The sequence below is a fragment of the Cervus canadensis genome, chromosome X, assembly GCF_019320065.1.
Source record: "Cervus canadensis isolate Bull #8, Minnesota chromosome X, ASM1932006v1, whole genome shotgun sequence".
NCBI classification, from domain to species: domain Eukaryota; kingdom Metazoa; phylum Chordata; class Mammalia; order Artiodactyla; family Cervidae; genus Cervus; species Cervus canadensis.
This window is the reverse complement of record NC_057419.1, coordinates 130,336,939-130,402,295: the sequence shown is the minus strand read 5'-3', so window position 1 is coordinate 130,402,295 and position 65,357 is coordinate 130,336,939. Positions and strand designations below refer to the sequence as shown.

General features: G+C 41.6%; 1 non-coding gene across 1 annotated transcript; it reads left to right on the top strand.

The window, feature by feature from the left end:
* The first annotated feature begins 23,514 nt into the window (after positions 1-23,514).
* Positions 23,515-23,586, top strand: TRNAC-ACA. The gene has a single exon. It is a non-coding gene; the product is annotated as a tRNA-Cys (tRNA).
* The last annotated feature ends 41,771 nt before the right edge of the window (positions 23,587-65,357 follow it).

The following is a 65,357-nucleotide window of genomic DNA, read 5'->3' as shown; positions in this document are numbered from 1 at the left end:
TATCCACCCACACAGGTCACACAGGCAAAGTGTGGAAGTGCAGCCTGAGTCTTGTCCGATGATTTGTGATCCTCCTAGTACATAAGACAATGGGAGGAGGCCGTGTAAGGAGTTGCTACGAGTCCATCTCTCAGTGATCTACCTTCCCCCTCACCCTCCACCCCCCAACCCCACCCCTCCTGCCCTGGAGGTTCTCATGAGACAGTTTCTCTTTGCTTCTTGAGTCCTAATGAAGTATGCAGCTTTCTGCCTTGTCTTCTCAGAATATCTAACTGCTTTAATATATAACATATAAACACAAATTTATAAAATATAAATGTTATAAAAATATAAAATATAATTTCTAATATAAATTTATATAAATATTTATTGTGCAGAATATAGAACTACTTTGTGGCGGCCTACATTGGGCTTCTCAGCAATGAAGTGCCCCACCACTCGTGTTGCAGTCATCTGGCCCATGTCATTCCTTTTAGTGTGGGGGACAACAACTACAAAAAGGTGGCTCTTTCAGCTCCTTCTTGTTTTTACTGTCTATGTAAGTACTCAACTTGCTAAATCTAGAAGTGCCTCACTGTATCCTTACCAGTCAAATCAGTCAGGCTGTGGCCTTGGCCTTTGCCTTGTATTGCATGTGTGAGATTGACAGACCTCAGACAGGAAAAAAAAGGCAAGCTTCTTATTTATACTATGATGTTTGTGGGGAAAGATTTCCCTGCTGGATAGTTTGAGTGAAAACATTCAAATACATGTCAACCCCCTCTGAAGAAACCCTGATATAGTCCAAACTCACTATTGAGACCTTACTCAGCCAGGTCCCTGTTGACATACATGTACTTTGAAGTTACTGGCCATTTGCTACAGGGGGACAGGGCATCCCTGCAATGCAGACTCACGGCATCCACAGCCACTAAGAGAATCACAACAGTTCATTTTGCAGCAATCCTCCACTCATCTCAGTCCAATGAGGACACAGCCATTTGTAAAGACTTCTAGGAAAGGTCTATTGCCTCCTCTATCAACCAGTGCAATTCTTAATCTACCAGGACACTCTTACTTAAGTCTTACATGATTCTCATCCTGCGGTGGTGACCTCTGTCCCCATAAAGGCAGAGAGGCTAGTGTGTATAGCACAGTCCCTGACCTCCAGGAACTTATACTCCAAGAAGAAAGTCAAATTGAGCCACAAAAATAAGCACTTGGGTATAATATACAGTGCTATATAATAAAAAGTTTCAAGCCAAGGGTTATAAAGGTGGAGGAGGGAAGGCAAACTCGCTTCAAATTTGGAGATTAAGTATGGCATTCTGGAGGATGTGGCATTTCAGTGGGGCCTAGGAAATAAAACAGATAAAATTTTAATAAGCACAGAAGGGATAATAATTGGGCAAATAGGAAAAACTAAAGACCCTAGAATATAGATAATTCTGGAAAGAAAAGAGAATTTTTTAATTTAATTCTTTTCTTTAGAGTGACTGGAGATAACCTTTGCATCTAGAAAAAATGAACAGGATACTACAAGCCAGAAACCAAGAACAAGGAAAAGCATAGGAATTTAAAATATAATTGCCAAAACAAGAAGCAATGGACAGTGAGTAGATGGAAAAGAGCAAAAGTAAGGATAACCCAGTCATTAGACATACTGGGCAGCTGAAGGGCGAAGAGAGAATGGAGAGCAGGCAGACAATTAGGAGAATAGTCAGAAACAACAAAATGAACAGCAGTAGCTATGGCTCCCCTAACTCCAACCAAGTGCTAGCTGCTTTCCTTACAGACTTTACCTCATTTAATCCTCACAAAACACAGTAAGGTAAGTTCTGTTATTAAGAAACCGAAGCTCAGAGAAATAAAGGAACTGCCCTCGTGTCAGACAAGTACCGAGTAGCTGAGCTATGTCTGACCCCAAAACTGTTGCTCTCAGCTCCCTCATTGGCAGGAAGGCACCAGGGAAGCAGCAGGGAGGGGACAAGGTTGAAGGTGCCAGACCGGAAGTGGAGGTGTTTGGGAAAAGATTCTTCAGAAGCTGGGGGGCGGGGGGGGGCAAGGTCTCAGGCATAAGTGGGGAAGTGGCAAAGTGATGGAATAGGGCAGAGGGTGAAGGGGCTTTTCTTCCTCCAAGATTCTGAACACCGCTGAGGAGACCCAGGGAGGCTGAGACGCAGTGAAGTGGAAGCTGAGAGGCAGCATCCAAGAGGACCTTGAAACCAACGCCGGGCCTGCCTCCAAGAACAAGCTGCTTGTGCCTGATGACTCATGCCCCAGGACACGGCCAGCTTCTGGCCAGCAGCCACGCAGGGTGCTGCAGCAGTGCACTGTTCCACACCATGAGGCGCTGTCACATCCAGCCCCCTCCACTGGTCTCCAGGAATTGTGGCCACACACGAAAGCCACGTTTGACTTTGTGTCACTAAACCATTTCTTCCTGTTGGCCAACTGGAGAGCAAAAGGGATCAAGGTAAACCAATGAAGGGATGTGGCAATTCCAAATTACTCCACAAAACGTTTTCTAAATGTGTCTGAGCTGGCCTTCTATAAAGGGCAAGAGTGGCACAAGAAACTGAAACTCTACCCTTGAAAATTGTTCAAGAGGGGTAGCCCTGAAAATCTGAATTCCAAAACCCCAGAGCAGGTGGCCTTTTCAAAGAGCTGAGTTGATTTTATCACTAGCTTTAGTCTGAATTCGCCACAGATTTCCTCCGTAATCCAGGATGTGATAAGAAACCAAACATAACAGGAATACATCTTCCCCCAAGGAAAGGTGAGCATCTCTGAGCTCAACAGAGACAACTGGAACCTAATTACATTGCCTCTTTTCAAGCCTTCCAGTAAAAGTGTAAAATGAAAGAGGACTGAAAGAGGCTGTTTAGTACAGCTATAACGTGACCACGTTTTCTTTTAAAAATGACACACCAAGTAGCTGCCATTTTTAGAAAATGATCTGAAATCAGAGCAAGTGTCACTGTAGCAAAAAATAAATAAAGACCCTCATTCAAGGGCTTTTGGAACCTGGGTCCCCAAGAGCAGTGTTTCCTTGTTAGATTTGATTAATTTTACACAAAGGTAGGCCAGGAAGGCTGATCTGGAAAAAGAAAAGCAAACCTTTGTGAAGAAAAACAAGTATGTGGCCTTCGGGGAGATAAGCACATGTTTAATTTTGTGTTTTAAACTTCTCAGCAGACTGCAGATCTATAAAGGGAATCACTGAAAGTGAAGATAACAGATAACGGGCGACTTACCCAGAGCATCAGGCTGTTTTCCGCAAGACGGGGCGAGAAGTGAGAAAGCAAAATCTTTGCTTCAGTTACACAAACTCCCTCTCCTTTGCAGAGAAACTTGATAGCTGAAATGGAGCCAGACGCTAATGCGGGAGGCGCTGCCAATATCTCTGTGCTTGTCCAACACTGACATCTAGTGGTCAATCTTGAATTTTTTTTTCCAGAAAATGATCTGTTGGAAGCACCAAGTAGGTAAATCTCCTTTATGCTTTTTATTGTGAAAGATGCTTCTTTTTCTTTTTGGAAAATATCAAATTATAATTTAATTATTCTTTTGTAAAAGATAGTTATTCAATTTATATTTTTAGTTTAAAAAAGTTATGAGTTGTTATTTTCATTAAATAAGACCTGGCAAGTATGTGAAAAAAGCACAGGATCTCTAATCTGAATTTGCTGGGTATCATAATTCTCTCTCACATCCATAAAGCACTAATCAGTTTCCAAGGCATTACCGGTTATATTATCTTGCTAGCTATTCAACAACTCTGAGACGAGTGAGTCAGGATCATCTGATTTTGCAGAAAAGGACACAAAGGCCCAGAAAATCTAATACATCCAAGGTAATAGAGCAAGTCAGAGGGGATTCTAGTTCTAGAATCAAAGTTTTCCAATTTCTAGGCCAGGACTCATCATTAAGGCATCGTTTCCTTTATAGAAAGAAAGAAATTACGCTCAGCTGATGAGCAAAAAGGCAAATGGGGACACACAAACATATACACCCTTCCTTTTGCTCTGCACCATTAAAGCCCTGACATTAACTAATGAGCAGAGAGGAAAGCCACTGTGGATGATAGCCGCACTGCATTTTAGTCCACCAAGAAAGACTTGGCTAAAGCTAATGGACCCACTGGGCATTATTAACCTTCCCCCCCAGCCTACCGGAATCAGCCACCACAATGAAGTGCAGGGGCTGGTGCTTACAAACACCCTGGACTGTCACCCAAAGAGCTTGAGAGTTGGTTACGTTATGGCCAGATTTAGGCACCTTCCCCCAAGCAGCTGCATTCTGATGATGCTAGCAAGCTTCCTAATTATCATCTGAACTAGAGGTATATAGGGAACCTCAGGACAAGCTAGGCACACTTGAGGGTAGGGTAAATGGATTAGAAATGTATACATTTCTTTCCTCTATAAGCAACTTACCAAAGGCTTCAGAATTTTAAACAGAAACTTCTGTTTTTAAACAGGATCGCCCGATTCATGTCAATGTATGGCAAAAACCACTACGATATTGTAAAGTAATTAGCCTCCAACTAATAAAAATAATTGGGAAAAAAATAAAAAATAAATAGGATCGTTAGCTGGAACTCTAAGAAAGAGAGATCAAACCATGAAGGTTTGAACACCAGTGAGCACTTCATAAATGTTGTCTGTAATAAAGATATTCCATGAGATTCCCAAAGAGGTATGGAGCATTTGCCTTTGAGGCCTGTGGCCAAACTCGCACTGTTACCGCTTTGCTAGGAAGTGAAGCCTGTGGTGGGGATGAGACCAGAAGTAAGAGAGACCAGTCAACCAGACAAAGGGGAAGAGATCAACCCTCAGGGTTCAGATCTCTCTGCCCCAAAGCAGCTCCATCTCTAGAAAACCAAGGTGTCAAATCCTACCATTAATATCCCTTTAAAATGGCAAATCAAAAGGCAGTGATACAGCTTGCTATATCAATGCTCCTTTTCCATTCTATGGATCCTGTCCCAGCTTGGTGGTCTAACCTCTTAATAACAATAGTAACAACTAACACTAATACAGTAAGCACTATTCTAAGGGTTTTTTGTATATTAACTCATTAATCCTCACAACAACCCCATGAGGTAGTTGCTATGATCCCCACTCTACAGAAGGGTAAGCTGAGGCACACAAGTAACTTAATTGAGATTCCATATCTTTTAAATGGTGGGACTAGAAATTAAACCTAGGCCTGTCCAACTGCAGTGTCCATTCCCTTAACCTCTTTATCAGTAGTTTTCAAAGTGTGGTCCTCAGCCTTGTCTCTCCACACCTGCCCCCAACCAGACCTAGTGAAACAAAACTGGGGTGGGGGACCCAGTCCCCTGGACTTTAACAAGCCACACAAGTGATTCTGATACACATGATAGCTTGAGAAATACTGCTCTATATGATACCACCTGTCGCTAAAAGTTGGTTGCAGGTGTAGATCATCAGCTCACAAAGAACACTCTGCCCAGTCAGGATGCAGCTTGATTTCCTGCCATTTGATGTTTTCTGATGAAACTGGAGTATGAGAACATGATTCAGTTTGATTGTGGGCTTGGATTAATCTTAAATGCTTTGGTATCACTCCTTACTCTAGCAAAATTCCGAGACACAATTCAGTAACAGTAGATCCATTTTTTAGATGCAGAAATCAAAGGCATTCAAGTCATTGGATAACTGACAAAACCACTCAATAAGTCCATCCTCCTTCCTCCAAAAATGTACACACAACCAACTTGAGGCCAGCAAGTGAGTATTTTTTTATTTTTAGAATTTTCAAAGGGTGAGTATCTCTTTAAAAGGAAAAAAGGGGCTTCCCTAGTGGTCCAGTGGTTAAGACTTTACCTTCCAATGCAGGGGTTGCAGGTTTGGTCCCTGGGTGGGGAGCTAAGATCCCACAGGTCTCGTGGCCAAAAAACAACAAAAAAAGGAACAGAAGCAATATTGCAACAAAATTCAATAAAGACTTTAAGAAAGAATTGTTGTTGTTGTTCAGTTACTAAGTTATGTCTGATTCTTTGTGACCCCATGGACTGCAGCACACCAGGCTTCCCTGTCCTTCACCATCTCCCAGAGTTTGCTCAAACTCATGTCCATTGAGTCGGTTATACCATGCAACCATCTCATTCTCTGTCACCCCCTTCTCCTCCTGCCCTCAGTATTTCTCAGCATCAGGGTGTTTTCCAGTGGGTCAACTCTTCACATCAGGTGACCAAAGTATTGGAGCTTCAGCTTCAGCATCAGTCCTTCTAATGAACATTCAGGATTGATTTCCTTTACGATTGACTGATTTGATCTCCTTGCAGTCTAAGGGACTCTCAAGAGACTTCTCCAGCACCACAGTTCAGAAGCATCAATTCTTCTGTGCTCAGCCTCCTTTATGGTCCAACTCTCACATCCATACATGACTACTGGAAAAACCATAGCTTTAACTATACGGACCTGTCAGCAAAGTGATGTCTCTACTTTTTAATATGCTATCAAGTTTGTCATAGCTTTAGTGAAATAAACTTTTCCAAGGTCTGCTAAGTAGAAAGTGACAGATACTAGCTGGGTTCTAAACCCAGAAAGTCTGCTGCCAGAGCCACCCATGCATAACACCATGCTTGCTGCCTCTCTTTGGGAAATTCCTCCTATTTCACTTTTATTTTCCCCTCCTCATCTTTACACACATTAGCCCCCCAGGAAGTCCTACATTAGAGTAATTGTATAACCCAACTGTATTGTCAATTCCATTGTATAATGCAATGTCTCCCAAACTTACTTGATCAGGGAACCCTTTTTTGTCTACCACCTACTAAATTTTCCTGGCACAACTAGTCTTAGAACTACATTTTGGGAAAACCTAGTTTGGTCAGGAAGATAACTCTCTAACTCAATCTTTAAGCCATTGTGAGAAAGTAGATGGACCAATGGGAGGAAAATGTGTGTGTGTGTCTGTGTGTGTACGTGTGTGCATGTGTACTGTAGAACATATATAAGCATTTACTCTTGTTGCTGGTGGTGGTGTCATTCTTGACACGTACCTAACGCCTTTACCACATCTTTGGTTAAGCTTGAAGGGCAAGACAGACAGATGATCTTGAGGGAAAGAAGCTTGTTTTACTTAGAGTACCAGATACAACTTGTATCACTGACAGCAAAAGCATGATGCCACCATCTCAGCCCTTTGCACAGCCAGCACTTTGTAAGAGGGAAGCAGAGCTAGGCCACCCACCCCAGGACACATGCTTTGCCATCTCCATGCGCACTGGTAATGTGAGGCTTCCCCCTCACTGCCCCTGCCTCCCCCAGCCCCTCACTTAGAAGCTCCAGAGTGCTTACCACCTTCATCCAAATAGCCAGATGGAGATGTAGAGTCACGTTCAGTAACCTCTCTTTCAAATGTCTGTGCTCCCAGGAATTCTGCTTGATGTCATGGAGTAATGAGTTTTTTGGGGCATGGGAGCAGGAGGAGGGAGGATTCTACCTTTGACAATTTGCACCTCACACAGGGGAACAGAAGTAGGAAGGGCTCCAGATTACAGGGTAAACTGTTATCAGATTTTTGGTGTCAGGTTGCTAATCTGAAATTCCCCAAATCATATCAAGCTACAGGTTAAAAAACACACAAACAATTGTCATAAACAGCATTTCTCTGATTTTCACACAAACCCATTGTTATGGTACCGCCACTATCTCTCAGCAGTTGTCTCAGGTCTATTCATAAAGAAGCCTTCTCAGCCTTATGGGCTTCTTAGACCTTCACCACCTACAGAAGCCATAGCCCAGGCACCTCATCACTGCTAGCAATGCTCACCATGAATGATAAGGGCATTAATGCTTGTACCAAGGATACCACTTACCCCTGTTCCCAAACCCTCCAGAGCTACATTAAGCCACTGATGCTGCCTTGCACTACTTTTTTTTTTTGCTGCACTACATCACATGTGGAATCTTATTAATAGTTCCCTGACCAGGTATTGAACCCAGGACCCCTGTATTGGAAGCACAGAGTCTTAACCACTGGACCACCAGGGAAGTCCCTACCCTGCACTACTCTTAAAACAAAATGGCCCTCTGTGCTGCCCTTGGTATCACTGATGTACCACAACCCTCTACATGCCAAAGCTGAGTTCTGTTCCCTGGAAACCCCATGTGCCAGAGCTAGCTATGTTCTGAGCCAATGCTCAATTAGGTCACCATAAAAGCTGTGCTGCCTTAGCTCCCTTCCAATGTCTCACAGAGTTCTTTAGAGAAACTGCTCTATTTTTTCCTGATTTTATCTTCTTTGGGGACTTCCCAGATGGCTCAGTGGTAAAGAATGCACCTGCAATGCAGGAGACAGAGGTTTGATCCTTGGATTGGGAAGACTCCCCTGGAGAAGGAAATGGCAACCCATTCCAGTATTCTTTCCTGGGAAATTCCATGTACAGAAGAATCTGGCAAGCTACAGTCCATGGGGTCACAAAAGAGCTGGACACCACTTAGCAACTAAACAACAATCTTGTTTTTATTTTCACAATCCCTTAACCCTCTGTGTCTATTTAGATATAAATCCTTAGGGAACTAGAGCAATGGGTAAATCTGAGTGGCAGGCAATAGATTATACTCAGATTTTCCCAAACCCTCTAACAACTAAGGCACTATTATTGTACCTAGCTTGTGAACATGACTCTCAGAAGTCTCCTTGGTAACCCATGGAGGCATGGGTTGGAGGCTCTTTTACAGCATGTCCAAAGAGACCTGAATCCTGGTGGAGAAATCCAGCCTAGGCTCTCTGTAGTTTTGCTTCTACAAGAGATTTTATTCCCAGTACATCTTTCTTTCAAACCAACCCAAAAGACCACAGGATTGGACTAGACAGAAGATGACCAGAATTCAAATTCCAGTTCTATCAGTTATCAGTCATGTGAGTCCTGGGCAGGCCACTTAACCTCCACCTGCTAGGATAATAGTAACTTTCCTGACTATCCCCAGGCTTGCCCATTCAAGAAATACATATTGAGCTTCTTTCTAAAAGATAGAAGACACAGTACAGTGCCAGGCCTGTTGCAGGTGTAAAGAACAGTCACAGATTTTGCTAGGTATCAGCATGCAAACTAACAATATTTTTGAGAAAATATTAGTTGGGCTCTTATTATTTGTCCTGCACTTTACATGTGATCTCATTCCCCACAATAGCCCTATAAGATGAGTATGATTAAGCCCATTTTATAAATGAGTATAACAGAAGCTCAGGGAAGATCATAAATTTATTCAAGCCGCACACATCTAGTACATGGTGGAACTGGGATTCTTCCACCAGACCATCCTGCCTCATGTATATAGGCAGCTATAATACAAGGTAGAAAGCGATTCATCTCATAAGGCATAGATGAAGTGCCACAGAATCAAATGAGATGCATATGAAAGTGTTTTATAAACAGTCAAGCTGACACAATTGTAAGGTGTTTCTGTTATTATCAATAGGGTAAGTGCTCTATAAAATATGCTAGCTGTAAAGTTCCATCTGTAAATAGGAGTTAACCAAGCCTTACAGAGGTGTAAAAGAAAGGAGTATTTAATTTCAGCTGCAACAGATCATTGGAAGGCAACTGGTGCCTCAAATTCAATCACTATTCTAAATAACCTCGCATCTGTATATGGCCATGGGTAATCCGTGTGAACAGATCAAGAGCCTCCAGAGCTCAATGGTAGCACCCAAGCAGAATGAAAATGAGTCCAGCACCTTGCCACATGCTGGATGGAACTCTCAAGAGGACATATTGGGATGGGTTATTAAGATCACTTGGTGAAGCGGGACCTTGTTCAGGATATGCAGACCACTGTGGCCACTATGGGCAAGACCGTGTACCCCAGCAGGATGTAAGGAGCTTGTTTTTGAATGGGGACTGACGCAGAGGCTCTTTGGTGTGAGTTCAAGGTGTAATAATCATAGCTCATATATATTGAGCACATCCTATGTGCCAAGAATTGAGCTAAGGACAGAGTACATCTTGAGTTATCATATTGTGATGAAGCCAACTCTATTTTGCCTCTTTCCACTGTTCATGGGGTTCTCAAAGCAAGAATACTGAAGTGGTTTGCCATTCCCCCCTCCAGGAGGAGAGGGGAAGAGAAGAAGGGGACAACAGAGGATGTGATGGTTGGATGGCATCACTGACTCAATGGACATGAGTTTGAGCAGACTCCGGGAGATAGTGAAGGACAGGGAAGCTTGGTGTGCTGCAGTGCATGGGGTCACAAAGAGTTGGACACAACTTAGCAACTGAACAACAACCACCCTATTTATCTGATTAAGAACACGTGTTTTGAAGTTATACAAGCCACTGTTTATTTTACATTGGATAAGTTATTCAGCTCTCTGAGACCCAGTTTCCTAATCTGTAAAATAGAGATCATAATGCCTACCTCAGAGAGTTGTCATGAGAATTAAGTCAATGAATTTAGTAATAAAGCAGTTAATACTATACCCATAGCTTCACTGGTGGTCCAGTGGTTGAAAATCCACCTTGCAATGCAGGGGACACTGGTTCGATCCCTGGACAGGGAGGATCCAACATGCCACGGAGCAACTAAGCCCATGGGGACAACTACTGAGCCTGCGAGTACCTAGAGCCCATGCTCTGCAACAAGAAAAGCCACTGCAATGAGAAGCCCACACATCACAACTAGAGAGTAGCCCCCGGACTACGGCCATACCACCCTGAATGCACCCGATCTCGTCTGATCACGGAAGCTAAGCAGGGTCGGTCCTGGTTAGTACTTGGATGGGAGAGTAGCCCCTACTCACCACAAATAGAGAAAGTCTGCACACAGCAATAAAGACCCAGTACAGCCAAAACTCATTTAAAATAAATAGAATTTTTAAAGTAAACAAAAAATACTATACCCAGCACATGGGAAATGTTCAATAACTGATAATATTGTTGTCATATTTTTCTACTGAAAGTTCAGCATGGATCATTCTTTTGATTTCTAGGAAATAGTACTAGAAAGTTCATTCTAGGCATAATAAGTTACCCTAAAATTTAGCAGCTTAGAACAACACATTTATTAAAGAAGTGAAGCGAAGTGAAGTCGCTCAGTCGTGTCCGACTCTTTGTGACCCCATGGACTGTAGCCTACCACGCTCCTCCATCCATAGGATTTTCCAGCCAAGAGTATTAGAGTGGGTTGCCATTTCCTTCTCCAGAGGATCCTCCCGACCCAGGGATCAAACCTGGGTCTCCCGCACTGTAAGCAGAAGCTTTACTGTCTGAGCTACCAGGGAAGTCCAATACATTTATTATCTCACTGTTTTTGTGGCTCAAGAATCCAAGCATGGCTAAACAGGGTCTTCTGCTCTAGTGTTTCTCACAGGCTATAATCAAGATATCAGCCGGGGCTGGGGTAGCATCTCAAGGCTTGACTGAGGGAGGATCCACTTCCAAGCTCATTCATGTGCTTGTTGGCAGGACTCAGGTCTTCACAGGCTGTCAGCAGGAGTTTCCTCACTTGCTATTGGCTGGAAGCCATGCTTGGTTCCTTGCCAAACAGACCTCTCCAACATGGCATCTTGTTTTGGCAAAGCCAGCAAGAGAGAGACAGCTAGCAAGATGGAAGTCACAGTCTTCTAACCTAGTCACAGAAGTGATACCCCACCATTTTGGCTGTATTCTATTCCTTAGAAGTCAGTCACTGGATCCAGCTCAAAGAGGATTACACAAGGGTGTGAACACCAGGAGCTGGGGGTCACTGAGAGCCACCTTAGATGTTGCCTTCCTCACTGAGAAGGTAATAAACACAAGAGTCAAAGAGAAACTCTTAAAATGCTTTGGTATATAAAATTAAGATTCAGAGTGAACTGTGAAAATAACTATAGGCTATTAAGGGAACAATTAATAAGGAAAGATATTACTAGGTTCTTGGGAGGTTTTGTTTCCCTCAATGATAATAAAAGGATTGGGGGGGGGGAGTTGTTTGTTTTTTGATGAATGTGTAGCTTGCTTGAGTTCATTTTGTAACAAGATTTTCACAGGGAACTGTATACAAAACCCTGTAATAACCTATAATGGAAAAGAATCTGAAAACAAGTATGTGTGTGTGTGTGTGTGTGTGTGTGGAGAGAGAGAGAGCTTCCCTGGTGGCTCAGATGGTAAAGAATCTGCCTGCAATGCAGGAGACCAAGTTTGATTCCTGGGTCAGGAAGATCCCCTGGAGAAGGAAATGGCAACCCACTCCAGTATTCTTGTTTGAAGAATTCCATGAACAGAGGAGCGTGGCGGGCTACAAAACATTAGGTTGCAAAGAGTCAGACACGACTGAGTAACTAACACACACACACACACACACATATGCATAACTGAATCACTTTGCTGTATACCTGAAACTAACACAACATTGTAAATCAACTATACTTCAATTTTTAAATATATTAAAAAATAAAGAAAGAAGATTCTAATCATGATCATACCCATTTTACAGATGAGGAAACTGTGGCTCAGAGAGAGCTTACACTGGGTCCTTAAAGAGTAAAGCTGTATTGGAATCCAAGTCTGTTCAACTCCAAAATCTCTTTTTCTGCAGCAGCAGCAGCTATATCTAGTTGCCCCCCCATGTTTAGCAAATTAGTGTGATTTGTTCCAGTTTCATGTTCATGTTTTAGTTTTGTTCAACACCTTACTTTTGACTATATACTCTGGGCTTCCCTGGTGGCTCAGTTGGTAAAGAATCCGCCTGCAATGCAGGAGACCCAGGTTCAATCCCTGGATAGGGAAGATCCCTTAGACAGGGAAATGGCAACTCACTCCAGAATTCTTGCCTGGAAAATCCCATGGACAGAGGAGCCTGGAGGGCTATAATCCATGAGGTCGCAAAGAGTCAGACGCAAATTAGCAACTAAATCACTACCACCATATATATATATATATACCCTACCTTTACCTCCCACACCCATAATCCTTGTCATAAACTTTTCCCCCTCCCAAACTGATAGTTTTTGTTTAAAAATTTAACACCAATTCTTTATAGGTTAGAGCAAAACATATTTTTTAAATAAATAGATGATATTTTGTTTGTGTTCCTGTGGTCCTCAGGTGTTAGGTGATATTTTGTTAGTTCTTTTCTGAAAGTAAAAATACTAGTCAGGTTTTCTATTTTGTACCATTCTGGACCATACCAGCAATCTTTGCCAGTTTGTAGGAAACTAGATTTTCAGCATAATTCAAAAATCTATAGTGAAACAGATCACCAGCCCAGGTTGGAAGCATGAGACAAGTGCTCAGGCCTGGTGCATTGGGAAGACCCAGAGGGATTGGGTAGAGAGGGAGGTGGGAGGGGGGATCAGGATGGGGAATACATGTAAATCCATGGCTGATACATGTCAATGTATGACAAAACCCACTACAATACTCTAAAGTAATTAGCCTCCAACTAATAAAAATAAATGAAAAAAATAAAAAATAAAAAAAATAAAAATAAAAATTTGTACACACTAAGAGTACAGAGCACCTTGGTACTGAAAAGCAAAGATGGAGAACAAAGGGATTTATCATGGGAGTAACCCACACTCCATTACAAGGATTTTTTTTAAGCAAACAAAGCAAATTTTGCAAGCATACCTACAGCCATCATTGACTGAAAAGCCAGTGTATATACACAAAGGAACGAAGCTCATTAGACACCGAGCAGGATACAACCCTCTATAAGATATAGGAGATTCCTATGTCTCAGACAGCAGAGCCGTTCAGCCTGTACCCAAGTGAGCATTAGTTCCTCCAAGAAGACATTTCCAGATGGAGTCACTTCCTATCCAGATTAACTGCTTGAAACTACAGGATGAATTCTTTACATCACCAGGTTTTTCATGGGTATATAAAACATCATATCCATCCCGTCCTCACCTGTGTTTGGATCTTGGCGATGGTGTTATTTGCCAAGGCAGGATTTCTCAGTTAGACTGGAGGCATCAGTATGTATCACATGCTTCCACTTATCTTTGAAGGGTATATAGAGCATTATAGCTCAGATTATTTCTGGAAGGGAATGCAAAAAAATAACATTTGCCTCTAGACAGGGGAGGATTGAGAACTGTGGAATTAGGGTAGGTAGGAGAGGAAGATTCACTTTTCACTGTATGATCTTTTGTATAATTTGAACTTGTTACTATATTTATGTATTACTTTTTTGCCTAAAATACTTCAAATAATTTTTAAAGATTCAAGAAACAAATCAGGAGTTCTTAACTAGGCATGAAATCAGAAGTTCTTGTAGAGCTTTTGGCAAAAAAAAAAAAATGTACACGCAGTTTAACCTTAATAGTTGGGACTGGGACTCTGGAGTCAGATTACATGGGTTTGAATATCTCCACCACTGGGCAAAACATGGGGAAAATAATTTGACCTCTCTAAGCCTCAGTTTCCTCCTCTGTAATGGTGACTCTGTGGTAAAACCTGCTTTTCTGAGAACTAGGATGAAAGGAGGAGACTTTGGCAAGAGGTGGTCCTTCCTGGGACATGACTCAATGGGTAAAGCAAGGGAAAAGGTGGTTCTGATCCATCATCCCACATGTCCATGTTGGGTCTATGGATCTGAAATTATCAAATGATAATAACGAGACCTGTTTCACTGAAACCTCACTTTGCTTTCTACAGTAGTCTCTATTGCCTTTACTTTGCTTCAAATTGGACCACTGTCTTTCTAGTCTTACAAGCACATTGGTAGTGATGAAAAATTGTAGAACACTATTTGCCATTAATTCCTTGAGTATTAGAAGGCATGCTTGGTCATCTGGTGTTACAGCAGAAGAAAGGAGTGGAATGAACTGAGAATTGGGCAAACCTCCACACAGCTGGCCAGAGAAGTCCTAAGTACCAGGCTGCTCCTCCTACCCTTCTCCTGCATCCATGCTCCAAATCCAGGATGCCAAAGCTAATCCATCTGCATTGGATTCTCAATGAGCTTCCACTCCCTGCAGCAATTTCACAGCATCATCTTTTTTTTTTTCTTGAATCCAGATCTGCATTGCAGGTGGATTCTTTTTTTTTTTTTTTTTTCATTTATATTTATTAGTTGGAGGCTAATCACTTTACAATACCGCAGTGGGTCTTGTCATACATTGACATGAATCAGCCATGGATTTACATGTATTCCCCATCCCGATCCCCCCTCCCACCTCCCTCTCCACCCAATCCCTCTGGGTCTTCCCAGTGCACCAGGCCCGAGCACTTGTCTCATGCATCCCACCTGGGCTGGTGATCTGTTTCACCATAGATAATATACATGCTGTTCTTTTGAAACATCCCACCCTCACCTTCTCCCACAGAGTTCAAAAGTCTGTTCTGTACTTCTGTGTCTTTTTTTCTGTTTTGCATATAGGGTTATCATTACCATCTTTCTAAATTCCATATATATGTGTTAGTATGCTGTAATGTTCTTTATCTTTCTGGCTTACTTCACTCTGTATAATGGGCTCCAGTTTCATCCATCTCATTAGAACTGATTCAAATGAATTCTTTTTAACAGCTGAGTAATATTCCATGGTGTATATGTACCACAGCTTCCTTATCCATTCGTCTGCTGATGGGCATCTAGGTTGCTTCCATGTCCTGGCTATTTTAAACAGTGCTGCGATGAACATTGGGGTGCACGTGTCTCTTTCAGATCTGGTTTCCTCAGTGTGTATGCCCAGAAGTGGGATTGCTGGGTCATATGGCAGTTCTATTTCCAGTTTTTTAAGAAATCTCCACACTGTTCTCCATAGTGGCTGTACTAGTTTGCATTCCCACCAACAGTGTAAGAGGGTTCCCTTTTCTCCACACCCTCTCCAGCATTTATTGCTTGTAGACTTTTGGATAGCAGCCATCCTGACTGGCGTGTAATGGTACCTCATTGTGGTTTTGATTTGCATTTCTCTGATAATGAGTGATGTTGAGCATCTTTTCATGTGTTTGTTAGCCATCTGTATGTCTTCTTTGGAGAAATGTCTGTTTAGTTCTTTGGCCCATTTTTTGATTGGGTCATTTATTTTTCTGGAATTGAGCTGCAGGAGTTGCTTGTATATTTTTGAGATTAGTCCTTTGTTGCTTCATTTGCTATTATTTTCTCCCAATCTGAGGGCTGTCTTTTCACCTTGCTTATAGTTTCCTTTGTTGTGCAAAAGCTTTTAAGTTTAATTAGGTCCCATTTGTTTATTTTTGCTTTTATTTCCAATATTCTGGGAGGTGGGTCATAGAGGATCCTGCTGTGATTTATGTCGGAGAGTGTTTTGCCTATGTTCTCCTCTAGGAGTTTTATAGTTTCTGGTCTTACATTTAGATCTATAATCCACAAGGATATACAATGGAAAAAAGACAACCTCTTTAACAAGTGGTGCTGGGAAAACTGGTCAACCACTTGTAAAAGAATGAAACTAGAACACTTTCTAACATCATACACAAAAATAAAGCATCATCTTTTAGAACTTAAAATAGCTCAGTTGCAATTCTATCAACTCCACTAGCTTTGTTCATAGTGATGCTTCCTAAGGCCCACTTGACTTCACATTCCAGGATGTCAGGTTCTAGGTGAGAGATCACACCATCGTGGTTACCTGGGTCATGATCTTTTTTGTATAGTACTTCTGTGTATTCTTACCACCTCTTCTTAATATCGTCTGCTTCTATTAGGTTCATACCATTTCTGTCCTTTAATTGTGTCCATCTTTGCTTATAATGTTCCCTTGTTATCTCTAATTTTTCTTGAAGAGATCTCTAGTCTTTCCCGTTCTACTGTTTTCCTCTATTTCTTTGCATTGATCACCAAGGAAGGCTTTCTTATCTCTCCTAGCTATTCTTTGGAACTCTGCATTCAGATGGGTATACCTTTCCTTTTCTCCTTTGCCTTTCATTTCTCTTCTTTTCTCAGCTGTTTGTAAGGCCTCCTCAGACAACCATTTTGCCTTTTTGCATTTCTTTTTCTTGGGAATGGTCTTGATCACCACATCCTGTACAATATCACAAACCTCCATCCATAGTTCTTCAGGCACTCTGTCTATCAAATCTAATCCCTTGAATCTATTTGTCATTTCCACTGTATAATCGTAAGAAATTTCATTTAGGTCATACCTGAATGGTCTAGTGGTTTTCCCTTTCTTCAATTTAAGTCTGAATTTGGCAATCAGAAGTTCATGATCTGAGCCACAGTCAGCTCCTAGTCTTGTTTTTGCTGACTGTATAGAGCTTCTCCATCTTTGGCTGCAAAGAATATAATCAATCTGGTTTCGGTATTGACCATTTGGTGATGTCCACATGTAGAGTCATCTCTTGTGCTGTTGGAAGAAGGTTTTTGCTATGACCAGTACATTCTCTTGGCAAAATTCTGTTAGCCTTTGCCCTGCTTCATTTCATATTCCAAGGCCAAACTTGCCTGTTACTCCAGGTATCTCTTGACTTCCTACTTTTGCATTCCAGTCCCCAATAATGAAAAGGACATCTTTTTTGGGTGTTAGTTCTAGAAAGTCTTGTAGGTCTTCATAGAACTGTTCAACTTCAGCTTCTTCAGAATTACTGGTGGGAGCATAGACTTGGATTGCTGTGATATTGAATAGTTTGCCTTGGAAACAGAGATCATTCTATCATTTTTTAAATTGTACCCAAGTACTGCATTTCAGACTCTTCTGTTGACTATAAGGGCTACTCCATTTATTCTAAGGGATTCTTCTCCACAGTAGCAGGTATAATGGTCATCTGAGTTAAATTCACCCATTTTAGTTGGCTGATTCCTAAAATATTGATATTCACTCTTGCCATCTCCTGTTTGACCACTTCCAATTGACCTTGATTCATGAACCTAACATTCCAGGTTCCTATGCAGTATCGTTCTTTACAGCAGCAGACTTCACTTCCATCACCAGTCACATCCACAACTGGGTGTTGTTTCCTCTTTGGCTCCATCTCTTCATTCTTTCTAGAGTTATTTCTCCATTCTTCTCCAGTAGCATATTAGGCACCTACAGACCTGGGGAGTTCATCTTTCAGTGTCATATCTTTTTGCCTTTTCATGCTGTTCATAGGGTTCTCATACCCCTAGATCCCTCCTTCAAATCCGGGTCAGAATCTCCAAGGAGTAGAAAGAGAGCTTGTAATTATTATAGCTAATAGCTATTGAGCATTTGCTTCTGTGCCAGACACTATACTAAGCATTTTACATGTATTATCTCATTTAATCCTCACAACAACTTTCATAAGAGTTCAATACTACTATTATAACCATTTACAAAGGTCCAGGACTACACCAGGGGCTTCCCAGGTGGTGCTAGTAGTAAAGAACCCACCTATCAGTGCAGGAGACATAAGAGATGCAGGTTCGATCCTTGGATCAAGAAGATCCCCTGGAGTAGGAAATGGCAACCCACTCCAGTATTCTTACCTGGAGAATCCCATGGAAAAAAGAGCCTGGTGGGCTACAATCCATAGCATCACAAAGAGTTGGACACAACTGAAGCAACTTAGTGCACACACACACACACAACAATTTTCACCATGTTCCTTGTTAAGCATCTATCTTCAATATCCTCCCTTAATCCAGTTGAAAACAAATGCTCTTTTGTATGGCCCAAACTGCTGGGATTTTTTTCCCCTAATCATATCCATTTTGTGATACTGCTTCCTTGGTGGAAATAACAGCCTTTTCTCAGTCCAAGATGCAAGATCCGAGCACACAGACCCGCGTACCCTACACTGTTTCCCTATCTTGCTCAATGTCCTGTAGAACTCACAGTGAGACTGCTTGGAACATTAGACCTGAAAAGAAATTCTCCCTTTTCACTGGCAAAGCATTTAATAAGGGAAAGGCAGAGGCTGTGAGACTCTTGAAGACAAAGGGGTCTTCTTGGTTTTACAGTAGCAATACACATCACATTCCTTAACTGGTTATTTATAATAATAAGAACAGGTAACATTTATTGAACACTTTATTATGTTCAGGGGGCTTCCCAGCTGGCTCAGTGATAAAGAATCTGCCTGCCAATGCAGGATATGCAGATTCAATCCCTGGGTTGGGAAGATCCCCTGGAGAAGGGAATGGCAACCCACTCCAGTATTCCTGCCTGGGAAATCACATGGACAGAGGAGCCTGGCAGGTTACAGTCCATGGGGGTCGCAAAGAGTTGGACACGACTGAGCATGAGGCTTCCCTTCCCTATAATCTTGTAAGACAAGTATTATTATTATCCCCCCATTTCATGGTTGAAAAGACTGAGGCCAGAAAGGCAAAATGATTTGCCAGTGATGACTTAGCTATTCGTTTACAGAAGAGGAATAAAATTCAGTTCTATCCAACTCCAAAATTGACATATTTAACCACTCAGTCTCTAATGCCAAGACCAAAAGAAGAGATATGATTGGACTTGTCTAAAACTGTGTTTGTGTATGTGAGGGTTTGGGGGATTTTCTGTGTATTTGTATATAAAAAGGAAGACGATTTTATTTTCCAGTCTATTTGGTCTCAGGAAGCAAATGCTGTGAATTAGTAGCATGGTGGATTTCTGGCCTGGCCAACTGGTATGTGTCAAAATAAAAAATCAGTGTGTTAGAACTGCTGTCTTTTTATCAAATAATATAAAGAAGTAATTTCTCCCTCTAAAGTTAACATCTGAAGAGATTACCCAGCACCCAATTCCTTCTCAGGGGTGGAACCCCACTCTTGGTATCATCTCCAAAGCCCATTTCTGCCTTGGTAGGGTAGATAATCAGATCTTTTAGCCCCGATAATGAAATAGACATCAGTAATTCTGACATTCTCTGCTCTGCTCAGAGATCCTTCAGTCCTTTCTCCTCCTTTTCACTAGATTCCTTGAAAATGTTCCCCCAAATACATTCCAGTTCCCCCAAACACAAAGCCTTCTTCCAAACCACCCATGATCAAATTGCTATTAGTGACCAAAAAAAAAAAAAAAAACCTCATAGATAGATGATTTTATTTGCAAAACAGAAATGCAGACACAGACATGGAGAAAAAATGTATGGACACCAAGGAGGAGAAGGAGAATGGGATGATCTGGGAGGTTGGGATTGACATGTATATACTATTATGTGTAAAATAGATAACTAATGAGAACCTCCTTATAGCTTAGGGAACTCTACTCAATACTCTGTGGTGACCTAAATGGGAAAGAAATCCAAAAAATGAGGGGATACACACACACACACACACACACACACAGCTGATTCACTTTGCTGTATAGTAGAAATGAGCACAACACTGTAAAGCAACTATACTCCAATAAAAATTAATTTAAAAAAAAAAACCTTGATCAGTACATGTTACTACTTTTTGAGGGAAATACAGGTAACTAAAATCTGTTCCCTTACAGCCAACAACTCTGTTCATAGTGGGGAACCAGATATGGCCTCTCTCAGAGAGAGGAAAGAGGTAAACAGAATTCTCAGCAGCATAGAAATACTTCCTTCTCAAGCTACTCTCCCTCACATAACTGAGCTGTCAGGCCTAGAAGCAGAGGTGGATGGTGGGCTAGGTATGAAAAAACCAGCTTTCCTATCAGAGTTAAGCAAAGGGGAATCCGTGCCCAGTGCAACCAGATACTCAAGTGCTATCTCTATTTTGCTCTCTCACTCTGCAATTTTTATTCTCACTATTTTTAGTCATTCTCTATGTGGCTTTAACACACACAAGCTCACACACACATCCTGCTCCATAGCTTCTCTGTCCCTGGTTCCACTCTATCAATATGACTTCCAGTTTGCCAGTGCAACTACAAAGAAATACCATAGATATGGCCTACATTTGCATAAAGATCAGAAACTGTTCCATTTTTTGTACATATAATCACAGACAGACACACACACACATACCCCAAAACCTACATCTCCTATAGGGACATCTCCCTTTTCACAAAAGGATGCTCCTGAAAATTCAGCAAATACGAAAATTTTTATAGGTGAAAGTCTATTTTAACTCTAATTTTAATGACTTTCTTAAATCATTTTCATGCTTACAAGCTTTTATTACAGTAAATAAAATTTTCATTGATAGTGGGCACAAAAAAAGCAAATAAAATATGGATGAAATACTTTGCAAACTGTAAAACATTACCAAATACTAGTTATCATCATTATTCACTAAGCAGGTAGGAGTGATAATGGGTACAATTTTAAGGGTTCTGCCATAAGCCAGTATTACAATATGATTAATCCTTCCTTAATGTAAACATTTATACAAATGGATTAGAATACATTGAATACAATGTAAGTCTCATTACATTGGAGCAAATCTACTTACATTAGACTGTGATTGCTCTTCATTTCTATTATATCCAAATTGGATTATAAATTTTTTAAAACAAAGATGGGTATGGCATTAAAAGACAAAGCATTGAATGAAAAGGGGTTTTAATTCCTTCTCTATTATCAACTGACTGTTTTCCATTGCTCCAAGTTCCTCATATGTATTTTTTAAGTGGTCATAATACCATCCTTTAATAATATATGTGAAGACAAGACTTCCCATATAAAGCATAAGGCAGTATACCAGGCAGAATTCTGAGATGACGCCCTGGTGTGCATATATCTTCTCTCAGTTACTCACACACAAACCTAGGTGCTGCTTAAAGATATTTTACAGATATAATTATAGTTCCAAATCAGTTGATCCTAAAATGGGGAGATTATCTGAGTGTACCTGACCTATGACATGAGCCTTTAAATCTGAGATTTGATTTCTTTCATCAGTGTCTTATAATTTTCTGTATATAGCCCCTTTGTCTCCTTAGATAGGTTTATTCCTAGATACTTTACTCTTTCTGTTGCAATGGTAAATGGGATTGATTCCTTAAATTCTCTTTCTGATTTTTCATTGTTAGTGCATAGGAATGCAAGTGATTTCTGTATATTGATTTTGTATCTTGTGGCTTTACTAAATTCACTGATTAGCTCTAGTAATTTTGTGATAGCATCTTTAGGGTTTTCTATGTATAGTAGCATGTCATCTACAAACAGAGTTTTACATCTTCTTTTCCAATCTGGATTCATTTTATTTCTTTTTCTTCTCTGATTGCTGTTGCTAGGACTTTCATAACTATGTTGAATAACAGCAGTAGGAGTGGGCACTCTTGTCTTGTTCCTGATCTTAGAGGGAAGCAATCAAAGATGACATAAACAGATGGAGATATATTACATGCTCCTGGGTTGAAAGAATCAATATTGTGAAAATGATTATCCTACCAAATGCAATCTACAGATTAAGTGCAATCCCTATCAAATTACCAATGGCCTTTTTCACAGATCTAGAACAAAAAATTTCACAGTTCGTATGGAAATGATACAAACAGCCAAAGCAATTTTGAGAAAGAAGAATGGAGCTGGAGGAATCAACCTTCCTGACTTCAGACTATACTACAAAGTTAAAGTCATCAAGACAGTATGGTACTGGCACAAAAACAGATATATAGACCAATGGAACAAGATAGAAAGCCCAGAGATAAACTCACGCACCTACGGGCACCTTATCTTTGACAAAGAAGGCAAGAATATACAATGGGGAAAAGACTGTCTCTTCAATAATTGGTGCTGGGAGAACTGGACAGCTACATGTAAAAGAATGAAATTAGAACACTTCATAACACCATACACAAAGATAAACTCAAAATTGATTAAAGACCTAAATATAAGACCAGAAACTATAAAACTCTTAGAGGGAAACAGAGGCAGAACACTATGACATAAATCACAGCAAGTTCCTCTATTATCCACCTCCAGAGGAATGAAAATAAAAATAAAAATAAACAAGTGGGACCTAATTAAACTTAAAAGCTTTTGCACAGCAAAGGAAAATATAAACAAGGAAACTATAAGCAAGACAACCCTCAGAATGGTAGATAATAATGGCAAATGAAACAACTGACAAAGGATTAATTTCCAAAATATACAAGCAGCTCATACAACTCGATACCAGAAAAACAAACAACCCAATCAAAAAGTGGGCAAAAGACCTAAGCAGACATTTCTCCAAAGAAGATTTACAAATGGCTAATAAACACATGAAAAGATGCTCAACATTGCTCATTATTAGAGAAATGCAAATCAAAGTTACAATGAGATATCACCTCACACTGATCAGAACGGCCATCATCAAAAAAAAATCCACAAACAATAAATGCTGGAGAAAGTGTAGAGAAAAGGAAACCTTCTTGTACTGTTGGTGAGAATGTAAACTGATACAGCCACTATGGAAGACAGTATGGAGATTCCTTTAAAAACTAGGAATAAAATTACCATATGACCCAGAAATCCCACTACTAAGGATATACCTTGAAGAAAGCAAAATCGAAAAAGATACATGTAACCCAATGTTCATCGCAGCACTATTTACAAAAGCTAGGACATGGAAGCAATCTAGATGTCCATCAACAGATGAATGGGTAAAGAAGCCGTGGTACATATATGCAATAAAATACTACTCAGCCATAAAAAGGAATGCATTTGGGTCAGTTCTAATGAGGTGGATCAACCTAGAGCCTATTATACAGAGTGAAGTAAGTCAGAAAGAAAAAAAACAAGTATCAGCTTCCCTGGTGGCTCAGACAGTAAAGCGTCTGCCTACAATGCAGGAGACCCAGGTTCGATCCCTGGGTAGGGAAGATCCTCTGGAGAAGGAAATGGGAACCCACTCCAGTACTCTTGCCTGGAAAATCCCATGGATGAAGGAGCATGGTAGTTTATGGTCCATGGGGGTCGCAAAGAGTCAGACACGACTGAGCGACTTCACTTCACTTCACTTCGTGGAATCTAGAAAGATGGTACTAACGAACCTGTTTGCAGAGCAATGGAGATGCAGACATAGAGAACAGACTTATGGACATGGGCTGGCGGGGGAGGAAGTAGAGGCTGGGATGAATGGATAAAGTAGAAGGGAAGCATATACACTACCATATGTAAAATAGATAGCCAATGGGAATTTGCCGTATGACTCAAGGAACTCAAACCGTGGCTCTGTAACCCCTAGAGGGTGGGAAGGGGTGGGAGGTGGGAGGGAGGTTCATGAAGGAGGACATACCTATACCTATGGCTAATTCATGTTGATGTATGGCAGAAACCAACACAATATTGTAAAGCAATTATCCTTCAATTAAAAATAAATAAAATTTTTAAAACTTTTTTTTTAATATCTGAGATTTTAAATACAAGAAGGACTTGATGTGCGATTGCCGGCCATTCTACCACTCACCCAACTCAGTTCTCCTCTTCTGGTCTGATTCTTTTTGTCATGCGACCAAATGGCAGATTCTTTCTTTGTGAAAGCAGGATGATATTGACATATTAACCACAGTGGTTCCCATCCCAATTTCCTGTTATTCTTTTGCTTTTCTCATCCCTCCCACCCATACTAGAGAGCTCCCTGGGCCACTGAGATGATGAATCAGATGAGAAGCACAAGAATTATATGCTAATAGGAATACCTGTGCCCTACCAGCCTGAGCCAATTTCTTGGGGATAATCATAGAACCCAACAGATAGATTTGGGGGCTCAAAAGTAAACAGGATCCTTTGTGCCACAGCTAAGACCCTAAGACCTGGCACAGCCAAATAAATAAATATTAAAAAAAAAAAAAAGTAAACAGGGCCTGTGCCTAACTTCCTGGGTGGATCCCAGAGAAGAGGCAAGCCCTGCAGAGTTAATCATCACAAACATGTAAAAGGGGCAGTGGTGATGGTTGTGTGACAAATCTACACAAACATGCTTGAGACAGCCTCGTGGGACTTCTCGAGTGGTGTGAAGTGCAAGCAGATGTTTCCTATGTATCCAGAAGTAGCTGACAGAGAGAGCTGAAGTTGGAGGGACTTAGCCATCAGGACAAGAATTCAACAGTGGATGGATACCACAATGGAAAGAAGAAATACCTCAAACACAGATGTCATCTACAGCTAGAGGCAGAGAGGGAGTTGGTACTCTAAATTCACTAAGGAAGCCCTGAACTGACTGAGATTGCTTAAAGATAAAAAGACTGAAATTAAGTTTCTGCCCACTGGCTCAATAGAAGCGGAAAACAAATAGAGAAAAAAAAAATGTTCTATTTCCAGCACATGTAAGTAATATGGACTTGTAACCGAGCAGGACCCTATGGGGCCTTCCCAGGACAGACCCCTCCCCATGTCCTCTGCTTTAGCTCCTCTCTGAAGTACCTAGACAATAATTTTTGATGCACATTTCCTGAGTTGTTGTACAGATGCTAAAACCTCCACCAAAGGGAAGAAATTAACTACCTGATGATCACAAGTACATACACCCCAGGCCTACCAGACAGAGCCTGAGATTTGATGGTGTTACCCTGTGACAGAGCCCTGTTACCGCACCATCAGCCAATTAGAGAATTGTGCACAAGCTGATCACAAACCCTGCAACTCTCCTTCTTTACCTAGCCTTTTAAAATGCTCCCCTGAAACCCGTGGGGGCAATCTGGTGTTTTGAGAAGTCATTGCCCTGAACTCCCTGAAATAAATCCTGCACTTTCCTTCTCCACAACCTGGTGTCAGTAGATTGGCTTTACTGCACATGGGTGAGCAGTCCCAAGTTCAGTAACTGACTGAGATTCATATCTACTATATTTGCTTCTGATCGAGACTCTTCATAAAGGAAGGAATTTGATGGTCCCAGTTTACATGCAAGGCTGTTGGGTCACAAAGCAGTGAGGATATTGCTGTGCCTGAAAAGTCAGGTACTCATCACAGGTCCAATAAGGAAAAACAAGTCTGAAGTTTATTAGTAAAGGTAGGATGACTATAAAAGAACTCTCCTACAGATAAATAGGAGGGATCTGATTGGTAGGGGCTTCCCTGATGGCTCAGTGGTAAAAAATCTGCCTGCAACACAGGAGACCCAGGTTGGGGTCTCTTGGGTGGGGAAGATCCCTGGGTGGGGAAGATCCCCTGGAGAAGAGAATGGCAACCCACTCCAGTATTCTTGCCTAGGAAATGCCATGTACAGAGCAGCCTGGAGGGCTACAGTCCATGGGGTCACAAAGAGTCAGACACGACTAAGAGACTAAACCACCACCATCTGAGTGGTAAAATACGGCATAAAACTTCTAGAGCTACCTGAAGCAGAAAGAGCAGTCAATTTTTAAGTAAAATTGAAAATAAAATAAAATTTAAAAAAAGAAATCTCTGTGGCTTAACATAAAATGGTTTAATGATTTGTTTCAATGCTGAGAAATAAACATGAGTGACACGGATTGCAGGGTCTCTTATAGACTGTGGGGTAGGGTGAGAGGAGGGCTCTGCTCCAGGCAGTTATTCAGATATGTGGGCTCTTTCCACTATGTGGCATCTTTTAGGGCCACTGAGTCTTCCACCAGCTCCTATTCATCCAGCAGGCAGATTTTGAAGAGACAGTGAATGGATGAATACAAGGGATGTTTCAGTGGGCCAGGCTAGAAGTGGCACTCATCATTTCAGGACACATTTCAGTGGTGACAACTGTAACACAGTCCAATCTAGAGCAGGAGGGCAGGGAAGGGCATGTAGTACTAGGCTTAGAAAGAAGAGGAGATACAGACATCAGTGAGCCCTGGGCACTAACCAGGCCATGAGGATGGATAAAGGGCCAAACCAAGGGGTGGTAGTAATTGTCCTTTCTCTCATTCCAAAAGGCTGTATACAATGCTTTTCACTAAGTAGGTGCTTAAAGAGAAAAACCTATGATAATAAGAAGTTCCCTGAAATAGTATCTATTTTTAGAGTAGACGTTGCCAAAATAGATAACTAACGCTCTGGAGAAGACAGGAACAAATGAAGTGCCTCATGCTAAAAGCTGCCTGACTGAAGGTTTCAGACAAAAGCAAAAAGTGTGAGCAAGTCACTTGGAAAGCTGTAATTACAGACCCTGATTACAGCCATAAGCCACAAAGCTTGGAATTTTATCCTGTGTCAAAGCCTCCAGGTATGGAGCATTCTTGAATCTCATTTTTATCCTAAACAAAATGTGAGGAGACAACCACCAACAAGCCAACCAAAAAGTCAGAGTCCCCTTGACGAATTTTCGCATTTTGCTTTTAAGGGAACACAGACCAGAAGCACTCAGAAAGAACCATGGACGTGCAAACCCCAACCTTCCAGAGTGCAAAATATCGACAAACCATATCTACAGTATGAATTGTGGTGTTTTCTTTTGTAAATTAAATCCCACTTTAAGAAAAACAATTTTCAAAAAACTATGAAAGTGTTACCGAAGCCAAGCTCACTCTGCTCACCACATGACAGGCCAGTAAGTTGGGAAAAGAGGTGTTGAAGCAAGGAATAGGGAGTGTATTTGGAAAGCCAGCAGATCAAAAAGATGGCAGATTAGTGTCTCAAAATAACCATCTTATGGGCTTCTGGATGCCAGTTTCTTTTATAGAACACAGAGAAGGAGGAGGTGAGGAAGTAAAGTTAAAAAGAAAATAAAGTAAAAAAGTAAAGTAACCTTGCAAATAACTCCTGGAATAGCCAGTCTGGGGTGGTGTAGGGATACTATGTTAATTTCTTCTTTTTTTGCAGCCATTTCACAGATGGACAAGGTCAAAATATTACCCTGAACAAAGGCACTTCTGTTTAACATTCAGACAGAGGGGCAGGGGTCCCTGACGTAGACCGTTATGTATGGACAGTATCCTTTAAGTGAACAAAAGCAACCAGAAGCAAAGGTTAAGGTAAAAGAAACAAATCCAACACCATAGTCAGATTTTGTTCTTCTCTGTAACAAAAATATTTAAGGCGTGTATGTATTCGAGTTGCAAGTCAGGAAATTTGTGCAATTGTTACAAAAAAGTATTCCTATTTGCCATGGGTTTTTAAAAGCTTAAGGTTTCTCTAGGAATGGAGAAAAATATGAAGAATACTAATTTTTAGCTTAAAAAGATTATTTTTTAAATGTACAGAGATCTTCTTCCTTAAGGCTTTTAAGATTCTAATCTGAAAATCAGCCATAACAGTTACATTTTCATGGTTACAGGTATATATGGTCAGCCTGCAGTTAGCCAGAAAACTCCATTCTGTGAGCATTTTGTTTAAAAGAGGCTTTCCTATGAATAATTATTAAATGAATAAATAATGAAATTGAACCAACTTGACTGCACATGTCCCTGGCTGATCTATAGATCTAAATGTCTTCTGAAGCACAAATTGCCTGACATTTTATCTTTGGATGAATATTACTGCCAATCAGTCACTTACCCTTTCAAATGTTGCATTTGTTTCCCCACAGGAAACTCTCTGAACCCCAAAATGCTAAAAAGAAAACTGGAAGGATCTGTATTCACAGGCTTTTAGGGGCTGTCTGAGGGTTCCCATGGAGGTTTTATTCATGTTGAATGACTTCAGACAAATCCTGCTGGTCACCCAGACCAAGTTCGTCTAAGACAAGAGGCTAGTCTCCTGAAGAGGAAAAGCATTCTCTTTCCCAGGGAGTGACCTTGTCAAATGTGAAGGTCACAGCTTATCTCCTTCCTCTCTGTTAGAGTACTTGCTCAACAACTGAGATAAGTTATCTTTATTAGCCTAAGAGCAGACATTCTTTAGAGCTCAGAGAACAAGTACTCCACAATAAAGTCCCTACTGAGCATTCTGAAAATTCTCTCTCTTCTTCCATATAAACCTTTTACGCATTCAACATCTATATTGATTTGACCCAAACTGTAATGGAGTACACATTGTTGCTCTTTTGGAAGAAGGATTTATTGAGCAAATTAACAGTAGGTTTATTACATAAGTAAGTTGGATGTGGGTCTTCATGAGCTCCAGTTTAGAAAGCACTCTCAACATACATTTCATTTTACCCTTATAATCATCCTTTGAAACAGGTTTTATTATCCCTATTTTATGGACAAGGATACTGGGGCTCAGAAAGGGAAGGTGACTTGCTCCAGGTTTCACAGATTGGGTTGTAAATAAGGACACAGACATCATCATCATCAACATCAACAACATTATTATTATAAATAATAGCATTTAGTATATACTGACCAGTGATTAAATAACAGGTATTTTATTAACTGTTTCACATGCATTACTGAATTTAATTTATATAGTCAGTCTGTAGATTAGGTATTATTATCTTTCCCATTCTACAGATGAAAACTAAGGTCTCAGAGAAATAGAGCAACTTGTCTGAGACCATACAGCTACTAAGTCTTAGGATATGTTTAACCTGTCTAAGAAAATGAACTGTATTTTAGAAATTTGACAAAATCAGTTTTGAAACATAATTATCAATTAAATATAATTCTTATCTACTCATTTTAAAAAATTGGGGAGGTCCTCTAGATGAAATAATAACAGTAGTCTGAGTTATCATAAGGTAGAAAAAATGAATTTCTATATTAATCTATTTAGATTTTTCACTCCTCCACAACCCCCACATTTTGAGTGAATTAGTGATAATTTATTATAGTTCTGGCATTTTGGAGGGATGAGAAACATCAAAATTACAATTTGAAAAAGCATATTCTTATTGTAATTGCTTTGATTTGCTTTAAGTCATGATAGTAATATATTATGAAATTTCAAACTACATGGAAAAGGTGTGAGGTTTCATACATATCAAAAGGCTGTCAAAAGTTATCATTGCTATAGTTGATTCTCCTCTCCAATGCATACACACATATACACACACTCTCTCTTTCATTTCTGGTCTTCCCACCAGGGCTTGCAGGAAAGTGTGCAAACACACAGACAGACACACAAACACTAACTCAGCCAACTAAGCCCCTACTATGTATCCACCAGCTCAGAACATTAGAACACGTAATATTCCTCCTGGAGCAAACAATCTGACCGGAGGAATAAAACCCACACAAGAAGAACTGAGGGAATACTTAAAGCAACAAGTGCCACCCAATGGTCAATTCTTTTGGCTGTTCATCAGGATCATCTTGGGGACTTGTTCAAATGCAGGTACCCCAGCCACATCTTCAGAGATCTGTCTGCTCCAGGGAGTCTGGCTAGTGGAGAAATGGAATATTTCCTGCCCTATGAGTAAACTAAGGATGTCATAGTCATCATAGATTGCAGCCACCACAGATGGTGAGCTGGTGAGCCCTGAGGGAACCCAGGAAGGAAAGAACCCCTGCCATCTAGCAGCCAACAGACTGCAGCCACTCCCTATGGTGAGCCCCAAAGAAATTCAGGATGTGAAAACACAGGATACTGGCTCCAGATAGCAGAGATGCATATCAAAGGAATGACGTAAGTGAGCCCAGACTCTTGCATCTTCCCATACAAGAAAAAGTGCTAAATTCCTTAACTTGGGGTATCTAATTTTCTTTAATTAACAATCATCTTTTGATGTTCAGACTATCTGCTCCTTGTTGTAAAGCTCCTATATATTCTGGCTCCCCACCTTGCCTCCTCAGAACAGTTCTCTCTAAGAAGAGAGTTCTCTCCGAGGGTTACTTGAGATGCTACCTCCCAGATATAAAGTCCTAAAGATTCCAGCAGAATAAAACGTAACCCTCAACTTTTAGATTGTGAATAATTTTTAGTCAACACCAAGTATTGCTCAAATTCAGTTTGAGGAAGGCTTATTAATGCTGTAGACAGAACCTGAGAATATGGTTTTGTTAGGTAGTTGGAATAGGGAAACAAGAGTCCAAAATGATGGTCAGAGGAAGCAGCAACTAGGAAATAAAAGAGGATGCCACAGACCAGAGTAAGACCCTCAGGTGGGAAAACACACCCTGTTGCCTGATTGGTGCTGGGCATAACCAATCAGACGAATGCTGGTACAATCCCCTATTTTGCATAGGGACCTGCTCAAGGGAAGAAACAAAGGGATATAAAAGAGGAAAGCCAAACTGGGACAGGGCCACTCCTTCAGGGGGGTTGTTTGTCCACTCTCATGCCAGAGAGTGTACTGCTTGCTGTTTGTGCAATAAATCTTGCCTGTTTGAGCTGAACACTGGTCTGTCATTTCAGTTCTTTGCTGCAATGAGACAAGAACCAAGGAAGAAGAACCAACCTGACAGTTTCTTAATGTCTTGTTTTCAAAACAGGGCCAAATGGCAAACAAGGTCACAAGCCAATACAGAGGGCATAGTCACCCAATTGGCAGAGGAAACAAATCTGGGAGGACTAGTGACAGAAACTAACCCTAATAACCTGTCTGGGATCCTATGAACAATTGGTCAAGTAGAATGCCTTGAGTGCCACCGCATGCCTCATGCTCATGCAGTAGAAAATAATACCCATGCCTACTCACACACGTGCACAAAAGGACAGTCATCCTCACACCACACACAGATAGGTACCCTGCTGCCAAGGCAAGTCCCTAGTATCTGTGACACAACAGAGAACTGTTTGCCACTCTGCCTAGCCACCCTTATGTTACATGGCAGCAAGCCCCTTCTTCTCGCAAATCTCCAAAATCCTAGCTGGACCTCACATGTAAAATCCCTGAGACTGCCAGGCCTCCAGAGGATCCTGCTATGCACATGGGAGGAGACAGGAGACCAGATGTGCTGGTCACAGAGACAGAGGACCCACCTTCTGCCTCAAAGAAGGACTTACTGCCTAGCTCCCAGGAATGAAGTTAACAGACAACCTCCTCAACTGCAGACAGTGGCCTCACCTGAGATCACATCCATCCAGGGATAACCTGCATCCAATGACTGTGTAAGGCAGTGGTGTAAAACTGCCAAACTATTGCAGACCTACACAGGACAGCTCTGATGGACAGTCCTTGCTCCAGAGCTTCCCCATCAGATTGACCAGCACTTTGACTGACTTATCTCACAATTCAACTTCTGCCTCAGCCCAATTCTGCTTCTCTCCTTTCACTTCATGGGTATTAGGTCCCTAATAAATATCTTGTACCTCAAACTCTGTTTCAGCATCTGCTTCCAGAGAATCCACCCTGTGACACCAGGTCAGACCAGTTCAGTGTCAATGCCAAGTGTACTTGGAAGATAAAAAGGCAAGGGACTTCTGGCGCCCTTGGTCAGGGCTGCCAACACCTTGGTTGTCTCCAAGAGGCAGAAGTTTGCTTCTCTATGGCACTAAGAACTATGTTCCTAGGTTTGCCCAGGCCCCTGGTACTGATGATAAATCTGATGACAGAAAAGCAGGGGGAGGAGGCCTTGTCCCTGGGGAGAAATAGCCATCAATATAAAGGACTAGTTAACTACATTAGTTAACTAGTTAACTAATAGTTAACACCATTACCCAGGTGGTGCTAGTGGTAAAGAACCTGCCTGCCAATGCAGTAGACATAAGAGACACAGGTTCGATCTCTGGGTTGAGAAGATCCCCTGGAAGAGGGCATGGCAACCCACAATATTCTTGCCTAGAGAATCCCATGAACAGATTGGCCTGGCAGGCGGTCCATAGGGTCTCAAAGAGTTGGACACGACTGAAGCAACTATGCATGCACACATAAAATATCTACTTTGTGGATTCTCCATAAAAACAATTATGACATAGAGGACTGGCTAAATGCATTAGAATCATCCACAGCCCTTAAAAGAGGTAAAAGCATATTTTCTGACATGAGAGTGTCCAAAATACATTGTTATCTGAATTTTGAAAACAACATTTTAGAACAGCTTTTGTAACATGTCATTTTAAAGTCAACACAGTCCCATATTAAATAAATTTAGCTTATAAGAAATTGTAATATTTTGATATAAAAATATTTCAGTCCCAGTTTATGTACAACATTTGAAATAATGCAAATCTCCCCAAATTAATGTATCATCAGCAATCGCAGAATTTCAAAACTGGAAGGCCAGGTGAATTGTAAGCCATATTTACACTGATGCCACATGGTGGCGCCACTTCAGCTGATATTTCTGGCCTGCCTTTGTCAAGACTTGTCTCAAAATATTCTAATTTCTGATTTATGCTGGGCCCTGGGGAACACACTCCTTGCATAAAACACAGATGCCCTGAATACTGGTAGGTAGAACATTCTGGGGACTATATACCAATCTTAACTGGGGTTATCTCTGGAAAGTGGAAATGGGAAGGATGGGTATTATCTGTCTGTGTTATATACTTTTAATTTTATTGTTTTTATATACAGTAAGAAAGGATGTATAAAAAGAAACAATTTCTGATGAAAATAAATACTTTCTTTGGATTCTTAAGTAAAACCCCAAGTGTATTTCAAATGCCAGGCAGATGGCACACAGGAGGCAGAGCAGGAGGCCTGTCATCCTCTGGCCAGGCATCTGGTGCTCCATATGAAGAGTCAAAGCCAGAGGAATGTGAATACCTCAGTCCCACTGGCCCTAGCGATATCTCTGCCTTGCCCCTGCTTTCCTCCCAGGCTCCCTCAGCACAACAGCCTCTAGCCCAGAGCCTCTGCACAACATGACCTCGCCCTTGTCCCAGTTCTGAGCCTGGAACTTCCATCAGCCTCAGAGGGAACACCTGGAGAGGAAAACTCCTGCCAGAATTGGCCAAAAACCCCAGCGGAGCTCTAAGTCACTGTGCCGCTCTGACCCTCAGAGGATGGTTCAGGGGTTAGGCTGCCTGAAATAATAGGAGCACTCTCATTTGAGAGCTTACTTTGTACAGGTATCACATACTAAGTATTGTATATACATGATCTCATTTAATCCTCAGTTAAGTTCAGTCGCTCAGTCGTGTCCAACTCTTTGTGACCCCATGGATTTAATCCTCATAGCTACCCTAAGGTGGGTATAATTATTACCCCATTTTACAGATGTATGAACTGAGGCAGACCAGAAAAGCTAAAGACACCTACTAAAGGGTGTACAATAAATGACAGATTTGAATCCAGGTCTATCTGACTGAGGTGCCAGTGCTCAAGGTTTGCAGCTATTGTTTCTCTGTCCACTTGAGCCCTGAAGCAAAGCAGAACTGAATGCTCAATAGCTTGCCTAAATTTCAATGGATGAATATTATTCTATGGCTTAGAACTTTTGAACCCAAATCACAATAAATTTCTGAGCTAGAGATAGACCAGTTACCTGGAAATACTGCCACTCCATCTGTTGATTCATTCATGCATTTATTCAAATCTCTACCTCTCTATGGGCCATTTTGTTTTCTGGTCACATTTTAGGTCAAGGATGAGTCCAAAGCCAGAGCTCCAGGCCCTCCTTTAGGAGATCTTTAGCAACATTTACACCTCAGAGAGTGAAAAGCATGTCATAAGAGATCATCTGTAGTTAGGAGGTAGAGCTGAAAGACCAGAAATAGGAGTCAAAGAAGGAACCCTGACACTGGCAGTGCTAGGAAACTGAGTATGCAATTACCCTTGAACTCTGAACCAAAGGCCTGCTATGTATAAAGCACATGACATAACAGAACACAGTGCTGTGGGATTATAGAGCCACGGCCATCTTTTTTTTGTTATTTTTTAAACTTTTTCTTGGAGAATAGTTGACTTACAATATTGTGTTAGTTTCTGCTGTACAGCAAAGTGTACCAGTTATACACATCAGTTCAGTTCAGTCGCTCAGTCGTGTCTGACTCTTTGCGACCCCATGAATCGCAGCACGCCAGGCCTCCCTGTCCATCACAAAGTCCCGGAGTTTACTCAAACTCATGCCCATCGAGTTGGTGATGCCATCCAGCCATCTCATCCTCTGTCGTCCCCTTCTCCTCCTGCCCCCAATCCATCCCAGCATCAGGGTCTTTTCTAATGAGTCAACTCTTCGCATCAGGTGGCCAAAGTATTGGAGTTTCAGCTTCAGCATGAGTCCTTCCAATGAACACCCAGGACTGATCTCCTTTAGGATGGACTGGTTGGCTCTCCTTGCAGTCCAAGGGACTCTCAAGAGTCTTCTCCAACACCATAGTTCAAAAGCATCAATTTTTCGTCACTGAGCTTTCTTCACAGTCCAACTCTCACATCCATACATGACCACTGGAAAAACCATAGCCTTGACCAGACGGACCTTTGTTGGCAAAGTAATGTCTCTGCTTTTTAATATGCTATCTAGGTTGGTCATAACTTTCCTTACAAGGAGTAAACCTCTTTTAATTTCATGGCTGCAGTCACCATCTGCAGTGATTTTGGAGCCCAAAAAAACAAAGTCTGACACTGTTTCCACTGTCTCCCCATCTATTTCCCATGAGGTGATGGGACCCAGATGCCATGATCTTAGTTTTCTGAATGGTGAGCTTTAAGCCAACTTTTTCACTCTCCTCTTTCACTTTCATCAAGAGGCTTTTTAGTTCCTCTTCACTTTCTGCCATAAGGGTGGTGTCATCTGCATATCTGAGGTTATTGATATTTCTCCCGGGTTAGATGGTAGTTAAATCAGCTTAGTTTCTCCTACTTAACTCTCAATGTACCAGGAAAAAGTTACAATCACTTACCATCTAGATCCAACAGGCTTTTTTATAGTTTTATATTTTAAGTCATTTTACAAATAATTAACAGAAGTAAGGATAAGGGGTAATGAAAAACTATTTTATTATCAAGCTTAATAGGAATTTAAGCAAAATAAATCAAATTTTTGTTCCAGATTTTCCAGATTTTAAAGGTATATCTACCCCAAATGGGCAACCTACTTTTAATGTTGCTCAACAACTCTCATGTACAAACCTGGAACATATCACCTTGTAAATACTGACTCCAGATTGCAAACATATCTCTAAGAACTTCTGCTTTGTCATTGCTTCTGATTCTTCTTCATACATGTAAAATGTCAAAATGTTATACTTTTGAAAACTTGATGGCTCATAATTTTGCTGAAGAGAGGATGGCCACCTTTACTCCACAACAGCAAAACATTTTCATTTTTAGAATCATAAATACTGATTAGAATGACTGACTCAATGATGTTTTATTTTTCATTTTCACATCATCTTTTTCCATCCATTCACCTTTGAATATACATCTGCTTTCAGCATGTCTCCACTTATGAATTATATCAAGTAACTTTCCATGCAGAAATATTATAAAAGATTAGTGTCATGTGTCCTTTTAGCAAAACATGGTAGTCCATATTCATGTAACAAAATATTGCCTGATGAAGTCCTTCCTATTGAATGAGTAGCTAGATAGGAATATCATGTTTCCTTTTTGTTCTTGGAAATACACTGCTACCTCAAAGATGTTTGAGTTTGAAAAACTGTATCTAAGATATTCAGGATATCGACATCTGTAGACTCACAGTCTGAGATTTCACTGATATGATCAATTCCGCCATCACCATTAGTCTAGAGTGCTGCTGTCTCTTTGGATTCATCTTCTGATTTATCTAATAATTGGGAAACCATCCTCTGTCAATTTTCTTCTCTTAGAAGAAAATTAAAACTTCTGAATTTTCAACTGTGTTTCATGAAAGCCTTTAAAAACCCACAAAGATGTGTTTTCAGACTTCTTGATACGTTTTTGAAGAAGATGCATGATTTCAGGCAACACAGTAAAAGACTGAAAGTGGTATAAAGGTGACGATTTATTCTAGAATTGCATTATCCCTCTGGGATATCTCAGATTTCTACTATTTTCTTATTATTTTATAGTTTTTCACCATAGTTGAGAATAATTGATGAGCGGATGGTGATTGCAGCCATGAAATTAAAAGACGCTTCCTCCTTGTAAGGAAAGTTATGACCAACCTAGACAGAATATTAAAAAGCAGAGACAGAGACAAGTGCTCGGGCCTGGTGCACTGGGAAGACCCAGAGGAATCGGGTAGAGAGGGAGGTGGGAGGGGGGATCAGGATGGGGAATATGTGTAAATCTATGGCTGATTCATATCAATGTATGACAAAACCCACTGAAATGTTGTGAAGTAATTAGCCTCCAACTAATAAAAAATAAAATAAAATAAAATAAATAAATAAATAAATAAATAAATAAAAAGCAGAGACATTATTTTGCCAACAAAGGTCCATCTAGTCAAGGCTATGGTTTTTCCAGTAGTCATGTATGGATGTGAGAGTTGGACTATAAGGAAAGCTGAGTGCCAAAAAATTGATGCTTTGAACTGTGGTGTTGGAGAAAACTCCAACACTCCAACTCTCTAGAAGACTAGAGAGTCCCTTGGGCTGCAAGGAGATCCAACCAGTCCATCCTAAAGGAGATCAGTCCTGGGTGTCCATTGGAGGGACTGATGTTGAAGCTGAAACTCCAATACTTTGGCCACCTGATGTGGAGAGCTGACTCATTTGAAAAGACCCTGGTGCTGGGAAAGATTGAAGACAGGAGGAGAAGGGGATGACAGAGGATAAGATGGTTGGATGGCATCACCGACTCAATGGACATGGGTTTGGGTGGACTCCGGGTGTTGGTGATGGACAGGGAGGCCTGGCGTGCTGCGGCTCATGGGGTCGCAAAGAGTCAGACACAACTGAGCAATTGAACTGAACTGAATAATAAAATAATTCCTGAGACATTGAAATAGCAAAGTGTTTCAAGTTGTGGTTCTTCCTCAATTTATGACGGGTGCTGCTGCCATTTAGTCATCTCTAAGTCATGTCCGGCTCTTTGTGACCCCATGGAGTGTAGCCCACCAGGCTCCTCTGTCCATGGGATTTCCCAGGCAAGAATACTGGAGTGGGTTGCCATGCCCTCCTCCAGGTGATGTTCCTGACCCAGTGATCAAATCTGCATCTCCTGCATTGCAGGCATCTTCTCACTACTATACCACTGAGCCACCTGAGAAGCCCTATGATGGAGTTACATTCTGATAAACACATCATAAGTAGAAAATATAAAGTAAAAAATGCACTAACACACCTACCCTACAAAAAACCATAGCTTAGCATAGCCTACCTTAAAAGTGCTCAGAACACTTATGTTGGCCACAGTTGAGCAAAATCATCTAACACAAATCCTATTTTATAATAAAGTATGGAATAGCTCATGTAATTTATTGAATATGGTACTGAAAGTGAAAAGCAGACTGTCTGTGTTGGCACAGAGGGGTTGTAAGTGTCTTGTTTGTCGACCCTCATGATAGAGTGGCTGACTGGGAGCCGTGGCCTGCTGTGCTACCCAGCATCACGAGAATATCTACAGCATATCGTTAACCCAGGAAAAGATCAAAATTTGAAGTAGGGTTTATACTGAATGCATATTGCTTTCACACCATCATCATAAAGTCTAACCATTGTAAGTCACGTCTATATAAGAAAAATAAGATCAGTAAGATACCATAATGTATTTTAACTTTATAAAAAGGTTCAAAGGACTCATGGTAATTGCAAGACAGAATAAGTTGTATTCTGTACTTAAAAAACAATAATCCTTACAACTAGTTAGAAGTGTTCAAAATAGACACTTAAAAAAATAAAATTGGGTCCAATAAACTTTGATGATATACCAAGGGTTAAATCTTCCAAAGGTTCCCAGCTGCCTTCAGGGTAAAGTACTTGACAAAAAGGACCCTTCTAATCTGACTCTTGCTTACCATTCTAGCTGCATCACTGGACTCTCTCCACTCCACTGCAAAACCTTGCATTCCATGCTCCAGTTCTGTCAAACCAGGAGTTGTTTCACACTTCTGTGTCTCTGCTCATACTATTTCCTCTGCTTATAATGCCTCCCCTCCCCCATCTGCTGGGCGAAATTTCATTCTTAATTCAGCTAACACCTCCTCCAAGAAGTCTTCCTGGATCCCTTCCTCAGCTCAGCTTCCCCGAACTAGCTGCACTCGGCAGCACCTTCAGCTTACCCTGCTCATCGTGTGCTAACACACCCTCTTGTCTGTCTTCCTTCCAGCCAGTATATTTCTGTAAGTCAAGAATTGTTGCTAATTCATACCCATAAATTCAGCATCTGGGCACTCAGTAAATGTTTATTGAATGAACAAGTAAATGAGTGAATACTCTAGCAGGTATGGGACAGAAGGTTTCTATTGGAGTACCCTGGGAAATGAGACTTGAAAGGGAGGGTAGGGCCAAACTATGGAAGACTTTGAATAAGGATCCTTACCTTTATTAGAGTATCCTATAGTTTAATAGAACTTCAAACACCGATCTCATTTAATCTTCCAACAATCCTATAAAGTTGGCAGAGCAGACAAATGAGGAAGTGGATTCTCTGATTCATCAAGTATTATTAATTAGCTTAAGGACATACTGCTAATTAGAAACTGAGATGTTCTGGCCGTTGGTTCAATGCTCTAGTACACCAGAGTAACTCCAGGCTGAGGCATTTAGGCTTTAAACTGTGGTGTGGACACAGAGAGCCACGGGGATCAGTGAATAGGGGAGCTGCTAGATAAACTTAATGTTTTCAGATTCTGTAACTAGAAGACAGATATGATTATTCTATACTAAGAGTAAAATCTAAAGGACAAGTGCCAAGTCTGCAAATTAATCTGATCAATTTACCCTCTAAAACTTACCTTCCAGAGTAGAAAGGAGGTTGAAGGCAGCTTAAAGTACATCTTCATGTGATATCTTGGATCTGCTTCAAAATAATCTGGGGCTGGATGATGTATAAATGAAGTAAGATTGGCCCTGAGTTCGCCATTGTTGAGCTGAGTGATCAGTACATGGGGATTTATTATACAGTTTAATCTATTTTTGCATATTTCTTAGTTTAGGTCCCCTAAAAGCAGGGCCTGAGACAAAGACATGGGTACTAGTAACTTATTTGGGGAGTCACTTCCAGGGATCAGGATGAAGGCAATTGGAAGACTAACATAGAGAAGGTAGAAAATCCAATAAAAGAATGTTATTGAGATCACCACTGTGAGTGGTAGGGGCTCAAATTTTCCAAGACAAGCTGAGATACATACAAAATGCCTCCCAAAATTGACTGCCTAAAGTATGGAGGAGAAACACATTCATTCATCCATCCTCACTGGTTGTGGGTTATCCAGAGTATGGGAAAAGATCCTGAGGCAGAAAGTAGAAAGACAAGTTGTTGTTGTTTAGTCTATAAGTCATGTCCAACTCTTATGTGACTCCATGGACTGTAGCCTGCCAGGCTCCTCTGTCCATGGGACTATCCTAGCAAGAATACTGGAGTGGGTTGCCATTTCCTTCTCCAGGGGATCTTCCCAACCCAGGGATTGAAACCACATCTCCTGCATTGGCAGGTGGATTCTTTACCACTGCGCCACCTGGGAAGCCCAAGAGGAACATGTTAAAGACAGGATACTGTTACTGTGAGTTGAGTTGATGGACATGAAACTGTCCATCAGTGCTATGGCTAAAATCTGGGATGAACCAAAGATATGCTATGGGAGTATCATCTGCTACAGTACATGTTTGATATTTTTCATAACAAATTAAACAAAAAATAAAGTATAAGCAGTACACTCTGCCATCCCACAGATCTGTCTCTTGCTTCAACAACATTTGGTTGGAACAGACCCAGGGATGCCCCTTGCTCCAGCCTCCCACTACCCTCCAACCTTCCCAGTTGCAACCTTCAAAATCAGCCACTCAGCTATCCTCGATCACTGGGACCAGCCAACACCATTTTTTGAGCTTAACTCCTTATCATCAAATCAATCATGAGCTCCCATATTCCTTAGCATTATTCCACCGAGGCGAAGGCTGCCATCAACGGACTGATCAACATGCATCTAGGGGCCTCTGACACCTACCTCTCTCTGGGTTTCTATTTCCGCTGTGAGGATGTGGTTCTGGGGGTTGTGGGCTATTTCTGTGAATTTGCCAAGAAGAATACAAAACCAGCACAGCAGCCATGCCCTCCTCCAGAACGTTCAGAAGCCATCTCAAGATGAGTAGGATAAAACCGAAGATGCTAAGGAAGCCTCCATTCTCATGGAGAAGAACCTGAGCCAGGCCCTTTTGGGCCTTTGGGCCTGCATGCCCTGGGTTCTGCCCATACAGACTTCCACCTCTGTGACTTCCTGGAGGAGCAGCTGAAACTCATCAAGAAGATGGCAACCACCTGACCAACCTTCACAGGTTGACTGGTTCCCCGATTGGGCTGGGCAAATATCTCTTTAAAAGGCTCACCCTCAAGCATGACTAGGAGCCCAGCGGCCCTTGAGGAGCCCCCCTGATGTCAGGGCTTCTGCGTGAAGTTTGTCTTTGCAGTTGCTAGGCAGCTTTTTACCCACCCTGGAGCCCTATCCCAAGCCTTGGACCAAATGGAAACAATAAAGCTTTTTGCAGCTAAATATATAAATTAAGTATATTTTCTTCCATCTTTATCCCATTCCAGAATGGTAGTCAGGGGGAAGAAGGCCTTCCTCAGGTTGGCCTTAGCTTTGACTACAAGAGCATGAGGGTCTCTGGGGCTTTGGAAATGCCAAGTTCAGTTCTTTAGGACTGAGCTATAAAAAGATACAAATGCATTGTGATTGTGCTGAGAAGTGAGATTACTGCATCTGAGTAAGACTGAGAGAGCAGTTGAATGGATGGAGTCTTTTTTCCCCCTTTGAACTCACCCAGGGATCTGTAGCTGATGTAATTTACAAAGAATGCTTCCACTGACATCTCTTTTGTCTGCATCCTTGGCAAGGTTTCCTGAGCACTGCACACCCTTAATAGCTCCAGCTGCTTCACACAGCTTGAGACTGAGGGACCTGCCAGTCTAGTCCAGCAGCTTTTGAGTCTCAGGACTCTTCCTAAAGGATGGACACAGTAGATGGCCACCCTTATGGTACAATTGAACTTACCATGCAGTGACTCCTAAGGGCTCATTCAGCCAAGTGGGCACTGGGTACCTAAGACTCACACGAGCCCTGGACTGTGGAGCTGATGCTTTCATCAACCCAGGATGACTCTTTAAGTGTCTCATTCCCCCAGCCTTAAAAAGAATCTCAGGAATATCCAACCTAGCCTTCACCAGAATGGCTAGGTGGTAAGGAAACCGCCTGCAATGCAGAAGATACAAGAGATGCAGGTTCGATCCCTGGGTCAAGAAGATCCCCTGGAGGAGGGGATGGCAACCCACTCTAGTATTCTTGCCTGGAGAATTCCATGGACAGAGGAGCCTGGTGGGCTACAGTCCATGAGGTCGCAAAGGGTCGGATGAGATTGAGCAACTAAGCACAGAGAAGGGGATGGAGTCAAGTGTCCCAAACAGGACTCTGGAATAGGATTCTGGCAACAGAAAGGAGCCAAAATTGGTTTGGGCTGGTTATTGCCCAGTAGAGTAGAAAGAGCACTGGCTTGGAACTAAAAGGTCCAAGTTCTTATTCTTTTTGTTCTATTTAAGGATGGGATAATACAGGTACAGTCTTACTGGCCTCAGTTTTCCATTCTGTCAAATGGGGCTAAATTATCTCTGCCTTGCCCAACACACAGGATTTTGTGAATACTTAATTAGTCACATTATAAACAAAAAAGTATTTGTATTCCATAAATTTTTTGCCTTTTCATACTGTTCATGGGGTTCTCAAGGCAAGAATACTGAAGTGGTTTGCCATTCCCTTCTCCAGTGTTTTGTCAGAACTTTCCACCATGTCCCGTCTGTCTTGGGTGGCCCTACATGGCATGTCTCATAGTCTCATTGAGTTAGACAAGGCTGTGGTCCATGTGATCAGATTGGTTAGTTTTCTGTGATTGAGCTTTTCAGCCTGTCTGCTCTCTGATGGAGAAGGATAAGAGGCTTATGGAAGCTTCCTGATGGGAGAGACTGACTGAGGGGGAAACTGGGTCTTGTTCTGATGGGCAGGGCCATGCTCAGTAAATCTTTAATCCAATTTTCTGTTAAAGGGCAGGGCTGTGTTCCCTCTCTGTTATTTGACTTGAGGCCAAACTATGGTGGAGGTAATGAAGATAATGGCGACCTCCTTCAAAATGCCCCATGCATGCACTGCTACTCTCAGTGCCCCCAACCCTGCAGCAGGCCACTGCTGACCCACGCCTCCGCCAAAGACTCCTGGACACTCACGGGCAAGTCTGGGTCAGTCTCTTGTGGGGTCACTGCTCCTTTCTCCTGGGTCCTGGTACACACATGGTTCTGTTTGTGCCCTCCAAGAGTCTGTCTCCCCAGTCCTGTGTAAGTTCTGGCCACTCTATGGTGGGTTAATGGTGACCCCCTCCAAGAAGGCTTATGCCATACCCAGGTCTGGTGCACCCAGAGCCCCTGCCGCCGCAGCAGTCCACTGCTGACCCGTACCTACACAGGAGACACTCAAACACAGTTCTGTCTCAGTCTCTGTGGGGTCTCTGGGTCCTGGTGTGCACAAGGTATGTTTGAGCCCTGTGAGCATCTCTGGCGGGTATGGGGTTTGATTCTAAATACAATTTCGCCCCTCCTACCATCTTGCTGGGGCTTCTCCTCTGCCCTTGGACATGGGGTATCTCCTCACAGTTGCTCCAGTGCCACACATCTCAAGGCACTTCAATATTCTTGGCTTGAGACCCCCATGAACAGTACAAAAATGCAAAAACATAGGACACTGAAAGATGAACTCCCCAGGTCAGTAGGTGCCCAGGATGCTACTGGAGATTAGTGGAGAACTAACTCCACAAAGAATGAAGAGACAGAGCTAAAGCAAAAACAACACCCAGTTGTGGATGTGACTGGTGATGGAAGTAAAGTCGTTGCTGTAAAGAGCAATGTTGCATAGGAACCTGGAACGTTAGCTCCATGAATCAAAGCAAATTGGAAGTGGTCAAACAGGAGATGGCAAGAGTTTTTAGGAATCAGTGAACTAAAATGGACTGGAATGGGTGGATTTAACTCAGATGACCATTACATCTACTACTGTGGGCAAGAATCCCTTAGAAGAAATGGAGTAGCCATCATAGTCAACAAAAGAGTCTGAAATGCAGCACTTGGATGCAATCTCAAAAATGACAGAATGATCTCTGTTCATTTCCAAGGCAAACCATTCAATATCACAGTAATCCAAGTCTATGCCCTGACCAGTAATGTTGAAGAAGCTGAAGTTGAACAGCTCTATGAAGCCCTACAAGACCTTCTAGAACTAACACCTAAAAAAAAAAAATGTCCTTTTCATTATAGGGGACTGGAATGCAAAAGTAGGAAGTCAAGAAATACCTGGAGTAACAGGCAAATTTGGCCTTGCAGTACAGAATGAGGCAGCACAAAGGATAACAGAGCTTTGCCAAGAGAATGCACTGGTCATAGCAAACACCCTCTTCCAAGAACACAAGAGAAGACTCTGCACATGGACATCACCAGATGGCCAATACCGAAATCAGATTGATTACATTCTTTGCAGCCAAAGATGGAGAAACTCTATATAATCAGCAAAACCAAGACCGGGAGCTGACTGTGGCTCAGATCATGAACTCCTTATTGCCAAATTCAGACTTCAATTGAAGAAAGTAGGGAAAACCACTAAACCATTCATGTATGACCTAAATCAAATCACTTACAACTATACAGTGGAAGTGAGAAATAGATTTAAGGGACTAGATCTGATAGAGTGCCGGAAGAATTATGGACGGAGGTTTGTGACATTGTACAGGAGGCAGGGATCAAGACCATCCCCAAGAAAAAGAAATGCAAAAAGGCAAAATGGTTGTCTGAGGAGGCCTTACAAACAGCTATGAAAAGAAGAGAAGTGAAAGACAAAGGAAAAAAGGAAAGATATACCCATTTGAATGCAGAGTTCCAAAGAATAACAAGGAGAGATAAGAAAGCCTTCCTCAGTGATCAATGCAAAGAAATAGAGGAAAAGAATAGAATGGGAAAAACTAGAGATCTCTTCAATAAAATTAGAGATACCAAGGGAATATTTCAAGGAAAGACGGGCACAATAAAGGACAGAAATGGTATGGACCTAACAGAAGCAGAAGATATTAAGAAGAGGTGGCAACGATACACAGAACTAATCAAAAAAGATCTTCATGACACAGATAATCAAATGGTGTGATCACTCACATAGAACCTGACATCCTGGAATGTGAAGTCAAGTGGGCCTTAGGAACCATCCCTACGAACAAAGCTAGTGGAGGTGATGGAATTCCAGTTGAGCTATTCCATTTCCTAAAAGATGATGCTGTGAAAGTGCTGCACTCAATATGCCAGCAAATTAGGAAAATTCAGCAGTGGCCACAGGACTGGAAAAGGTGAGTTTTCATTCCAATCCCAAAGAAAGACAATGCTAAAGAATCTCAAACTAACACACAATTGAACTCATCTCACATGCTAGCAAAGTATGGCTCAAAATTCTCCAAGCCAGGCTTCAACAGTACGTGAACCATGAACTTCCAGATGTTCAAACTGGATTTATAAAAGGCAGAGGAACCAGAAATCAAATTGCCAGCGTCCATTGGATTGTCGGAAAAGCAAAAGAGTTCCAGAAAAACATCTACTTCTGCTTTATTGACTAAGCCAAAGCCTTTGACTTTGTGGATCACAACAAACTGTGGAAAATTCTTCAGGAGATGGGAATCCCAGATCATCTGACCTGCCTCCTGAGAATTCTGTATGCAGGTCAGGAAGCAACAGTTAGAACTGAACATGGAACAACAGACAGGTTCCAAATCAGGAAAGGAGTACATAAAGGCTATATATTGTCACCCTGCTTATTTAACTTATATGCAGAGTGCTTCATGAGAAATGCAGGACTGGCTGAAGCACAAGCTAGAATCAAGATTGCAGGGAGAAATATCAATAACCTCAGATACGCAGATGACACCACCATTATGGCAGAAAGTGAAGAAGAACTAAAGAGCCTCTTGATGAAAGTGAAAAGGAGAGTGAAAAAGTTGGCTTAAAACTCAACATTCAGAAAACTAAGATCATGGCATCTGGTCCCATCACCTCATGGCAAATAGATGGGGAAATAGTGGAAACAGTGACAGACTTTATTTTGGGGGGCTCCAAAATCAATGCAGATCGTGACTTCAGCCATGAAATTAAAAGACGCTTGCTCCTTGGAAGAAAAGATACGACCAACCTAGACATTTATTAAAAAGCAGAGATGTTACTTTGCCAACAAAGGCCCATCTAGTCAAAGCTATGCTTTTTCCAGTAGTCATGTATGGATGTGAGAGTTGGACCATAAAGAAAGCTGAGTGCCGAAGAATTGATGCTTTTGAACTGTGGTGTTGGAGAAGACTCTTGAGAGTCCCTTGGACTGCAAAGAGATCCAACCAGTCTATCCTAAAGGAAATCAGTACTGAATATTCATTGGAAGGACTGATGTTGAAGCTGAAATTCCAATACTTTGGCCACCTGATGTGAAGAACTGACTCATTTGAAAAGACCCTGATGCTGGGAAAGATTGAAGGTGGGAGGAGAGGGGGATGACAGAAGATGAGATGGTTGGATGGCATCACTGACTCAATGGAGATGAGTTTGAGTAAACTCCAGGAGTTGGTGATGGACAGGGAGGCCTGGTGTGCTGCAGTCCATGGGGTCTCAAAGAGTCGGACACGACTGAGTGACTGAAGTGAACTGATTCCATAAATTGGGGCTTCCAAGGTGGCTAAGTTGTAAAGAATCCACCTGCTAATGCAGGAGCCACAGATTCAATCCCTGGGTTGGGAAGATCCCCTGGAGAAGGAAATGGCAACCCACTCCAGTATTCTTGCCTGGGAAATCCCATGGACAGAGGAGCCTGGCAGGCTACAGTCCATGGGGTCACAAAGAGTCAGAAACAACCAAGTGACTAAACAACAACATTTCATAAATTACTCTACACACAAAGAATAATTATTAAAATGATAATGTTAGCAAATATGTACTCCATACAAGGTCTGATTTCTTTGTTTTATTGTGTTTGTGTCTTAAAACTGTCTAAACTTAGCTCAAATGCATGAAAAGGAAGAGTGATTTTCATTGCTCTCATTCAAGACTCAGGACTCTGAATTCAGTATAATGGAAGAAAACGAGAGGCAAGTAATAGCTGGGGATTCCTTTCATCTGAATCATTCCCTCAAAGATGAGCACCAGATGAATGGATAAGGAAGCTCTGGTACATATACACCATGGAATATTACTCAGCCATTAAAAAGAATTCATTTGAATCAGTTCTAATGAGATGGATGAAACTGGAGCCCCTTATACAGAGTGAAGTAAGCCAGAAAGATAAAGAACATTACAGCATACTAACACATATACATGGAATTTAGAAAGATGGTAACGATAACCCTATATGCAAAACAGAAAAAGAGACACAGAAGTACAGAACAGACTTTTGAACTCTGTGGGAGAAGGTGAGGGTGGGATGTTTAGAAAGAACAGCATGTATATTATCTATGGTGAAACAGATCACCAGCCCAGGTGGGATGCATGAGACAAGTGCTCGGGCCTGGTGCACTGGGAAGACCCAGAGGAATAGGGTGGAGAGGGAGGTGGGAGGGGGGATCGGGATGGGGAATACGTGTAACTCTATGGCTGATTCATATCAAAGTATGACAAAACCCACTGAAATGTTGTGAAGTGATTAGCCTCCAACTAATAAAAACAAAAAAAAACAAAACAAACAAACAAAAAAAAAGATGAGCACCAATAATGATAATGTTAATAGCTAATACTTAACAAGCAATAATTATATCAGGCTCTGTTCTATGTGTGTTATGTATATTAACCCATTTAATCCTCACAAAAAATCTGTAAGGCAGGTACTATTATTAGCTCCATTTTACAGATGAAGAAACATAGGAACAAATTGCTTAAGTTTTTCACCCAAGATCACACAGCTAGTAAACAGCAGAGGTGGGATTTCAACATGTTTAATTCTGGGGCCTATAATCTTAATCTCTACCCTTTACTAAATGTGAATACATGTGTGCTAAGTTGCTTCAGTCATGTCTGACTCTTTGCGACCCTTTGCACTGTAGCCCACCAGGCTCCTCTATCCATGGGATTTTCCAGGCAAGAATACTGGAGCAAGTTGCCATGCCCTCCTCCAGGTCATCTTCCCGACCCCAGGATCAAACCTGCGTCTCTTATGTCTCCTGCGTTGACAGGCGGGTTCTTTACCACTAGCACCACCTGGGAAGCCCACCCTCTACTATACCTACTGAAAACTCCTCATCTCCTCCTTACCCCCTATTCCACCCTCAGTTCAGTTCAGTCACTCTGTCAAGTCCAACTCTTCGCAACCCCATGGACCACAGCATGCCAGGCCTCCCTGTCCATCACCAACTCCTGGAGTTTACTCAAACTCACCCATGGCTGATTCATGTGAATGTATGGCAAAACCACCACAATATTGTAAAGTAATTAGCCTCCAATTAAAATAATTAAAAAAATAAACAGAAACACAGGTACACAATAAATAAATAATGTCTCTGCTTTTTAATATGCTGTCTATGTTGGTCATAACTTTCCTTCCAAGGAGTAAGCATCTTTTAATTTCATGGCTGCCGTCACAATCTGCAGTGAGTCGGTGATGCCATCCAACCATTTCATCCTCTGTCGTCCCCTTCTCCTCCTGCCCTCAATCTTTCCCAGCATCAGGGTCTTTTCAAATGAGTCAGCTATCCGCATCAGGTGGCCAAAGTATTGGAGTTTCAGCTTCAACATCAGTCCCTCCAATGAACACTCAGGACTGATTTCCTTTAGGATGGACTGGTTGGATCTCTTTGCAGTCCAAGGGACCCTCAAGAGTCTTCTTCAACACCACAGTTCAAAAGCATCAATTCTTCAGTGCTCAGCTTTCTTTATAAGTCCAACTTTCACATCCATACATGACTACTGGAAAAACCATAGCCTTGATGAGACAGAACTTTGTTGGTAAAGTAATGTATCTGCTTTTTAGAAACAGCAAAAGAGACACAGATGTAACAGACTGTTGGACTCTGTGGGAGAAGGCGAGGGTGGGATGATTTGAAAGAATAGTATTGAAACATGTTTATTAGCATATGTGAAATAGATCACCAGTCCAGGTTCAATGCATGAGGCAGGGTGCTCAGGGCTGGTGCACTGGGATGACCCTGAGAGATGGGATGGGGAGGGAGGTGGGAGGGAGAGTCAGGATGGGGAACACATGTACACCCATGGCTGATTCATGTGAATGTATGGCAAAACCACCACAAAATTGTAAAGTAATTAGCCTCCAATTAAAATAATTAAAAAAATAAACAGAAACACAGGTACACAATAAATAAATAATGTCTCTGCTTTTTAATATGCTGTCTATGTTGGTCATAACTTTCATTCCAAGGAGTAAGCATCTTTTAATTTCATGGCTGCCGTCACAATCTGCAGTGATTTTGGAGCCCAAAAAAAAGTTGGCCACTGTTTCCCCATCTATTTGCCATGAGGTGATGGGACCAGATGCCATGATCTTAGTTTTCTGAATGTTGCGCTTTAAGCCAACTTTTTCACTCGCCTATTTCACTTTCATCAAGAGGCTCTTTAGTTCTTCTTCACTTTCTGCCCTCACTAGTTCCACCCTCACTAGTTATTAATTGATCCTGGAATCAGTATCATTGAATCACCTTTTTTTTTTTTTTTTTAGCCACATGGGGTCTTAGTTGCCACACATAGGATCTTTGTTGCAGTGCATAAGCACAGGTTCCTCTCTAGTTGTGGCCCATGGGCTCCAGAGCACTAGTGCTATAGTTGTAGCACTAAGGCTTAACCCCATGACATGTGGGATCTTACTTCCTTGACAAGGGATCAAACTCACATAACCTGCACTGGAAGGTAGATTCTTAACTGCTGGACCACCAGGGAAGTCCTTAAATCACTTAAGTTTGGCGAACAACAGCAAGACATTGCCTCCGAGGACCTGCTTCTATGGTTAGGTGTCATCTGGTACCTCAGTTCAGTTGCTCAATCATGTCTGACTCTTTGCGACCCCATGGACTGCAGCATGCCAGGCTTCCCTGTCCATCAACAACTCCCAGAGTTTACTCTAACTCATGTCCATTGAGTCGGTGATGCCATCCAACCATCTCATCCTCTGTCGTCCCCTTCTCCTCCCACCTTCAATCTTTCCCAGCATCAGGGTCTTTTCTGATGAGTCAGTTCTTCACATCAGGTAGCCAAAGTATTGGAGCTTCAGCTTCAGCATCAATCCTTCCGATGAATATTCAGGACTGATTTCCTTTAGGATTGACTGGTTTGATCTCCTTGCTGTCCAAGGGACTCTCAAGAGTCCTCCAACACCACAATTCAAAAGCATCAATTCTTTAGTGCTCAGCTTTCTTTATGGTCCAACTCTCACATCCATACATGACTACTGGAAAAAGCATAGCTTTGACTAGATGGACCTTTGTTGGCAAAGTAATGTCTCTGCTTTTTAATATGCTATCTACATTGGTCATAGCTTTTCTTCCAAGGAGAAAGCGTCTTTTAATTTCATGACTGCAGTCACCATCGGCAATGATTTTGGAACCCAAGAAAATAAAGTCTCTCACTGTTTCCATTGTTTCCCCATCTATTTGCCATAAAGTAATGGGACCAGATGCCATGATCTTCATTTTTTGATTGTTGAGTTTTAAGCCAGCTTTTTCACTCTCCTCTCTCACTTTCATCAAGAGGCTCTTTAGTTCTTCACTTTCTGCCATAAGAGTGATATCATCTGCATACCTGAAGTTATTGATGTTTCTCCTGGCAATCTTGATTCCAGCTTGTGCTTCATCCAGCCTGGCATTTCGCATGAAGTACTCTGCACAGAAGTTAAATAAGCAGGGTGACAATATACAGCCTTGACACACTCCTTTCCCAATTTGGAACCATTCATTGTTCCATGTCTGGTTCTAACTGTTGCTTCTTGACCTGCGTACAGATTTCTCAGGAGACACATAAGGTGGCCTGGTATTCCCATATCTTTGAGAATTTTCCACAGTTTTTTATGATCCACACAGTCAAAGGCTTTGACATAGTCAATAAAAAAGTAGATGTTTTTCTAGAATTATCTGGTATATAAGGAGAACTTATTACATGTTTGGCAATTGAGGGATAGAGTGGAAAGTGGGAATGGCATGAGAGAGAAGGTGCCTGGACTTGTACCAAGAGGATGGATTTGTTTGTTAAGTGTATTGTGTTCTCACCATGGAAAAGAGAGTCAGCTGCTAGGGCTTGAGCCCTGCCTGGTTCTGGGTCCCTGCAGCTCCCCTCTCCTCCCAGATAGATCATTTGTCCCCATCAGTAGTCTAAGCCCTACTTAGGTTCTAACTCTTATCCAGACCAGTGGCAGGAAGTCCAAAGGGGCTTCTCACAGTGCTCAGGGCTTCACCACCAAATCCCATTGGTCCACTCAGGATCTTAGGTCCCAGTACTTCTTTAGGCTTCTGCCTTGCCCCTTAATTTAAGTTCCCACTTGCTGCCCACTTCTGGGAATGTGTTGCTTCACTGAAACCCAGGCCCTCCAAACATGTGAGGGCCTTTTCAGTAATAAAATTTTAAATAATAAAAGTAACAAAAAAACAAATAATGACAGGGAGCTCCTTCTCAACCTTCAGTCACTTCCCATTCAGGTCAGTATTAAGCCAGATTCTTTGCCATGGCCTCTAAAGCCCTCATGGTCTGCCCCCCTACCTCTTTGATGTCTCCTCCTAGGCTCATCCTCCTCCACTCCTCTGCAGCCACACTGCATTCATGTTGGTTTGCCAACACTCCAGGCATATTCTTGATCCGGAGCTTTGTACTTGCTAGGCCCTGCACATGGAACATGATTCCCATGGATTCCTTATGATTTACAAGGGAAACCACACTAAGCATACAGTAGAGAAGGGCTTTCCCAGGTGGCTCAGTGGGTAAAGAACCTGCCTGCAATTCAGGAGACGTCAGAGATATGGGTTTGATTCCTGGGTCAGGAAGATCCCCTGGAGGAGGGCACAGCAACCCACTCCAGTATGCTTGCCTGGAGAATCCCATGGATAGAGGAGCCTGGCAGGCTACAGTCCATGGAGTCACAAAGAGTCGGACATGACTGAAGTGAGTGAACACAGCATAGCATAGCACATTCAGTAGAGAAATGGATAACACCTGGTCAAAGTGATCAGGATTAGCACTACCAATGAAGGACAGATGGCTACATGTACTTCATAATGCCTCAGAAAGGACCCAGCATCTCTCATTAGTCTTCTAGCTAAGGACACAGCACCCGAGTATAAACATGAGGAAACATCACACAAACCCCAAATGATGAATGTTCTACTTTTCAAAAAGGACTTTATTCTCCAAAAATGTCAGTGTCATAAAAGACAAAGGTTTGGGAAATATTTCAGATTAAAAGAAGCTAAAGAGACATGACAACAAAAAACAGTACCTGACTCTAGATTCGATCCTGTACTGAAGGGGCAAACAATGCTATGAAAACACTATTTAATCAACTAAAAAAATTGGCGTACAATCAGTGGGTTAAATAAAATGTTATATCTGTGTTAAATTTTCTGAACTTGTTAATTATACTGTGGTTTTGAAAGAAAATATTCTTAAGAAGTATCTGCTAAAGTATTAAGAGGCCATGATCATGACAGTATATATAACTTACTCTCATAGGGTTCAGGGCCCCATTAGGAAAATGAGAAGTTAAGACACAGAATGAGATAAAATATTTGCAATATATAAACCTGACTGAGGACATTTATGCAAAGTATAAAAAGAATAAGAAAAAATTCAGTTAAGACATGGACAAAATATTTGAACAGACACTTCACAAAACAAGAAACATGAATGGCCAACAAGTGCATGAAAAGATTCTCAACAAAGAAAGGCGATTAAAAACATAATGAGATGTCACTCCATATCCACTAGAACAGCTAAAATTCAAAAGGTTGACAATACCGAGTGTTAGCAAGTGATGCTCTCATATGTTGCTAGTGGGAATGTAAAAAGATATAACCTCTTTAGAAAATTGGAAGTTTCTTACAAAGTTAAATATGCCATTATCCTATGAACCCAGAATTTCATCCATAGGTAATGCATTAATATTTCTGTGGGGCATAATAATTTACTACAAACAGTGACTGAAAACAACACAAATTTATAATCTCACATTTCTCATGATTCAGGAGTCCAAATATGGCTTAACTAGTTCCTCTAATCAGGGTCTCACAGAGTTGCAATCAAAGTGTCAACCAGGGTGGCAGTCTCATCTGAGGTTTGGAGTCCTCTCCCAAGATTATATGGCTGTCTACAGAATTCATGTCTTTCGCAGTTGCATAGACTGCCTCTAGCCACTCTCTTTTAAGGGCTCACCTGATTAGGTCAGGCCCACCCAGGATAATATCCATTTGGTTAACTGAAAGCTAACCAAAGACCTTAATTACATCTGAAAAAAATCCCTTCACCTTTGCCATATAATGTTATCTAATCATAGGAGTGATCTCCCCTCATATTCACAGGTCTCACCCACACTCAGTGGAGGGAATTATACAGGACATGTAGACCATGGAGCAGGAATCTTGAGGGCCATCTTAGAATTCTGCCTACCATAGGTTCTTACCTAAGAGAAATGTTACACTATCTGATATTGTACCACAGTTCCTGAATGTTCTCTTCTAGTATTACTAGTACTAATACCAGTAGTAGTTGTAATTATTCTCTCTTTGCATTTCAGTTTGTTAAGTTTCTATTGACCTGTCTTCACAGTCACTGATTCTTTCCTCAGCTATGTCAACTTTGCCAACAAACCCATTGAAAGCATTCTTCATTTGTTACTATTTTTAACTTCTAACATTTTCTTTTGACTCCTATAAATCTTTACCTCTCTGTTCCTGCATGCTATCTACTTTTTCCACTAGAGCCCTTCATATATCAATCATAGTTATTTTAAATTCTCTGCCTGATGATTCTAATACCTGTGTCTTGTCTGATTCTAATGGTTGCTTTGTCTCTTCAGACTTTTTTTCTTGCCTTTTGGCATACTTTGTAATCTTTTTGCTGGCCACTAGACATGTTGTGTCAATAGAAACTAAAGTAAATAGATTATTAGTGTATTGATGGACTTCAAATTTCTCTGGCATCCTTACTTTTGTTGCCTCTTGACCTTAGTCTTCCCCAAGTACAACTCCTTCCAGAATGTCTGTGTCTCACAACTCTTTTAGCTGTAACCAACAGTTAGTATACTGGAGACTACTTGGTGTGGTAATAGTTTGTGGGAGAAGAGAACATTCTATAATCTCCTGGTTAAGTTTCAGTCTTTAATGAGCCTGCATCTCTAGGATGTGGCCTTTACAAGTATTTCTGTCCCTCCTCCAGAGGCATAGCTATCCTTCCATCTTGTCCCCAACTCTCTTCACTAGCTGTAGCATTCCCAGTCTATTTCATTGAAACCCTGTCCCTTCTTGACTATTTTGTTCTTTATGGTTTTGTCTTTTTTAATGTAGAACTTTTTACTAATCTATTAATTTGAAAGTCTTTATTGAATTAGTTACAACATTGCCTCTGTTTTATGTTTTGATATTTTGGCCCTGAAGCATATGGGGTCTAAGCTCCCCTGACCAGGGATCAAATCCACACCCCCTGTATTGGAAGGCAAAGTCTTAACCACTAGACTGCCAGGGAAGTCCCACTGTTTTTTTATAGGATTGCTGGAGGTAGCTGGAATAGGGGTAGCAAGCAATCTCCTTCTCCCAGGTAGGATAGAATTTCAGTATCACTCAATGGTAGATGTTTTTCCCTAAAGAGGAAGCCTTTGTCATGGAGCAGGCTTCAGGTATGTGTTCCAATGGCTCCTGCTCCTCTTCCCCAGTCAGGGCCAAGAGGGCATCTTTCTCAGATCCTCACTCTGAGAGCCTGGTGGAGTTCCTAGAGGAAAATGCTGTAGGCGTGTGGGGGTCCCACTTTGACTGTGGCCCCCAGGAGCTTCTCACTCTAGTGCTACCCCACATACAACCTCTAATGTGTGAGTGCATGTGCTAAGTTGCTTCAGTCATGTCTGACTCTTTGTGATCCTATGGACTGTAGCCCGCCAGGCTCCTCTGTCCATGGGATTCTCCGGGCAAGAATACCCATTTCCTCCTTCAGAGGATCTTCCCAACCCAGGGAATCTGCATCTGCTATGTCTCCTGGACTGGCAGGCAGGTTCTTTACCACTATCACCACCTGGGAAGCCCTACAACCTCTAATAATTTGTCCAAATTACTAGCCAAGTAAATGATCCTATGGAGTCCAGTGACTTCTGCTCCATGTCAGCAAATCTTGAATGTTGTAACTCTCTATATGTACCTATCTCTGCAGATTTGGGGACGGCAGTTTGCCTTCTGACCTGGTCCAAGAAAAGTCACTAATTTTCAGTTTGTCTAGTTTTGCCTTGTTGTAGTCATGGGAGTGATCACTTCCAATCTCTTTACATGTCAGAGCTGAAACTGAAAGTCACTTCCCTAAGAGAATGAAAACACATGTCTGCACAAACAGTTGGACACAAATAGTCACAGATCTTTATTCATGACAACCAAAAACTAAAAAAAAAAAAAAAAAAACTCCATCAACAAATGAATGAATTAAAAATGTGATATATCCCTACAAAGAAACACTACTTAACAATAAAAAGAATGAACTACTGATCCATGCAACAGTATGGATGAATCTCAAACTGCTGAGTGAAGGAAGACATACAAAATATTACTACATAATACACAATTCCTTTTATATAAAAGTCTAGGAGGAGACTTCCCTGGTGGTCCAATGGTTAAGAATCTGCCTGCTGATACAGGGGACACGGGCTCAATCCCTGGTCTGGGAAGATCCCACATGCCACAGGGCAACTAAGCCTGTGCACCACAACCACTGAAGCCCTGCGTTCTAGAGCCCACATGCCACATCTACTGAAGCCTGAGGGTCTAAGAGCCTGTGCTCTGCAACAGGAGAAGCCAGCACAATGAGAAGCCCATGCACCACAACTAGAGAGTAGCCCTTGCTCACCACAACTAGAGAAAACGCCCAGGCAGCAACGAAGATCCAGCACAGTCAAAAATAAGTGAATATTATTTTTAAAAAGTCTAGGAGATGGAAACTAATCTGGAGCAACAGAAAACAGATCAGTGGTTGCCTGAGGCTGGGCAGGGGACAAAGATTGATAGCAAAAGGGAAGGAGGAAGCTTTTGGATGTGATGGGTATGTTCTATATCATGGTCATGGTGTTGGTTTCATAAGTATATTCATATGTCAAAACTTATTGAACTGTACTCTTTCAATGGGTGTGGTTTATTGTATGTAAATTGTTACTAAATAAAGTTGATTTTCTAAGTGCTATCTTTGGTATTAGGTAGACAGGGGTTTTCATGTCAGCTGTACTACTTATCAGCTGGGTGACCATGAGCAAGCCACTGGACCTCTCTGAATCTCAGTTTCCTCATTAGTAAAAGTCAATCACACTTCATATATTTTTCTTGAATAGTAGATGTAATGACTCATATGAAGCATTTAGTGTAATATCTGTCACATAGTGAGTTTTAATAAGTACAAGAGGATGAAGGCAGCTTTGATGACAAAGTTTAACTTTGAAACAGTTCTTAGATAGTCCCTGTGTCACATTACCAGGCAGCACAGCAAAGTCCCTGCCCTCTGCAGCTCCTATGGTCACTCCCTGTGGCCTCTGTGTTTTCCTCTCTCCTAGAACTTCACATACTGTATAGCAAGTGTTAGTTTCCTTTGCCAATATCTATCAGCATTTATATTTGCCTAATATATACTGCTTCAAAGCTTGTCTGGTTCTACTATCACAAAAACAGAAATCGAAACTGTAATCAGAAATATTTCAACAAACAAAAGCCCAAGACCAGATGGCTTCACAGTTGAATTCTACCAAAAGTTTAGAGAAGAGCTAACACCTATCCTACTCAAACTCTTCCAGAAAATTGCAGAGGAAGGTAAACTTCCAAACTCATTCTATGAGGCTACCATCACCCTAATACCAAAACCAGACAAAGATGCCACAAAAAAAGAAAACTACAGGCCAATATCACTGATGAACATAGATGCAAAAATCCTTAACAAAATTCTAGCAAACAGAATTCAACAACATATTAAAGTGATCATACATCATGAACAAGTGGGCTTTATCCCAGGGATGCAAGGATTCTTCAATATCTGCAAATCAATCAATGTGATACACCACATTAACAAATTGAAAGATAAAAACCATATGATTATCTCAATAGATGCAGAGAAAGCCTTTGACAAAATTCAACATCCATTTATGATAAAAAAAAAACCCTCCACAAAGCAGGCATAGAAGGAACATACATCAACATAATAAAAGCCATATATGATAAACCCACAGCAAACATTATCCTCAATGATGAAAAACTGAAAGCATTTCCCCTAACGTCAGGAACAAGACAAGGATGCCCATTCTCACCACTACTACTCAACACAGTTTTGGAAGTTTTAGCCACAGCAAGCAGCAGAAAAAGAAATAAAAGGAATCCAGATTGGAAAAGAAGAAGTAAAACTCTCACTGTTTGCAGATGACATGATCCTCTACATAGAAAACCCTAAAGACTCCACCAGAAAATTACTAGAGCTAATCAATGAATATAGCAAACTTTCAGGATATAAAATTAACACACAGAAATCCCTTGCATTCCTATACACTAACAATGAGAAAACAGAGAAATTAAGGAAACAATTCTATGCACCATTGCAATGAAAAAAAAAATAATACTTAGGAATAAATCTACCTAAAGAAACAAAAGACCTATATATTAGAAAACTATAAGACACTAATGAAAGAAATCAAAGAGGACACAAATAGATGGAGATATACACCATGTTCATGGATTGGCAGAATCAATAGAGTGAAAATGAGTATACTACCCAAAGCAACCTACAGATTCAATGCAATCCCTATCAAGCTACCAACGGTATTTTTCACAGAACTAGATCAAATAATTTCACAATTTGTATGGAGATACAAAAAACCTCGAATAGCCAAAGCAATCTTGAGAAAGAAGAATGGAACTGGAGGAATCAACCTGCCTGACTTCAGGCTATACTACAAAGCAACAGTCATCAAGACAGTATGGTGCTGGCACAAAGACAGAAACATAGATCAATGGAACAAAATAGAAAGTCCAGAGATAAATCCATGCACCTATGGACACCTTATCTTTGACAAAGGAAGCAAGAATATACAATGGAGAAAAGACATTCTCTTTAACAAGTGGTGCTGGGAAAACTGGTCAGCTACTTGTAAAAGAATGAAACTAGAACACTTTCTAACACCACACACAAAAATAAACTCAAAACGGATTAAGGATCTAAATGTAAGACCAGAAAAACTCCTAGAGGAAAACATAGGAAAAACACTCTCTGACATAAATCATAGCAGGATCCTCTATGACCCACCTCCCACAGTAATGGAAATAAAATAAAAAATAAACAAATGGGACCTAATTAAACTTAAAAGCTTTTGCACAACGAAGGAAACTATAAGCAAGGTGAAAAGACAGCCTTCAAAATGGGAGAAAATAATAGCAAATGAAGAAGTGAAGTTGCTCAGTCGTGTCCGACTCTTTGCCACCCCATGGACTGTAGCCTACAAGGCTCCTCTGTCCATGGAATTTTCCAGGCAAGAGTACTGGAATGGGTTGCCATTTCTTTCTCCAGGGTATCTTCCTGATCCAGGGATCGAACCCCAGTCTCCCACATTTCAGGCAGATGCTTTACCGTCTGAGCCACCAGGGAAGCCCCTAATAGCAAATGAAGCAACTGACAAAGAATTAATCTGAAAAATATGCAAGGAACTCCTGCAACTCAATTCCAGAAAAATAAATGACCCAATCAAAAAATGAGCCAAAGAACTAAACAGACATTTCTCCAAAGAAGACATGCAGATGGCTAACAAACACATGAAAAGATGCTCAACATCACTCATTATCAGAGAAATGCAAATCAAAACTGCAATGAGGTACCATCTCATGCTGGTCAGAAAGGCTGCTATCAAAAAAGTCTACAAACGATAAATGCTGGAGAGGGTGCAGAGAAAAAGGAATCCTCTTACACTGTTGGTGGGAATGCAAACTAGTACAGCCACTATGGAGAACAGTGTGGAAATTCCTTAAAAAACTGGAAATAGAACTGCCATATGACCCAGCAATCCCACTGCTGGGCATACACACCGAGGAAATCAGAATTGAAAGAGACACGTGTACCTCAATGTTCATTGCAGCACTGTTTACAATAGCCAGGACATGGAAGTAACCTAGATGTCCATTGGCAGACGAATGGATAAGAAAGCTGTGGTACATATACACAATGGAATATTGAATCTGTTAAAAAGAATGCATTTGAATCAGTTCTAATGAGGTGGATGAAACTGGCGCCTACTATACAGAGTGAAGTAAGTCAGAAAGAAAAACACCAATACAGTAAATTAATGCATATATATGGAATTTAGAAAGATGGTAACAATGACCCTATATGCAAGACAGCAACAGAGACACAGATGTAAAAACAGACTTTTGGACTCTGTGGGAGAAGGCAAGGGCAGGATGATTTGAGAGAATAGCATTGAAACATGTATATTGTTATATATGAAATAGATTGCCAGTCCAGGTTCGATGCATGAGACAGTGTGCTCAGGGCTGGTACACTGGGATGACCCTGAGGGATGGGATGGGGAGGGAGGTGGGAGGGAGGGTCAGGATGGGGAACACATGTACACCCATGGCTGATTCACGTGAATGTATGGCAAAAACCACCATAATATTGTAAAGTAATTAGCCTTAAATTAAAATAAATTTTATAAAAAGCTTATCTAGTTTTAAAAGGCTGGGTTTTATCACTATTCAATGTCACTATTGAATAGTGACATTATTACACTATTGAATAGTGACTAATGAAATATTATGACATCAGGACACTATTAGAGTCCCTTGGACAGCAAGGAGACCAAACCAGTCAATCCTAAAGGAAATCAACCCTGAATATTCATTGGTAGGACTGACGCTGAAGCTCCAATGCTTTGGCCACCTGATGGGAAGAGCCAACTCACTGGAAAAGATGCTGATGCTGGGAAAGATTGAAGGCAGGAGGAGAAGGGGACAACAGAGGATGAGATGGTTGGATGGTATCACCGACTCAATGGACATGAGTTTGAGCAAACTCCAGGAGATAGTGAAGGACAGGGAAGCCTGGCATGCTGCAGACAGTGGGGTCACAAAGAGTCAGACACGACTGAGCAACTAAACAATGTCAATATTCAATATCTTACATACCCACTGTCCTCGTTCTAGTCAGATACCTTCTCTAAGAAGCAAGCCTTGCTCTAACCCTTGTCTTACCTACAAAATCTGTCTGTCCTATATCCCAGGCCTCCAGGATCTGATAAATGATGGGAGTGGATTCAGGAAACTAATGACTGATATTATATGCCTTCTCTTCCGAGGGAGTATATTTATATTCCAACAAGGACCTTAAGCCAAACAAGAGACTTGCAGTCAAGATATTAGGCACGTGGTACACTAGGAAAGGGATTCATGTACTATGCCCCTTGGGATGCTGCCTCTAACTCTGGCTAAAATACTGGCCAAGAGCTGGCCCTCCATTTCCTCTGACTACTCCCCACCATGCTCCATGCTCTACACAGTCACACAACTGCAACATTTCAGAAAGAGACCATCTTGGGGAGGTCACCCAGTCCAGTGATTCTCAAAGTGTTGTCCCCAGACCAGCCACATTAGCATCACCTGGGAATTTATGGGAATGCAAATTCTCACGCTCCATCTTCTGGATCAGAAACTCTGAGACTTATGGTTATCAAAGGGAAGATGGGGAGGGATAAATTATGAGTTCAGGATTATCAGATACACACTACTATGTATAAAACAGATAAGCATCTATGTATAAAACAGATAAGGTCCTACTGTATAGCACAGAGAACGATATTCAATATCTTATAATAAACTACAATGGAAAAAACAGAAATTCTGGGGACTTCCCTGGCAGTCCAGTGGCTAAGACTCCCCACTCCCAATTCAGGGGGCCTGGGTTCGATTCCTGGGTCAAGGAACTAGACCCAACACAGCCAGATAAATAGATAAAAATATTTTTAAAAAAGAAAGAAAGAAACTCTGAGGAATGGATCCAACAATGTGTGATTTAACAAGCTCTCCAGGTGATTCCAATTCATGTGAGAGTTTGAGAAACACTGCACTAAGCCAATATTGCCATTTTACAGATGAGAGCATTGAGACCCAGGTGTCCAAGTTCAACAAGTTGACAGCTGAGAACCAGTGCTCTGACCCTCAATCCAGTGCTCCTTCCAATATACCATATAGTGCCAGGGACGTGCTCATTGACTACCAATGGAAAGGGCAGTAATCTCTTCTTTCTACTATGAAAGACCTTAAAATGTTATTAGGTGTTCCAGGAAACTCATGATGGTTACTGAACATGTGGGATGAATCAAATACAGTCACATGCATTCCCAAGGCCAATGAGAGACTCTTCCTGCTTTTAGGATTAATTTTGCCTCCCTTGACATCAGAGATTCTAAGTAACAACCACCTCAGACAAATATTTGTGGTGTTTGGCTTTCTCAGACTGCTGCAAGCAATCAGCCAGAAGCAACACATAAAGCACAGAGCATCCAATCCTTTCTGAAACAGCCAACAGAACCCCTGAAGCCTGGATCCCCAGGGTGCTTCAAAAAGCAGCTAACATATCTGGCAAGAGAAGCCAGCCACACCTCCCCACCTTGGAGAACAGGGTAAGTGAGTAGCCAGATCTTTTTAAAGGCTCCTGATTAGCAGAGCAGCTGAGGACCCACATACAGATGCGGGGCCAGGCGGGCTGGGTAGCCCACTGACTTCGATCACATTGAAACAGATTAATGTTTATAAAAGGATGAGGCTTCAGAAACCATTCACTTGATGCCTTCAGCATTCCAGTACCATCATCACTATAGCCATGATCCAGAAAAAGCTAGATGCTGCATATGGGATGGGATCTGAGAAATGGTTATGGTTTTTAGAACAATTACAACAAAGTATGCCATCTACCTTTAGAACAATTACAACCAGAGTATGCCATCTACCTATACCATCTACCTTGACATTACTTCGCCAACAAAGGTCCATCTAATCAAAGCTATGGTTTCTCCAGTAGTCATGTACGGATGTGAGAGTTGATCCATAAAGAAGGCTGAACACCGAAGAATTTATGTTTTTAAACTGTGGTGCTGGAGAAGACTCTTGAGAATCTGTCCCTTGGACAGCAAAGAGATTAAACCAGTCAATCTTAAAGGAAATCAACCCTGAATATTCATTGGAAGAACTGATGCTGAAGTGGTAACTCTAATACTTTGGCCACTTGATGCGAAGAGCTGACTCATTTGAAAAGACTCTGATGCTGGAAAAATTGAAGGCAAGAGGAGAAGGGGATGACAGAGGATGAGATTACTGGACGACATCACCGACTCAGTGGACAAGAGTTTGAGCAAGCTCTGGGAGTTGGTGATGGACAAAGAAGACTGGCATGCTGCAGTCCATAGGGTCGCAAAGAGTTGGACACAACTGACTGACTGAACAACAACATGCCATCTACTATCTATGAGGAAAGAGAAATGACTCAGGGTCAAATTAGCAGAGAATCCATAAAAACATTCTGCTCATAAATCATCAGCAGAGAATCAGACTATAGTTCAGAACGTGATAATTTCTGAAGTTCCAAGGCTCAAAGTAGGAGAGATGAGGAAGGAGGGACTCTTGGTTCTTTCCTCCTCTTATCATATGTGATCCTTCCTTTTCTCCAATTTCCTACATCTATATGACTCTACAACTTCTGCTTACACCTGGTCCCCTCCACCCCATCCCAGCCTTTCTTCTCCATACTCCACCCACTCTTGTTTCTTAGACTCACTCTCCTCCAAGCACAGTCCTCATCCCGTCCCAGACCCAGGTAGGAGCCTGAGACTTGGGTGAAGTCTGCAGACAGATGAGGGGGAAGCAGGGCCAGTGCTGTGGAGGCATGGGCCCACACAGCTGCCAAAACGTTGGGCATCTTTCACATCCCTTCCACAGGAAGGCCCCCTAAATAGCTCAGACAGCTGTGCCCCTAGCCTCTCCATGTCTACCCAGGCCCTCGGGGCACTGGCAGTGTCTGTCCCCACTAGGCTCCAACCCACATGATGCTAACCTTGGGGCAACATTGGGTCCTGTGCTGATGAACCCCTAGGCAGATGGGTATAGAAAGGTCTTTGTCACCACCTCTGCCATGCACCCCAGAACTGCACTCCTGTCATACTTCCCATAAGTACAGACCCGCATAGCCTCTGTGAGATGAATGCTGCTCCCGTCCTGTTGGGACTCGGCATTTGAGCTGTCAGATCCCCCCACGCCCCCCACTCCCTCACCCCCCCCCACACACACACACCCCTCCTGGATTTGACGCCATTTTCTCCTCCTCCTAATCTAGGTTTTATTCCTCCACTCCCCAAGCTTGCTCCCAGCACCCCCTAGTGGTTCTGTCAGCTCCTGCTGGGACTGAATCATAACCCACCCCTCCCACTTCCCATTTCTTTTTTCATTCCTCACTTTTTTCCATCCCCTCCCTCTTTGGCTTTCATCCTTCTCTCTAAACTCTTTCCCCTCCCTCCCTTTCATACCTTCCCTTTCCTTTTCTGAACCCTTTCCCCCCACCCCCACCATCCTGATGGCACATTTAGTGTCTACATGAAGGAGACAGAACAATCACTCTGAGCAGGATATGGGCACTGAAGTGTCTTCTTATGACCTTGATCATTTTACACAACCAACTTTCAAAGCAGATGGATTAATCAAGGTTGATTTGAACCTCCTGCCCCCTGTCAGAGTCTCTGAAGCTAATCTTCCCATTGCAACAGTATTCCATTTTAACAGAGTCTGTCAGGGATAAAGATGTTAAGACAGTCAAGTGCTCTTTGCTTCTCTCCAGCCACCAAAAAGCAATTTTCACTAATGCTGGTGAGAATTACATTAAAATTGTGTAAAGAAAGGCATGACCTCATTTTTTTTTTTTTTTTTTTTTTTTGTCTGCTGGTTCTCAGCAGGGCTGTGATGGTGCTCTCTCCCACCAGCTCTAGGTGCCTGGACCAACCTGAAATGTGAAAAGCTCAGGGGTTGGGTGGAAAGGAGGACATTCACTCTGGATCACCATAATCCATTACCAGTGGTTGAGCCTAAATCCTCACTAACCCAATCTCTCCCAAAGGGATTGTTCATGCTTCTTGGAATTCAGGCTAACCTCCCATTTTAGATCTTTTGAAGGGGAAAGGATGCTTCAAACTGATACAAAGTTTAAATTTGTGATTTCCCAACTGATTCTGATCGTCCTGGGATAGGAGTAGTAGTAGTAGTAAAGCCACTAAGTTGTGTCCGACTCTTGCGACCCCATAGACTGTAGCCTGCCAGGTTCTTATGTCCGTGGGATTCTCCAGGCAAGAATACTGGAGTGGGTTGCCATTTCCTTCTCCAGAGGATCTTCCCGACCCGGGAATCGAACCCGGGTCTCCTGCATTGCAGGCAGATTCTTTACCGACTGAGCTATGAGGGAAGCCCCCTGGTATAGGAAGGTATCTGTAAATTTGAAAAGGTTCCCGGAAGCATGATCTGGTATATCCCAAACACCCAGCTTTCCAGCACTGTAACTTGCCTTCTTTTGGGGAGTGGGGGGATTTCTTTTTAACTGTTTATTTGTTCTCTTTTTCTTTCTTTTTTTTTTTTTGGTCCCACACAGCATGTGGGATGTTAGTTCCCCCACCAGGGATCAAACCCACTCTCTCTGCAGTGGAAGCACAGAACTTGAACTACCAGGCCACCAGGGAAGTTCTGGAACTTGCCTTCTTAATTGAAAGCACAGATATGACTTTAATTGCCATCCTCCCCACCAATCATTGCCAGGTAGAAGTCCTCAGGAGGCCTGTCTAGGGAGAAATGATAAGGCAAAGATCCTCTAAATGCATACAGATTCAGTTTTAAAACTCAAAACATTCCACTTGCACATTGTACTCTTAAGAAAAACTGTTAGTTCTGCCAGTGGAAGTGTCAACACAACTATAATGCACTGATTTGCCACTAAATCTTTTATCGACCTTGTGTTCTTCAACAAGAATGCCTGAAAAAGGCATTCCCCATGTTTATAATTAAAGAAATCTTGCAGACATATTTTGATTTCAGTAAATTAAAATCTCCCTACATTTTCAAACAGCTACTTAAGCCCCAAGAACACCTCCATCAAATCAGATCCCCATTTGCACAAAATCTTCTCCATCTAAAATTAGTAGTGGGCATGCTATATTTAAAATAGATCTACTGTTTAGGATCTGCCTTCCAATGCAGAGGACACAGGTTCAATCCCCAGTCAGGGAAATAAGATCCCACATGTCTCAGGGCAATGAAGCCTAAGCACCACAACTACTGAGCCCTGAAGCTCTGGAGCCCACATACTGCAACGAAGATCCTGTGTGCCACAGCAGAGACCCAACACAGCCAAAAACAAATTAATAAATATTAAAATCGATCTACTGTATAACACAGAAAACTCTGCTTAATATTATGTAGCAAGCTAAATGGGAAAAGAATTTGAAAAAGAATAGATCCGTATAAATGTATAACTGAATCACTTTGCTGTACACCTGAAAACTATCACAACATTGCTAATCGACCATACTCCAACATAAGATAAAAAGTTAAAAAAAAAAAAAAAAACAAC